The sequence below is a fragment of the Vipera ursinii genome, assembly GCF_947247035.1.
Source record: "Vipera ursinii genome assembly, chromosome: 10".
Lineage (NCBI taxonomy): Eukaryota > Metazoa > Chordata > Lepidosauria > Squamata > Viperidae > Vipera > Vipera ursinii.
In genome coordinates this window covers 5943742-6013870 of record NC_139520.1, presented here as the reverse complement: position 1 = coordinate 6013870, position 70129 = coordinate 5943742, and the positions used below count along the sequence as shown (strand labels likewise).

Genomic DNA, 70129 nt, shown 5'->3' with positions numbered 1-70129 from the left:
AGCAAAATGTTTTCAAAGGGGGGGAAAAAAACCCCAAGAAAGTCCAGTTGCCTTTTGGAAAAATTGATCACCTTTGGGACAATCACCCCTTGGAGGATTGAGAATCTCCATAGATACCATCTCTGGAAGTTTGCAAGAAGAGACTGGACAACCTCTTGACCAGGATGGTCAAGGCAGGGGTAGGCCACCTTGGCTCTTTTATGACTCGTGGACTTCAACTCCCAGAAATCCTCGGCCAGCGTGCCTGGCTGAGGAATTCTGGGAGTTGAAGTCCACAAGTCATAAAAAGGCTCAGTTTGAAGACCCCTGTCCTAATGGTTTTAGAAGAGAAGGTCATGTAGAGCGTATTACTACTTTGGATGAAATATAGTAGGATCACGCAAAGCTTCATTTACTATCTTTGGGCTAGGACAGGGGTAGGCCACCTTGGCTCTTTTATGACTCGTGGACTTCAACTCCCAGAATTCCTGAGCCAGCCGTGGACTTCAACGCCCAGCATAGCTGGCTCCGGAATTCTGGGAGTTGAAGTCCACGAGTCATAAAAGAGCCATGGTGGCCTACCCCTGGTGTAAGGTCTCCAGCCTTGGTCAGGGAGTCGGATTAGAAGACCTTCAAGGTCCCTTCCAGCCCTGGGATTCTATAAAAGTCTATGAAATAACTGGGAAATACAGTTTGGGCAAAGCAGGTGCAGGCATAGGTGCCGAATTCAGGAGGCTGTCCCTGCAGGCAGATCGGGAACCCCAGGTCTTCAGAGAGAGGCTGCCTTGCTGGGTGCTGACTGATGTTTTCCCCAACAGCTGATTCAATTTCTGTTTGGCCAGCTCCAGTCCCGTCCCAGCAGTCCTGGGATAAAGAGAAAACGGTAAGTAGCCTCATGTGACACCTACGTGGCCAAGGAACTCTTGTTGGGGTGGTGGTGGTGGGGCCACTCTTCTCTTGCAAAGTGTGGAGCTGTTTCAAAGGGCAGAGCTAGTCATGGGACCTGGGCACTCTGGTGACCAGGATCTGAACAGGGGTGGAATTGATGAATCAGAGCTGCTGACCTGGCTGATTCGGGGCCCTTGGACAGCCACCCAGTCAGCTGCTGAGGCCTTTGTTTGGAAGCTCGCTGGGCCGAGGCAGAGGAGACCAATGGCCGAAGGGTTGGGGTGGAGGCAAGCTGCTTCATGAACCCCACCCCACGGGATGAGTTACTCATAGCTCTGGGGGGGGGGGGTAAGGGAGAGATACCTGGGTTGGATTGAAACGATGACACCAAAATGATGTCATTTTGGTCCATCTCATTCATGGGGAGTGCTCTGGAAGCAGGCAAAGGGGGCTTGAGAATACTAGGGGGGTCAGTGGGAGCAGTTTATCCATCCTGGAGCACTCAGTCTTCTTGTAAGTGGAAGCAGTGTTTTTCCACACTTGGCAACTTTAAGGTGGGTTGCCTTCCACCCTCGGAATTCCCCAGCCAGCAAGTTTTAAAGCGTGGACGTCAACTCCCAGAATTGCCCAGCCAGCAGGTTTAAGGTGTGGCCTTCAATTCCCAGAATTCACCAGCCAGCAGGTTTTAAGGTGCAGACCTCAACTCCCATAATTCCACAGCCAGCAGGTTTTAAGGTGCAGACCTCAATTCCCATAATTCCACAGCCAGCAGGTTTTAAGGTGTGGACTTCAGTTCCCATAATTCCCCAGCCACCATGCTTTAAGGTGAGGACCTCAGCTGCCAGAATTCCCTAGCCAGCAACTATACTTAGGGAATTTTGGGAATTGGTTCACATATCTTAAAGCTGCTAAGCGTGAGAAACACTGAGGTGGAGAATTCTTTCCAAACTTCGGTGAATTGGATCCACACACACCAGCATTCCCCACTGTATGTCGAATCCTGCAGCACTGTCAAGACAGCTGCAGGGTGACAAATTGGGAAGGCAGAGATGGTTGCAGTCCAGATGGGCAGATAAGAATTGCCTTTACAGGGAACCTTCAACTTATAACCGTTTGCTTAGTGACCGTTTTAAGATACAACGCTGAAAGAAGTGGCCCACAACCGGTCCTCACACTTCTGAGCATTGCAGCATCCCCACCTGAGCCCAAGATCAAAACTCACACGATCAAAATTCAGGCCTCTGGCAATGTGTTTATGTGTTTAGGACGGTTGCAGTGTCGCGAGGTCTCGCAGTCCCCATTTGTAACCTGCCCGGCTGGCCTCTGACAAGCCGAGTCAACGGGAGAATCCAGATTTGCTTAACAACTGCATGAAACACTCAGTAACTTTAGGGATCCACTTAACAACCACGACAAAAAACGTTGTAAACTCAGGTGTGATTCATTTAACAATCACCTTGCGTAGTCATGAAAATTCTGCTCGCGAGCTGAAGTCTTAACCTGCATTCAAACAGAACAAAGTGGGGGGAGGAACCCACAAAAACAATAGGAAAATTACGGTGAACTAATAACATTATCTATAAAAGGGCTTCTTCTACGAGTTTAATAAAACAGGTTCAGTAAAAGTTGACAGTGTTTCATTGTATAATTTTCCGTACCTAGTTTACGTCCGTACGCAGTCTGTAACCTTGCTCCTAAGTTACAAGTAGGATGAAGTTTTCCATTTACCGAGTAAGCAGATAACAAGTCCATACATTTACGGTGTTACAAACGTAGCTAGCAAGCCAGTTTGGTGTTTAGGTTAAGGCACCGGGCTAAAAAAAACCAGGCAAGCATGAGTTCTAGTCCCAACTTAGGCACAGAGCCAGATGGGTGAGCAAGGGCAAATCTTGCCAAATCCAGAGGATCACCAGGTGTCAAGGCTAACTCGAAGGCACAATAAATAAAGGAAACAATCCGTGGTAAGGCTGTGGGAGCCACAGATCAGGATGTGGGGGTTAAACTGCTTTGCTTCCTATCTGCCTACAGGCCTCTCATGCTGGATGACGGGAGCTCTGCCCCACAGGTGGCCAAATTCCGAAGACCGATGCCTTTGGATCCCTTTCATGAGCCTTGCTACATTCAGTCTGTAAGTTTGGGATTGCAGTCCCTCCAGTCTTTTGTCTCTAACCAGCTCTTGCTTTGGCAGACAACTGACCAGGAATGGCCTTCAGCTCTCTTTGTTGACCAGCTTAGCTCAGCTGTCAAATTTACGACGTGTGGGCTTTTCAAGTGACTCTGAGGCCTTGTTTACCTTAAAAGTCCTTTATTCAGCCTAATCCACCGGCAAAGGCTTGCTCGAAGGAAGCTGGAATCTGAAATCTCTGCCCCCTTGCACAATATATTCAAACACAAATCTCCACCTTTCTAATTTTGTCATTAATCATATTCTCCAATTAATTTAAAGAATGTTTCCCTTCCGTTAAACCCGCCAAGGTCTTATCTTTAGTTTCAGATGGCCTTGAAGGTACAATCCTCCTCGTCCCCCCTCCCAACCTTAAATTCAATGTTTTAAAGCAATACACAAGTTTAACATATGAGATGGCTACTTCTTCATCTCTCGTCAAGCAAGAACATTCGATGTTAGCAGCGTTGACATCGGCAGCTGGTGATTTGAGGGGCTGCTTCTTGGTCTGAAGCAAACTTGTTTGTGGGGTTGTAAGGGTCTGTGCAGATGACCTTGGGAGAGGCAAGGAGAGCCACAGACAGGATGTCCGGTGTGTGAAGCGTGTCTCAGCCCACAGAAAGAAGGAGGGCTTCAGAAGCCTTTCAGAAGGAGGCCTTCTTAGTGTCAAGTTTCCGACCTATGGGCTTTTCAAGTGACTCTGAGACATTGTTTACCTTAAAAGTCCTTTATTAGCCTAATCCACCGGCAAAGGCTTGCTCGAAGGAAGCTGGAATCTGAAATCTCCGCCCCCTTGCACAATATATTAAAACACAATTCTCCACCTTTCTAATTTTGTCATTAATCATATTCTCCAATTAATTTAAAGAATCAGTTTCCCTTCCCTTAGACAACCCGCCAAGTTCTTCTTTAATTTCATATGGCCTTGAGGTACACTCTTCCTCCACCCTCCTCCCAACCTTAAACTCAATCTCTTAAAGCAATACACAAGTTTAACATATGAAATGGCTGCTTCTTCATCTCTTGTCCAGCAAGAACATTCGATGTTAGCAGCGTTGACACCTAGTTTTGCAGAAAGTAAAAGGAAAGTGGGGGAAAATGCTTTCAGTGTGAATAGGAGAGAATATGCGTAGCTCAGTCCCTGGGGCTCTCCGAGCTTGGTGGTTTTCTTCCAGACGTTTCATGACCCAGCTGGGTAACATTATCAGTGCTACAAAGGAGGAGGACTGTGGGATCCTTGGGGCTCTCTGAACTTGGTGGTTTTCTTGCAGATGTTTCCTTACCCAAAGCAGGTAATATCAGTGCTAGAAAGGAGGAGGAGGAGGAGGAGGAGGAGGACAACTGTGGGGTCCTTGATACACCCTGAGCTTAGTTGTTTTCTTGCAGACGTTTCATGACCCAGCTAGGTAACATCATCAGTGCTAAAAAAAAGGGAGGAGAAGAAAGAGAAGGATAAAAGGGAGGAGGAGAAAGAAGAGGAGGACGACTGTGGGGTCCTTGGTGCTCCCTGAGCTGTGTTGTTTTCTTGCAGACATTTCATGACCCAGCTAGGTAACAACATCAGTGCTAGAAGGGAGTGGGGTTTGCTCTCTGGTTACTTAGAGTTGGCGGGGGTATTGTTTCTGTCTTGGTAGTTCCTTGATGAGGCTGTTATTTACGGTTTGATTGTTTGTCTATAAAGCTGTAAGCAACCCCATCATCAAGGAACTGCTGAGAAGGAAACCACACTCCCACCCACACCGTTGTCTCCTTTCACACCATGTCATTCACACTCTGAAGGAAGGGCAGCTGTCTGGCTTGTGTTACCTATTTCCATTGCAAGATCGCAGCCCTGAACTTTTTAATACTTTGCTGCCAGACTGTATGATTTATTTCTAGGACAGGGGTAGGCAACCTCGGCTCTTTTATGACTCATGGACTTCAACTCCCAGAATTCCTGAGCCAGCATAGCTGGCTCAGGAATTCTGGGAGTTGAAGTCCACAAGTCATAAAAGAGCTGAGGTTGCCGACCCCTGTTCTAGGGCAACAAAAGGAACATAAGAATTAGACCTCTGTAAAATATATTCGATGCATAAGAGTCAGAGGTTTGAAAGAGATTAATGGGGCTCTGAAAGTGATGTCTTTTCTGGAATTGCACCGTAAAATCAATCTGATAAAGCTGCTAAATCTTTTTTTTTTATTGAAAAGTTTTACAATACATTTTTAAATACAAAAAGAAGCCCCCCCTCCTCCCCCTCCCCTCTCCCCAACCCCTCCCTACCCTACCCTCCCCCCTCCCCGACTTCCCAGAGCTGAATACAGGGTATAAAAATACAAACAAACGTAATCTAAAATATGCTAAATCTTTAACTTGCTTGGCCTGAGCCTTGGACGTATAAGTAGTCCTCAACCTATAAACGGTCACTTAATGACCGTTGAAGTTACAACATGCCTACTTTGGGACTACTTACAACCCGGATTGGACATTCTGACGGTCGGGCCCACCCTGTAGTCGTGTGACAGAAATTCAGGCGCTCAACAACACGGCTCCATTTACATCCGCTTGCGGTGTGCTGCGGTCAGGTAACCATGTTTTACCACAGTTTTTCTGAGAACTGGAACTTCTGGTTTTCGGCCAAACTGTGGCCAAAGCAAACCATTAACGACTGTGGCTTTTGCTTAACAAACTCTGGATTTGCTCAACGGCCATGGCAAACGAGATTGTAAGATCAAGTCGGTCACGTGAGTGACCCATTTTATGATTGTCATGACCTGTGATTGTAATGGGCGGGCTTCGTAAGTCCAGGATTACTTATATTCTTCCGGAGCTTCATCAGAATAACAAAAGATATATATTTATATATATTTTCTTCTCTTCGCTGTTTCTAGCCATCTGCAGAACATGCCTCGTGTTTAAACAGCCCTGTTCTGAAAGAGGCCATCATTTCTGATGTTTCTGAAGCCACCCAGCCGAGTCCGGTGGCTTTGCAGCTGCCTCCAGACAGCGAGAGGTAAATAATGACATGAAAATAGTAGGAAAATGGGAGAGGAAAAAGGGGAAAAGAAAGAACTGTGAAGGGGGAAAAAGAAAGAAAATCGCTTGGCTTCTAATTCTTTTTATCACAGGAAAATAAGATAGAAACATTGCAGCCTCAACTTTTTACTTTTACATGCTAGTATGTATTAGTCAAGAGGGACGCGGTGGCACAGTGGGTTAGGACGCTGAGCTTGTCGATCAGAAGGTCGGCAGTTTGGCGGGTCGAATCCCGAGTGCCGCGTAACAGAGTGAGCGCCTGTTACTTGTCCCAGCTTCTGCCAACCTAGCAGTTCGAAAGCACGTAAAAATGCAAGTAGAAAAATAGGGACCACTACGGTGGGAAGGTAACAGCGTTCCGTGCGCCTTTGGCGTCTAGTCATGCCGGCCACATGACCACGGAGACATCCTCGGACAAGCGCTGGCTCTTCGGCTTTGAAACGGAGATGAGCACCGGCCCCTAGAGTCAGAGACGACTAGCACGTGTGTGCGGGGGAACCTTTACCTTTACCTATGTATTAGTCATGTCTGTAACAACAAGCTTACCAGCACAACCCAAAGTCAAAGTTTCATTTGTTTCCACCTTAAGCACAAAATCCAGAAGTGGTTTCCAAGTGGAAACAAAGTTGGTTGTGTTCTTCTCTTTGATTAAAGCTGTCAGTTTAGCCATCTCTGCTAGCTCCATTAGTTTTTCCAGCTATTCATCCAGTATGGAACAAGGCTAGCGCTGATACTAAATCATTTGTTGTTCTCCATAGCTCAGGGGTGTCAAACTCAATTTCATTGAGGGCCGCATCAGCATTGCGGTTGCCCTCAGGGGGGCGGGTGGGTGTGGCCAGGGTGGGTGTGGCCTACTGCGTGGGCGTGGCTAGAGTGCGTATGGTCTACTGGGTGGGCGTGGCCAGCTCTACATGGTTCGCATCAAGGGTGCCTATGGGGGCCTGGGCAGGAGTGGGACAGATCTGAGGGTCTCTGGCAGAAGGAGGGTCTCTGGGCCAGGGCCAAGGCAGTGGGGGCCGTTCCCTCACTGTTTCCAGGGTGGCTTTGCGGGCCGCGTGAAACCACTTTGCGGGCCAGATCCGGCCCCCGGGCCTTGTGTTTGACATGTCTGCCATAGCTCTTCCCCATAGTATTTGGATTCCAGTTCCCATAAATCTCCACCCAACATGCCCAATAGTCAGGGGAACTGGAGTGCTTTAGTTCAGCTGGACATCAAAGTGACACGTACTTTGGAATGCTAGTGGACAATCCTTTAAATGTGAGCCAGCAGTGTGGCCAAAAAAGCTAATACAATCCTTGGTTGTATAAACAGAGGCATGGAATCAAAATCACACGAAGTCTTAGTACCGCTTTATAAAGCCTTAGTAAGGCCACACCTGGAATACTACATCCAGTTTTGGTCACCACATTATAAAAAAGATGTTGAGACTTTGGAAAAAGTGCAGAGAAGTGCCAGTAGCATGATTAAAGGCCTGGAGACTAAAACATAACAAGAACGGTGGCAGGAACTGGGTTTGGCTAGTCTAGAGAAAAGAACTCCAGCTCCAGAGGGGCTGCCCCAAAGAAGAGGGGTCAGCCTATTCTCCACAGCACCTGAAAGTAGGATGAGAAGCAACGGATGGAAACTAAACAAGGAGAGAAGCAACCTAGAAATAAGGAGAAACTTCCTAACGGTGAGAACAATTAACCAGTGGAACGGCTTGCCTTCAGAGGTTGTGGGTGCTCTATCACTGGAGGTTTTTAAGAAGAGATTGCACAGGGTCTTCTGCCTGAGCAGGGGCTTGGACTAGAAGACCTCCAAGATCCCTTCCAGTTCTATTCTGACACATCATAACATTATATATTATCGTCCACACCGTCCCGACCATTGTGGACACTCCATCATTGTCAAAAGACATCTGGCTGGGGAAGCGTGCTCAGAGGGAACTGATTTTATTCTTGTTCATTCCTAAAATTTCTACATTGGTGCTTCATTCCAGCGGCCACATAATTGAAACCAGTGGCAAGCCCGCCACGTTATCTACCCTACTGGTAAATAAATAACGCCGGTCTAGACGTAACAACTCTCAAATGCTGTCTTCCAAAGCCAGACTTCCACATGCCTGTGGAAAGCCACCAGAGAAATGATGGTCCAAATGTAGGAACTGTTATTCTGATTCCAGTCTCTTCTCCAAAGCTTTGAACAGGAAACTTTCCCAGGCAAGACTCAGTGAGAACTTTTGCCTGAAGAACAGGTAAATAAATAACACAGGTCTAGACGTAACAACTCTCAAATGCTGTCTTTCAAAGCCAGGTTTCCACATTCGTGTGGAAACCCACCAGAGAACTGATGGCCCATATATAGGAAAGTAGGTTACTTGGCAACTCCTAAGACTAGTGGACTTCAACTCCTAACCAGGTTGGCTGAGGAATTCTAGGAGTTGATATCCACAACTCTTACCCTTGCCAAGTTCGGGGTCCCCTGCTCTACAGGTAGGAAGCCATCAACAAGACGTTCTTCTGTGGGATCCTTGCAGATGTTTTCATATGAAAACAGTTATTGGGACACATTTGGGCTGTGCTTAGGAAGGGGAAGGGACGCAGTGGCTCAGTGGGTTAGGACGCTGAGCTTGTCAATCAGAAGGTCGGCAGTTTGGCGGGTCGAATCCCGAGTGCCGCGTAACAGAGTGAGCGCCTGTTACTCGTCCCAGCTTCTGCCAACCTAGCAGTTCGAAAGCATGTAAAAATGCAAGTAGAAAAATAGGGACCACTACGGTGGGAAGGTAACAGCGTTCCGTGCGCCTTTGGCGTCTAGTCATGCCGGCCACATGACCACGGAGATTTCCTCGGACAAGCGCTGGCTCTTCGGCTTTGAAACGGAGATGAGCACCGGCTGCTAGAGTTGGAAACAACTAGCATGTATGCGCGGGGGAACCTTTACCTTTACCTTTACTAGGAAGGGAAAGAGTCTGGAGCCAGTTGAGCAGAGAAAGGCAGAACATGGAGAGGACCTATTTCTCTTTCCAGGGAAACCAGTCTTTTGCTAATCAAGGAAGAAGCCTCTGGTCCGGACGGGAAAGCCACTTTCACAAGTCCTGCTGTTCCCTTGGTTGGCTACAACCCCTGTCCTGAGCCCCCTGTGCTGCCAATTACTGTGGTCCAGTCGGTCCTAGATGGGAGGACAAGGTGTGATGATCTGCAGCCAATGTGTTTGCAGCCCCAGGAGAGACGATCATTTTTGGACAGGTGAGGCACAGGTGTGCGCACCCAGCATTGCTGAAGTGCCGGCTTGAAGATTGCTCGATTAGGGATCTGTTAGGCTCCAGCTCTGATAAACCTCAAACCATTGTGTTCCTTGGTCGTGCTGGTTGGGAGTTATGGAACTGAGACTAGAGCAGTGGTCCTATTTCCTACTAGAATACTGAATCCTTGCAAGTTCTAGCTTTCACATCTGAGAACTGGGGAAATTTCAGGCGAGAATACTGAGATACGTGGCGATTTCGCGATTTTTGTGGAAAGTTCGCTTTAAGGTCACCTGAAATTTATCTGGACAACTGTCTCTTTTTTTTGTGTGTTTCTCCAGAACAGTCATTCCTGATCTCTGGGACGGGGCTGATCTGAATCTGGAAGGCTTCCAGATCTTTCTAAGAAACCAGCAGTACAATGTGGAAACCACCAGATCTTTGGAGGTGAATACCCTAAGCTGGCTGGGGGAATTCTGGCAGTTGAAGTCCTACTCGTCTTGAAGTTGCCAAGCTTGAAAAACATTGGGTTAGAGACATCCACAAGAGGGGTTAAAAATAAAATATGGAGGTTCTGCCTGTATGATTACAGGTAGTCTTTGAGGTACGACCACAATCGAGCCCAAAATTTCTGTTCTTTCACTTATCAACAGAAATTTTTGGCTCAATTGTGGCCATAAGTTAAGTGAGTTTTGCCCCATTTTATGACCTTTCCTGCCACAGTTGTTAAGTGAATCACTGCAGTTCTTAAGTTAGTAACACGGTTGTTAAGGGAATCTGCCTTCCCCATTGCCTTTGCTTGTCACAAGCAAAGGGGAATCACGTGACCCCAGGACACTGCGACCGTCATAAATGTGATCCAGTTGACAAACGTCTGAATTTTGATCCAGTTGACAAATGTCTGGATTTTGATCACATGATCGTGGGGATGCTGCAAAGGTCGTAACTGTGAAAAACAAGTCATAGGTCGCTTTTTTCCAGTGCCGTTGTAACTATGAATTGGCACTAAATGAACTGCTGTAAGTTGAGGACGACCTGCATTTAAAGGAGTGGGATTCCTGCCTTCTGATGTGATTGTTGATGGCAAACTTGCGAGAGCTCCTTCGAACTCGGAACAGGCGCGTTTAGTCAAAAGGCATCCTGAAACATCATGCCTTTGTGCTTTGCAAGCAGCTTGCTGTGTCCCCTTTGGAGTGGAGAGAGGGTCAAAATCAAAGCGCCAGTGAAGGTTCGTTGCTGTGAATTTTACCCCAAAGCGAGCTGAGTATCTCTTTTCTTTCTTTACGTTAGGCCTTCAATCCCATGATCCTTTCGAGTGAGTGGACTTTGAATGACATGGAGGCTGATTTGCCTGGGGTAAGAGACGGACCTGCAGAAGGGGAGACCCAGGGATGTGGTAGTGCCTCAACCAAGGGCTAGCATCAGGATCACACGAAGTGACAGTGCCACTTTATACTGCACTGGTCAGGGCACATTTGCACTACTGCATCCGGTTCTGGTCACCACGATACAAAGAAGATGTTGAGACTCTAGAAAAGAGTGCAGAGAAGAGCAAAACAGAAGATCAGGGGACTGGAGGCTAAAAGCATGTAAAGAACGGTTGCTGGAATTGGGTATGTCTAGTTAGGGGTCAGGAAACTAATTTGCCTGATGAACAACTGAGGCCATTAGGTATGTCTAGACCAGGGGTAGGCAACCTTGGCTCTTTTATGACTGGTGGACTTCAACTCCCAGAATTCCTGAGCCAGCATGGGGGAACTATGGCCCCTTTATGGCTCGTGGACTTCAACTCCCAGAATTCCTGAGCCAGCATGGGGGAACTATGGCCCCTTCATGGCTCGTGGACTTCAACTCCCAGAATTCCTGAGCCAGCATGGCTCAGCTTGGAAACCTCTCCCTTTCCCCTCAGCAGGGCTGGCTCAGGAATTCTGGGAGTTGAAGTCCACGAGTCATAAAAGAGCCAAGGTTGCCTACCCCGGACTCTAGACTAACAAAGAGGAATAAGGGTGACCTAATAGCTGTCTTCTGATGTTTGAGAGGTTTTCACAAAGAAGAGGGGGTTGACTCTTCTCCAAAGCACCAGAAAGGCAGGAGAAGCAGTAAGGGGTGGAAGCTTATCAAAGAAAGATCCAACTTGGGAGAAATTTCCTGACAGTGAGAACAATTAATCACTGGGGTTTTAAAAGAAGAGACTGCACAGCCGTCTGTCTGGAATGGTACCGTAGGATCTCCTGCCTGGGCAGGGGCTTGGACTAGAAGACCTCCAAGGTCCCTTCCAGTTCTATTCTGACACATCATAACATCATATATTATCTTCCACACCATCCGGACCATTGTGGACACTCCATCATTGTCAAAAGACATCTGGTTGGGGAAGCGTGCTCAGAGGGAACTGATTTTATTCTTGTTCATTCCTAAAATTTCTACATTGGTGCTTCATTCCAGCTGCCACATAATTGAAACCAGTGGCAAGCCCGCCACGTTATCTACCCTACTGGTAAATAAATAACGCCGGTCTAGACGTAACAACTCTCAAATGCTGTCTTCCAAAGCCAGACTTCCACATGGCTGTGGAAAGCCACCAGAGAAATGATGGTCCAAATGTAGGAACTGTTATTCTGATTCCAGTCTCTTCTCCAAAGCTTTGAACAGGAAACTTTCCCAGGCAAGACTCAGTGAGAACTTTTGCCTGAAGAACAGGTATTTAGCAGCGCCACCTTCCCAGAAACTTTGCTAAAGCATTCAGTGGCACTACTGCAAAGAACTGATCAAAATCTATGCTTCAGTTGCATGAGTACGAACTTATCACGAATGGTCAATGTTTTTTTTTTAATAAAATGAGGCCTGATTTGTTGATACAGGTAGAGTGTTAGTAGGGTCGCCTGCTTGAGCAGGGGGTCGGACTGGAACAGGGGTCTTCAAACCTGGCCCTTTTTATGACTTGTGGACTTCAACTCCCAGAATTCCTGAGCCAGCCATGCTGAGGGGAAAGGGAGAGGCTTCCAAGCTGAGCCATGCTGGCTGAGGAATTCTGGGAGTTGAAGTCCACAAGTCATAAAAGAGCCAAGGTTGCCTACCCCTGGCCTAGGCTGCTTTATGACTTGTGGACTTCAACTCCCAGAATTCCTGAGCCAGCCATGCTGAGGGGAAAGGGAGAGGTTTCCAAGCTGAACCATGCTGGCTCAGGAATTCTGGGAGTTGAAGTCCACGAGTCATAAAAGAGCCAAGGTGGCCTACCCCTGAACTAGGGGGAAGTTGCTTTGATTGGCATCACTTCCAAGTACATTTTCCATCATGCACAATCAGACCTCTTTATCTTTAAACTTTAACTGCCCATATTTGCTTTGGATAGTAAAACGGGTGGCATATAAATTTAATAAATAAATAAATCAGCACTTTTCAAAAGTGCATAAGCACTGAGGTTCCTGAAGTGTAGCCATCAGCGATCTCCGAACATTGCTCCTAGAGTGTAATTTTTTTCCCTCAGACACCAAAGGAAGGAAATTATTAAATAAAACGATCAAAAAGCAAGGGTGCTAATGATATTTTATTGTAATTAATCTTAAACCTAAATGGAACCATGTTTCATTTGTGTCCTGGTCCCACTCACCCAATATACTGGCTTTGCCTAACAGCGGCTTTGCCTCAGAAAAAAAAAATCATGTATTGAACTGCTTATGCAGATTAAATAGAGGAATTATAGAATATAATCCCAGATCTGAAAAGAGGCTGTTCAAGCAAATCCCTTGAGAAGAATCCAGATTAAAGCCTGCAGGGTTTGTGATTAATGGGGGAAAGCTTTACTTCCAGATTGACAATCGTGCTCTTTTTTCTAATTCACTTAATATAGTGAATGAAACCATTGCCAAGCTATGAAGGTTTAATATTTTCTTCATCCTGACATGTATGCACGTACTGTTTTTATTTCTGAGTAGATGTAGACATATGCCTATGCCCAAAGTATTTATTTCTACAGTAAATAAGATGTTTATAAGGTGATTTTTTATTATTATTTTGAGAAAATGCAGCTGAAGCATCACCTTGGCTAATGCCCTTGGATGCTGAGAATACTTTTTGGCTACTGATGCTGCTTGATCAATAGCCAGTAGAAGAAAGCTGTTGATTTTTGGCTTAGCTGATTGCGTGGATCCTTGCCTGGTTTTTTTACATAGTGTCTGAGCATGTAGTGGTAAGATCTGACGTCAAGGGATGTGTCTTCTACTCTTAAAGGAGGTGGGTGCATAAGGGCAGACGCGTCCGCGCTCTCTTAACACATTCAAACCAAAGTTGGTGTGCTTACTTGCCCATAAAGAGCGGGAGCGTTTGCGGCCACTTTTCCCTTGGCCTGCATTTCCATTTGTGTTCACATGGTCCAGTTTGCAGGTGGGCCACTGGGTGACCAAGGTGGCAGCAAAGGCAGGAAGAAGCAGCAATGGAGGGAAACTGATCAAAGAGAGACCCAACCTGGAACTAAGGCCAAATTTCCTGACTGTGAGAACAATTAACCAGTGGAACTGCTTGCCTCCAGAAGTTGTGGGTGCTCCATCACTGGAGGTCTTGAAGAAGAGATTGGGCAGTCATTTATCTGTAATATAGTATAGGGTCTCCTGTTTGAGTGGGGGTGTGGGGTGGACTAAATGACCTCCAAAGTCCCTTCCAATTCTGTTATTCTGTCCTGTTCTGATCAGCCAATATTTTTTTTTTAAAAAAAACATCACTCCCCTTTCTTTGGGCAATAACTCAGCATTGTTGTATTGTGGTTTGTGGTTTTTTTTTTGCATCAGGCTGCAGATGCTCACTGTGGAACAACTGGAGAAGAGCACAAATAAGAAGCCCTCCTGAGGACTAGAACCTCAGCCTCAGTACCTCTTGCCCAGGAGCTGAATGTTTACATCTGGAAAACACGGCTTTGTCTGCTGGCTTTGTCTGGGATTCCAGTGGACCGACCCACACATATTTCCCAAGGAGAGACTTATTTTTCCGACATATTCTTGTGCTGCTATTTTTACCAGTTCAGAACACTCTTTTTGAATGGAGAGCGCCATGCGTTCCACTGGTTTTTTGGGGGAGGCCATATGCATTCAACTGGTTTGTTCTGCATACAGTCTGGTATTCTCCTCCATCTTGGTGCCCTCCAGATATTTTTGGACTACAGCTTTCTTCATCCGCAGACAGCTCAGTTGTTATTGGCAACCATATATTGTGTAATATAGCATATCTGTTTATCTAGGGCAGGGGTAGGCAACCTTGGCTCTTTTATGACTGGTGGACTTCAACTCCCAGAATTCCTCAGCCAGCCACGCTGAGGGGAAAGGGAGAGGTTTCCAAGCTGAGCCATGCTGGCTCAGGAATTCTGGGAGTTGAAGTCCACGAGCCATAAAAGAGCCAAGGTTGCCTACCCCTGTATTCTAGGCTGTTCCACAAACATGACCTGATGTAGGAACCACCATCTGATTGAGTGATCCTTTTACTGTACGTCCTCTCGGCTCATGTTTTTGACTTCTCTTGAATTCCAGTTGACTCTTCTGATTTGGGATTTTGGACTAGCTTCCAAGCTCCTAGAGGTTCTTGAGTTAGCTTAAAAGGTCAGACACTGTTTTGAGCTTTAGATGCCCAAATGCTTTGAGGACTGTGAAATGTATCTGTGGCTCACTTTTGATATCATTCCTTTTAAGGACTAATTGGAAGGCAAGGATGTCGGAGATCATGTCACCCCATTGCTCTTTATCAGGGGTGGGCAACTATGGGGACTTTATGACCTGTGGACTTCAACTCCCAGAATTCCTGTGCGGGCTCAGGAATTCTGGGAGCTGAAGTTCACAGGTGATAAAGTTGTCATAGCTGCCCACCCCTGCTCTATACCAGAGGTCCCCAACCTTTTGGACACCAGGGACTGGTTCCATGGAGACAGGTTTTCCCATGGACTGGAGGGGGCCTGGTTTCATGTGCTGCCTGCATCCCACGGATGGGGCTTTGCTTCTTTGTGCGGACCGGTTGCTGGCAGGCCGCGGCCCGGTACCAGTTCACAGACTTGGGGCTGCAGACCCCTGCTTTATATTACTAGCCCTTCAACTACCAGAACCCAGTTCAACCAAAGGGGGCGGTGTTGCTGTAGGTGTACGAGAATTGCTTTGCTTTCTTTTTCCTATGGAGCCTGTAATGCCCCAAGCAGCCACAGGGGGCAGTACGTGGTATATACAGTATGAGTAGATGATCCAACAGTCCAATTTGAGTGTACAGGTGGTCCTTGACTCACGACCGCAATTTGGAACAGAATTTCCACTGATAGGCAAGGCAGTGAAGTGAGTTAGTCCCGATTTTATGACCATTTCTGCCACGGTTGTTCAGAGAATCACTCTAGCTGTCATTAAGCAAATTTCTGTTCTCCCATTGACTTTGCTTATCGGAAACGAACTGGGAAGGTCACATGTGGCAATCACATGACTCTGGTATAATGCAGCTGTCATAAAGACATGCTGATTGCCAAGGGTCCAAATTTTGATTGTGTGACTCTGGGGATGCTATGGTGGTCATAAGCTCGAGGACTGGGGATAAGTCACTTTTTTCAGTGCCATTGTAACTTCAAAAGGTCATTAAATGAACTTCAAGTCTACCTGTACAGTAAGTCAGCATTTAAGACATAGTATATACTGCCACCTAGTGGCCCACATAGGTATAAATCACTCTGTAGAGAAAATACCGCTATGCTTTTAAGCCGTAAGATTTACTGCTCCGGGGAAGTTACTTTTAATTTATTGATAATTGGCCAATGTCCTTTTTCTTTTACCCTTTTCCCTTTAAAGGGACTTCATGTGTTCTGTTACAGGGGAAAAAAAGCTTTAAAGAATCCAGTGTTTGCTTCCTTTCTGTTTTCTTCTATACATTGACAATGGCCACCTGCCCACCTATGGCTGCATGGTTTTACTATTTTGTGTATTTGTACTGCTCCTTTATTATAAGTAACTCAGCAGGAGACATACCTAATATGCCTTCCTCCTCCTATTTTGCCCACAAGAACAATCCTGTGAGGTGGGTTGGGGCTGAGAGAGAGGGACTGGCCCAAATTCACCCAGCCAGTTTTTTCATGCCTATAGTTGACCTACAACTCAAGGTCTCTTGGCGTCTAGGCTGGTGCCTTTACCATTAGACCAAACGGACTCTTGTAGGTCAGGTTGCCGAAGGCTTAGCTGATCATTTGAAAAATGTGGAAGGGGAACACTTTATAGCTCAATAAATAATGAAATAGCTAGCCACTGGCAAGTTAAAAGATGACATTGGCCTCTAAAATTCCAGGTGAATTTTGCTCAGCCATGTTAGGCCTGCTGTGCTTTCATTTCTCAACAGCCTCTGTATGAGCAACGTCAAAGAATACATATCTGACTCAATATTATTAAGAATCCAGTGTCCTAGAAAAACAGATGCCTATATTAAAAAGGAACCGTTTTAAGAATTCCCTTCGAATTTACCGTGTTGTGGCTTTTTCTGTGTGAATCTGGAGCTTATGACTTTGGCATTTCTCTTGATTCTTCTTGGGGAATGACTGGATGCTATCCAGAAGTCCTGAAGTGAGAAGTTCTAAAATGTTTTAACATCTCTCAGAGGTGACGAGTTTCCTTCCACGTCCCTCTGGTTTTCAAGCACGGTGTTAGGATTCTCTTGTTATTTACGGCTGTAATTCTCCCACATTCTGGGGGATTGGCTAGTCTAAAATAATCCAACGCTGAGTGGATTTAGATGGTATCGCTATAGACCTCTCCCTTATTTTTACGTAAGCTGAATTTTTGCTTACGTCACTGTTTTTATCATTTGTATCGCTCCATATTTTATTCAGAAACACCTCCCTCCATTAATTTTGGACCTCTTTTTTGTGTGTGTGTGTGTTCCTAAGAGTGTCACTCTGGAAAATATCACCTGATATCTCCTTGACTGCCAAGCTTTATGGAATCTACCTGAAAGTTTAATGCTTTCCATTCAGTCTGGAACTCTCTCTTCCTGTTTTATGGCTAAGAAATGCACTACATTAAACCTGAGGAGTTGATGAGTGTGAGCACGTGCCTCCCCTTTGGGAATTATCAAGCTATTGAATACGAAAGGGGATCCCTGTTCATTACTGATGCAGGAATACTGATGCTCGCGATTTCTTTTCTGCCAAAAGTTAACCCAGCGAGCCCTTTGTCTTCACGTCACAAATCTTTCTCTCCTGTAGCATCTTCTGCAAATGTTTAAAAACAGAACTGTAGCTATTAGGTATATCTGGATACTGTTTTGCATTGTCTAGTTCAGTGGTTCCCCAACTTTTCTGGCTCCATGGACCAGGGGTGGAGGGGGGGTGGCAGAAGGGAGGGGATGGTTTTGCACACGCAATCTAATATCGTGCATGTACAAATGAAGGTTTGTGTGCTCACCTGCTACTTGCATGGCCCCGTTTCCAATGGGCCGTGGACCAGAGTTGGGGACCCTTTCTCTAGTAGTTGATTAGTAATGTTAAGCAGCCTTGTAAAAATTTTTATAGGTAAAAGGTGCCAACCCCTGTAAAATTCTGGATTTAAAGACACTGAGTGTCCGCCAAGCCCTGTTTCCATGTAGGGTGGTCAGCACAAGCCTCAATGGAGCCTGAACCACTTCCCATCCCATAGGACAGCGGTGGGGAACCTTGGCTCTTTTATGACTCGTGGACTTCAACTCCCAGAATTCCTGAGCCAGCCACGCTGAGGGGAAAGGGAGAGGTTTCCAAGCTGAGTCATGCTGGCTCAGGAATTCTGGGAGTTGAAGTCCATGAGTCATAAAAGAGCCAAGGTTCCTCACCCCTGCCATAGGAGATAACAGTAGAGCAGAGGTCTTCAAGCTTGGCCCTGTTATGACTTGTGGACCTCAACTCCCAGAATTCCTCAGCCAGCCATGCTGGCTGAGGAATTCTGGAAGTTGGGAGTCCACAAGTCATAACAGGGCCAAGCTTGAAGACCCCTGCCCTAGAGAATGAATGACTTGCTACAGAGGTCTACAATCAGGAAGCTCCAACCTTCAGTTGGCCCACAGGTGAGCGTCTTCTGCCAAGCTGAGAAGGGTCCCAATGGCTGGGGGCTGTTACTCTGCTTCCCAAGACAGATTGGAAAACTACAGAGTGCCGATTTCGGACAGGGAGGAAAAGGCTGGGTTTACAGGGCTGGGCGTCATAGTTCTTAGCAAATCTTTTCTTCCTTGTTTGTGAAAGTCATCCATCTGGGACTTCATGGGGAATCTACAACTGAAGGGCTTCTCCTGCTAGCCCTGAAAAACAAGGCAGGAGGGGATTCTGGTCTTAGCATTGAACTTGCCCACCAACAAGCAAGATAAGGAATGAGGTGCCACACAGCTGAGAACAGAAACCTTTATTGAAGCTGAGTCACACCTAGAAAGACATCCAAAGAGAAATATGCAAACGGCAACTTAATAACTTCCTGTCCCAGAAGGCACAGAGCGACAAAACCGAAAAACGTTTGGATTTTAGCAGGACGAAACACAGCAGACGAGACTTAAAATTGCCGCCCTTTCAATTTAGCTGCGTCGTGCTAACAGAACTACGAAAATTAAACATGGATTCTACGTTTAAATGTTGATGACCTGCCACAGAGGCTTGCTAGCTCCGTACCACACGGCAGCTCTGGATGCCCCCAGTCCCCTGTCCAGACCATCACACATGTTTGCAGTCAATCAAGAGAACCTCAGGTAGGTGAAACCATTAGGGTGCATCCGACACGTGTTCAGCGTCTTCACTGGCTTCTAACACGGGCTGCTCTGCATCTGTTAGGAGGCATAAAAACACAGCTAGTTTTCTTAGCATAAGCAGGCCAAGCCACGGCCTTCCAAAGGCGTCTCAAAAGAGGGAGCCTCTTCCAATTATTTCGCTTGAAGTGACTCCACAGGGGCCGTTGAGATGATTCAGAACCTAATTAAGCAAGCCAGATCATTTCTGGAGTGATTCCCCAGCAGAAAAGACAAAAATGCACATAGATCAGCAGGCAAGCCAGAGTCTTATGCCTTCCCTTCCATCTTGGTTCTCGGCTCGGCTTCAGAATCTCGTAACTCCTAATCAGGGTGGAGTTTAGGCACTGCCTCAAACCTAATCCAATTTGATTTGGCCTTAAGATGCCTGTGTGAACCTAGTCACTGTGGTTTGCAAAGCACTTGATATGGCTTAGTCTTGACTTACATCTTCACTTTGTCACTTGGTTCATTCAACAAAGCGTGCTATAGCACAATGTGTGAGTCAGTAATGCAGAGACTCGGGCGTTTGCTGCCGATTTCTGAAAGATTTTGATAAAAGCAATATATTATCTCATCCTTGAAGTGGAATAAAGCTGGCAACCTTCATTTCCTTGTCCCTTTGCAGCTAAACCTCTGCAACTCGCCCTACATGAGGCTATCTTCGCTGCCGATTTCTGAAATATTTTGATAAAACCAATATATTATCTCATCCTTGAAGTTGAATAAAGCTGGCAACCTTCATTTCCTTGTCCCTTTGCAGCTAAACCTCTGCAACTCGCCCTACATGAGGCTATCTTTGAAGTTTTGGAGCTGCAGCTGGTGTAAAATGATACAGCTGTGTTTATCTATTGTTTTATACTGTACTTTATTTATACAAGCAGTCCTCGACTTGCAACAGTTCATTTAGTGACTGAAGTTACAACGGCACTGGAAAAAGTGACTTAGGACCGTTTTTCACACTTGCAACGGTTGCAGCACTCCCGTGGTCACGTGATCAAAATCTGGACGCTGGGCCACTGGCTCATATTTATGACGGTCGCAGTGTCCCGGGACGATGTGAACATTTTGTGTGACCCTCTGACGAGCAAAGCTAATGGGGGAAGTCAGGTTCACTTCACAACTGTGTTATTTAAAAGCTGCGGTGGTTCACTTAAGAAGTGTGGCAAGACAGGTCGTAAAACGGGGCAAAAATTCACTTAACAACTGTCTCGCTTCGCAACATAAATTTGGGGCTCAATTGTCATAGGTTAAGGACTACCCGTAGAAGAGCTACAGTGGTTACTGGTTAGTCTCCAGACCCAGTTCAAGGTGTTATTAGCTACATAGGGTCCCGGGTGCCTTTAAAAGCTCTTTATTCCACGTAAAATCTGCTTGGATGAGATGAACAAGCAGAACGGGTGGGAAGAGAACCGCCGTTTTTCAGGCTTTCTTGGAATTTTTCAGGCTTTCTTGGAATGGTCACGAAATGCTGCTTTATTTCCGGAGCTCCTCCTCCATCGTGGAATGATCATTGCTACTAATTCCAAGCCTCGGGAGCCTTCCACGGTGAATTTTTATGAGTTGTGCTAATTTCTTACTTTTTTGGAAATTTAGAAAAAGAAACACCTGACTTACTGATTTGATACTCATTGATGGGTTATTTTGCTATAGACGTTTTTTTTACTAGTTATAAGCCGCTTACAGTCCGAGATTGAAGTGCTGTGTATATTTTTAAATAAATTAAAAGGTATAAATGCTGGTTGATTCAATCTTCTGTTCAAAAGTTGCCAGGACTTGGAGTTCTTATTTTTGAACACTCTTTCTATAATACACTTATGTTTGCTGACCGATGCAGCTTTTACAGATCCTATGTATTGCTATTGCACTGCTTTGCTTTGTGACAAAATAGCCTATGAGCTTTTCCAAAGGTGAACTAGATCTTCAACCAAAATCTCAGAAACAATGGAGTGTAATCCCACGCAGACAAGTTTATACAACACATTGATGTGGTGGCTGGATTCACTATTCAGTACTGCAATATGTCATAATTGGTTGGTTTAAGTTTTCCTTACCTTACTAAACCCTTGTTTTTGGCTTAGTGTTGTTTATTATTGTTATTCGTACCACCCTTGTGTTCCCCAAAGAGCCTGCAGGTCATCATGTCTTGTTTAGTAAGCCATAATTGAACCAACCTTGTTTCAGCCTGCCGTATGAAACCAAGCAATGAAAGCATCATCGAAACGAGAATTTTATTTTTAAAGAAACATAAGTTAAGCTATATAGGTGTCTGAAGTTCAGTCCTGGCAACCAGGCATTTTTTTTCTTCCTATTTTTCGTTTGAAAACTTTTGCTGCTTTTCAGAAGAGCTTCTTCAGTCTGAAGCTTCAAAAAAGAAAAGAAAAAATTCCAGTTGCCGTGGCTGAACTTCCAGATAACGATGACTGAGAATTTTCACTGACATTTAGCTTGTACTTGGACCCATGCTAGAAATGCAAGCTAGATCAGGGGTCCCCAACCTCGGTGCCGTGTAGCCCATTAGTGGGTCATGAGGCATTTGCAATCAGGGCGCGGAAATGCCAGGCGAGCATGCGCATGGGAGTCCCCACTTGTGCGGGCAGCGGGCGTGTGCACACCTGCTCCATTTGCGTGAGCGGCAGGCACACATGCACGACCCCCCCGACACCCGACCTATTTCAGTCAGCAGTTCTGAGAGGAACTACAGTTACTAAATGGAATTGTTCCAACATTACTTGACAGCCGCAAAGAGATGATTATGGACACGGGTCACGGTTTTGTAAATTTACCTAGGCAAGGTGATCCAGGCTGAATCTCTCCATTTTTGGCACCAGCTGGAATCCGTCCATCTTGAGCACATTGTGAAGGCTCCAAAGATTCAGGAGTGACGTCTTCAATTAAAGGTCCTAGAGGTTTCGCTTGACGTTCCTTGGTTTTCTCTTGCGGTGCTAGAAGACCTTGGACAACTGGCCCAATGGTTTCTTTGACACCAGCTTCGGGTACCGTGGGATCTTTTGAAAAAATGGAGTTTAGGACTTCCGATGTTAGCGAGTTGTCGGAAGTGGTGGAGTTTCCTTCCACGTAGCCTCTCTCGTGGCTGGTTTCAGAGATCACTTCAATTTTGGGAGGAGAGATTCGCTGTGGAGGCAAAACAAATCGCATATAACGGATTTCTTTCGACAAACATACAGTCCTTGACTTACGACCACAACTGAGCCCAAAATTTCTGTTTCTAAGCAAGAGAGTGGTTAAAGTTGTGAGGGCCGTAAACACAACAAAGCCAATTTTCCCTCCCCCCCCCCAAAATTTTTTTTGGGACAGTTGTTAACCTTAGAAGAAGAAGAAGAAAAAATCCACCTTTTCAGTGAAGACGTCTTCCTTCAGTGAATCTTCACCGGAGGTATCTATGTCTTCTAAATCGGGAAGTTCCTGAAAAATATCCCAATGTTTATTGAAGAAAAATGGCTTTTCAAGAGAATGCGGTTGGTAGGGAAGGGAAAGGTCGCGGAAGGCATGTTTTCATCCCGGCCCTCCACTTCTTTCCCATCTTCCCTATCCTGCCGGTTAAAACTTACATCAAGGAAAAGTTTTTCTGGCACGTCCAACGTAATGGGTTCAATATCTGCCAGGTCAACGCATTCAGTTCGCAGCGGCCCTTCGGTAGCGAACCTGTAAACTGATTCTAAAGAAGAAGACAAAAACCTTCAGCATATCTGGGCCGGAAACCCATTAGCCTCAACCAGGGCTTTTTTTCTCATAGAATGCTCAGAACGGAGTTCCAGCACCTTTTTTGGATGGAACCTTGTAGGGTAGGCAAGGCAGGTTGTATGACATGTGTGAGTTCCGGAACCTTTTTCTTTTACAAAAAAAGCACTGGCCTCAACACCTTTAACCTCCCCCCCCCGCAAGGTTTAGATTTGGGGAAAGGAAACTCTCAAATCCCAGGGCTAACCTCTCATGTTACTGTTCAGTTGTGCAGTACAATTACACCCAGAGTCGCTTTCTGTGGGATGGCCACGAAAACGTGATTGATAATCAATGAACGACCTAATCTTAGCTTTAGGTCTGATAAGAAGTTGCTAGAGTGACCCTGGATGCTGAATAAATAGGCACAGAATTGGGTGTGTGTGTGTGTATGTGTGTGTGTGTGTGTTTACGGACAATAGTTTCACAATGCTGCCCCCTAGTGGGGGTAACCTAAGGTCCCTTGTGCCAAGGCAATGAATGAATAAGATTGATTTACTAATCTTAGCTTTAGGTCTAATAAGAAGTTGCTAGAGTGACTCTGGATGCTGAATAAATAGGCACAAAATTGGGTGTGTGTGTGTTTACGAACAATAGTTTCACAATGCTGCCCCCTAGTGGGGGTAACCTAAGGTCCCTTGTGCCAAGGCAATGACTGAATAAAATTGATTTGCTAATCTTAGCTTTAGGTCTGATAAGAAGTTGCTAGAGTGACTCTGGATGCTGAATAAATAGGCACAGAATTTGTGTGTGTGTGTGTGTGTGTGTGTGTGTGTGTGTGTGTTTACGAACAATAGTTTCACAATGCTGCCCCCTAGTGGGGGTAACCTAAGGTCCCTTGTGCCAAGGCAATAGCATGGATTAATCTATTATTGGGAGTTTTTCTTTTATTCCCTTATTGCTTCACCGTAGGAATATTGAAGAGTAGCATCCGTTCCACATTTGTAAGTCAACTGACCTAGTTCATACTTTTTGAGCCAGGCTGCATATTGGACCATTTCAGATGTTATGCTACCTGGCTTAACTTGCAAAATACAGGTACTCCTTTGACTTACGACCACAATTGAGCGCAAATTTTCTGTTGCTAACATTTTACGACTTTTCTTGCCACAGTTGATAAGCGAAACACTACAATTGTTAATTTAGTAATAGTTAAGTGAATCTGGCTTTCTCCATTGACATTGCCTGTTGGAAGGGGCAAAAGGGGATCACAGGACTCCGGGACACTGCGACCGTTATAAATATGAGTCAGCTGCCAAGTGTCTGAATTTTGATCATGTGACCACGGGGAATGCTGCATCGGTCACAAGTGTAAAAAATGGTCATAATAAGTCACTTTTTTTCTGTGCCGTTGTGACTTCGAACAGTCACTATATGAACTGTTTATAAGTCGAGGACTACCTGTATAAACCTTTGCAATGCAACTTACTAATCTATTATTTACACAAAATACAAATTGCATGAAAACGTGTAAATTTTGAAATAACGGAAAATACTTGCAGCTCAGACTTTAGATTTTGGCAGTGGTTTGCTCTCCTTGCTTGTTTCAATTTATTTTCTGGACGTTTCGTTACCAGACTAGGTAACCTCATCAGCAGGATTCTCTTGTCCTGTTCCTCTTCCACTTATATATATATGTGTCTCGTGTGTATTTATTGAAGCCTGGCATTCTACCAAAAGAGCAATTAACAAGCGCATTGATTTAGATCCAGCATATGAATAGCTGAGAAACCAGACCGTCCGAACGACCCATCAACAAGAGAACCAATCAGCTGCTCAGAATTTAAATGTAGCTCCAACTGAACAAGCATGACCAGCTGAACCACACAGGTACTGTATTTTCTGGCGTATAAGACTACTTTTTAACCCATGAAAATCTTCTCAAAAGTCAGGGGTGTCTTATAGCCGGGTGCTGAAAATTTAGGGACAGGGCTGGCTGGAAAACCTGGAGCGGATCTCCCATTTAGTCTGCGCAGGGAAAGCAGGACCAATTGGAGAAGAAGCTGCAGTCTGTGATTTTTTACAGGGTTTATAGGGTTTCCTGCCTTAGCAGGGGGTTGGACTAGATGACCTCCAAGGTCCCCTCCAACTTATTATTATTATTATTATTATTATTGTTGTTGTTGTTGTTGTTGTTGTTGTTGTTTAATCCACTTGCACTGTTTTATGTTTACATGTTTGATGACAAACAGCCTTATGTTTATAAGTGACAGTTTTCCTACTAAGCACCTGCATGTCATAAGCATTTGAATTAAAATTACCATATTAAAATAAAATCTGATGTTTTTTAATTTTTATTTAGTGTGCGTTGGAAGAGGGCTAGTCTTATACGGCGAGTATAGCCCAAACCCTATAATTTAACAGGAAATGTAGGGGGTCGTCTTATACGCCCAGTCGTCTTATACGCCGGAAAATACGGTATAAGCAAAAGAGGACAAGAAAATCCTGCTGCTGCTACTGTTACCTAGTACGGTAACGAAACGTTCAGAAACTAAACTGAAACGAGCTTGCCAAAATATGCACATTTACCATGCTGGCTGAGGAATTTTGGGAGTCCAAGTCCACAAGTCTTAAAGCTGCCAAGTTTGAAGATCCCCTGCCTTACCTTTTTCAACAGGGGTGAAGCCAGGAGCCGCGTTCGAGTCCGGTTCCTGTGCTTCCGGCTGGTATGGATCTTTCTCTGATCCCCTCAGCTCATCCCCCAAGATTTCCTTGGCAGCTATTGCGTCTTCCTGGGCGCCCAGAGTTGCTTTCACAAATTTCTCAATCTTCTGCTTCGTCTCCAGTGGTTCCGAAACCCCCGATGTCTCCACTCCATTTTCTGCCAGGGCACCGTTGCTTGAAGATGGCAGGCTCTCTAGAACGAACCAGTTAACAGATGAAAAACAAACCCTGGCCGGCCAGCAGGCTTAATTCTTGCATTTGTTGGGGGGGGGAAATAAATAAATCATAAACAGAAGGATGATTTGTCCTGGCTTCTTCAAAGGAAGCCAAGCTGCATATTAAATATCAACTAAACACGCAAACCCAACCGAATTAAAAGCAGCAACAAAGATATTGAAGCAAGAATATTAAAAATGTCTCGTGAGCTTTTAGTGGCACCATTTGGGGATGATTTGTCAAGGAGGAAAATGAGGGTGGCAAGGGGAATTTGTTTCTGCCACCCAGAGTTACTTTACAAGGGAGATGGGTAGCACAAACATTTAAGTAAATTTAAGTAAATGAGGACCCAGATTGTTGGGGGCAATTAAGCTGACTTTGTAATAATGCCGCTTGGGGGGTGTGAAAGCCCTAATAAGCAGGCATATACATAGAATGAAGGCTACTGCTAAGCTTGTAAGCCGCCCTGAGTCTTTGGAGAAGGGCGGGATATAAATGGGATTAAAATAAAATAAATAAATAAATAAATAACATGAAACCTCAGCCTTGGTGGAGCAGTGGGCTAATGCCTCCTTAAGTAACACCAGCTGCCTGCAATTAGTGCAGGTTCGCATCCCACCAGGCTAAAGGTTGACTCAGCCTTCCATCCTTCCGAGGTAGGTAAAATGAGGACCCAGATTGTTGAGGGCAATTAAGCTGACTTTGTAATAATGCCGCTTGGGTGGGTGTATGAAAGCCCTAATAAGCAGGCATATACATAGAATGAAGGCTACTGCTAAGCTTGTAAGCCGCCCTGAGTCTTCGGAGAAGGGCGGGATATAAATGGAATTAAAATAAAAATAAAATAAATAAATTAAAACGCGAAGGGGTGGCCTGGAATGCACCCTGCTTGGAGAAGTCACAAACCTCCTTCATCCTCTGAGCGCCTCTCTCTTTCTTCCATCTCCTTCTGTTTTTTCCTCTCTCTGGCTTTTTCTCGAACGGCAGTGAGAGCATCGATGCTCTCTTTTATCTTCTTCCTTTCTTTCGATTCCCACATTTCCTTTTCTTTTTTTTCCGCTTCACGCCCGCCAGCAGCCCAGGCCTCTGCACAGGCTCTGCAGGGGGAAAAAGAGGATTTCCATCGGATACCCGGAAGCGTGTTTCAGCCATCTACAGAACGTGCTGTTGTGATTCAGGGTCAGCCTGTGGGGTCGGCAGTTGGGTCGGACGACTCAGAGGAGGAGGAGGAGGGGGGTGTTGAAGACCTTGCTGATGATGGCTTTGAGGCTCCGCAGAGCCCTCAGCCAGGCCCCTCCCACCTGGACACGACGGAGACCCAGCTGTGTGAGCCTGACAGCGTGGATGAAGATGACCCACAGCTGGCCCTGTTCAAGGACGCCCGACGCAGGAGGCAGTCAATCAGGAGTAAACAGAGGAAGGCAATGGGGCACCTCTGAAGGAGGCAGAGAGAGGCCACGCCTTGAACTGTATTTAAGGGGAATGTGTGGGAGGGCTGGTTTGCTGAAGGCAACCGCTTGGATAGTCCTGTTTCATAGCTCCTGTTTCATGGTTGGTGTCTTGTCTTGCTCTGTTTTATGTTAATAAATTTGGCAGGCTTTATTCCAGCCTCTTGCCGTTTGTAAAGGGGTTGTCCCTGCTTTTGCTGCAGGGCCGGTAGCAGGCTGGTACAGAACACGTGCCTACATGGTGCCGAATAATAAAGACTTGGAAGGGACCTTGGAGGTCTTCTACACCAACGTTTTGCCCGTGGCAGGAGACTCTAGTCTACACCATTCCAGACAAATGGTGGTCCAGTCTTTTCGTAAAAACCTCCAGTGTTGGAGCACCCACAGCTTCTGGAGTTCCAGTGTGTTTCAATGTGGAGAAAAGCCAAGTGTTACATTTAGGTAGGAAAAATCAAAGGCGCAGTGTACAGATTGGGCAAGACCTGACTGAAAAACAGTAACTGTGAGGGGGACCTTGGAGTCCTAGTGGACGATCGCTTGACCAGGAACCAGCGGTGTGCAGCCGCCGCCAAAAAAGCTAACACAATCCTGAGTTGTTTAAACAGAGGCGTAGAATCAAGATCACGCGAGGTATTAGTATGGCTTTATAAAACCCTAGTAAGACCGCAGCTGGAGTACTGCAGCCAATATTGATCACCAAATCACAAAAAAAATATTGAGAGTTAGGGAAAAATGCAGAGAAGAGCAACTAAGATGATCAGAGGCCTGGAGACTAAAACATACGAAGAACGGCTGCAGGACTTGGGTTTGGCTAGCTAGTCTAAAGAAAAGAAGAAATAGAAATACAAAAAAAAATGGTTGCAGGATTTGGGAGATAAAAAGGACTAGGGGAGACATGATAGCAGTGTTCCACTATTTGAGGGGCTGCCACAAAGAAGAGAGGGCCAAACTATTCTCCAAAGCACCAGAAGGCAGGACAAGAAATAATAATAAAATATTTATAAAAAGAAACAATAGCTGCAAACTGATCAAAGAGAGAAGCAACCTGGAATTAAGGAGAAACTTCCTGACAGTGAGGAGAATTAACCAGTGGAACAGCTTGCCACCAGAAATTGTGGGCGCTCCATCACTGGAGGTTTTTAAGAAGAGACTTTTCTGAGATGGTATAGGGTCTCCTGCTTGAGCAGGGGGCTGGACTAGAAGACCTCCAAGGTCCCTTCCAGTTCCTATTCTATTCTATTCTATTCTATTCTATTCTATTCTATTCTATTCTATTCTATTCTATTCTATTCTATTCTATTCTATTCTATTCCACTGATGAATTGTTCTATCAGAAATTTTCTTCTCAGTTTTAGGTTGCTTCTGTCCTGGATTAGTTTTCACCTGTTGCTTCTTCTCCTATCTTCATGTGTTTTGGAGAAAAGGTTGACTCCCCTCTTTTTTGTGACAGCCCCTCAAATATTGGAAAACTGCTTATCATGTCTCCCCTGGTCCTTCTTTTCATTAAACTAAACATACTCAATTCCAGCAACCGTTCTTCATACGTTTTACCCTCCGTTTGATCTGTTGTTTTTGATTAGTTTCTTAATTCTTTTTCTTGGAAACCTATTCCAAATATTTTAGCCTCCAGCCCTCTAATTATCTTTGTTGCTCTTTTCTGCACTCTTTCCAGAGTCTCAACATCTTTTTTATAATATGGTGACCAAAACTGGAGGCAAGACAAGAAACAATGGATGCAGTATCTTTTTTATATAATACGGATGCAGTATCTGTTTTTATAATATGGTGACCAAAGCAGAGACATCACCCTGTCAACAAAAGTGCGTATAGTCAAGGCTATGGTCTTCCCAGTTGCAATGTACGGCAGTGAAAGCTGGACCATAAAAAAGGCTGAGCGCCAAAGAATTGAGGCCTTTGAACTCTGGTGCTGGAGAAGACTCCTGCGAGTCCCTTGGACTGCAAGGCGATCAAACCGGTCGGTCCTAGAGGAGATCAAACCTGACTGCTCTTTAGAAGGCCAGATCCTGAAGCTGAAACTCAAATACTTTGGCCACCTAATGAGAAGGAAGGACTCACTGGAGAAGAGCCTCATGCTGGGAAAGGTTGAGGGCAAGAGAAGAAGGGGACGACAGAGAATGAGGTGGCTGGATGGAGTCACTGAAGCAGGAGGCGTGAGGCTAAATGGAGTCCAGAAGAGGGTAGAGGACAGGAAGCCCTGGAGGAACATTGTCCATGGGGTCACGATGGGTCGGACACGACTTCGCAGCTAACAACGACTAAATCTGCATGCAGTGCAGAAGAGAGGCTTCTTGGCTTGCTGTGCTGCCATATTTGCATGCAAGGAGATCTAACGGTGCGCTGCCTCTTTGGAGGAAAAATGTATCTCCAGGTGCACCAGAAGGGAGACATTATCTGGGGACTGTTATGTATGAACAAGTCCTTTTTGTTTAGCTTCAGGGGTTTTGTGCACTGAATATTTACACTGAGTTTTCAAAAAAAAATCCTTTGTTATTACTTGATATACAAATGTGAACTGTATCTGCAGTTAGAACTAAATAGTTATGAATCTTTTACTAGTGGGGCCGAGAAAAAATAATAATCTCCTTGCATCTTTTACCTCTCCTTTGGAAAAACGGGTCTGTCATCCAGATACGTCAGTTGTTTTAATCGGATAGTAAGCGTCCTCCTATAGTTAGCTATTTTCTTAATGACTTCATTTCCCATTAGGTTCAACACACGCTGTAGAGGAAAACTAGCAGTTTTAGGAAACCATTGAATACATTTTGAGATGTTGACTTTCAGCGACTGATTCTTAAGCATATTTCTCATTTATTTTCATGCATTTAATGCATTTCCTAGCCATGTTATGAATGCATAATGTGCAGCTCTCAATCGCTTATTGTATATAATGTAATCCCATAGCTCACCCTGTTTATACATACTTTTTTTTGCTGGTATTTTTTTAATCCCATTCTTTGAAAAGCATCACTTCTAGACGTAAATGTTAAGTCCAGCAACCAAAAATAAGGCCATGTTAGCATGGGAGATGTATTATGTGTGGGCCTGCCTCTGAAAGCATTTGAGGAAGTAGCAAATTATTAAACCGGCAAGTGAAGGTCACAATCTTGAATGCTGCGTGAGCAAGGTGAGTCAGCTTGGGAGGGCAGCTTTTAGTTTGTAGGGCAGGGGGGTCATCAAACTTGGCAACGTTCGGACTTGTGGACTTCAACTCCCAGAATTCCCCCTGCACTACAGAACGGTTAATGAGAATAAGACCATACAAAGTAAGCTCCAGGTCTCTCCCTCCCCCATCCCGCTCCCCCCCCCGCAATTATCCTTGGCCTCCTAACCTTGTGCTTTGTCCATCTAGAGCAGCAGATCCCAACCTTTCCTATACCCCGCACCCCTAGAACACTTCTGATATATTCTCGCACCCCTTACAAAAGTTCGAAATAACGGCAACGAATTATGCATATACACTATAATTTTGAAAACCCAAGTTTTCACTATAATTTTGAAAACCCAACCCCCCCGGAATATCGTCTTGCGCCCCCATGGTTGGGAACCCTTGATCTAGAGCCGTAGTGGCGAACCTATGGCATGCGTGCCACCCCTCTGTAGGCACGCGCGCCGTCGCCCCAGTCCTAGGCCTTCAGCTGGGTTTTATAAAACCTTTTCGCTTTAGACCTCTGCCGCCGTGTGCAAAAAAAAAAAGGTTCATTCAATCAATTTCAACTTTTCGCGGGGAAAAAAAAGATCTCTCAAAGTTGGAATTGATTGATTGAACTTTTTAGTCCCAGTGTGCCATTACCATCGCAGCCATGCCCACCCAATGGGCCACACCCACTCAATGGGCCACACCCACCCAATGGGCCACACCTACCAATGGGCCACGCCCACCTGGCACCCAACAATACATAAGTGGGTTTTGGGTTGCAGTTTGGGCACTCGGTCTCTAAAAGGTTCGCCATCACTGATCTAGAGCATGCTGGCTGGGGAAAGAGCTGTATATTTGCTTACCAAATCAGGCATGGTTTCCAGGACATCTAAAATATGAGGATCATCCAGCTTATTGTGAGAGAGATCAAGTACGCTAATACTCGGGCATTCCTGCAAGTGCTGTATGTCTTCCACTGTTTGTAACATATTGTGAGCAATTTGCAGGGTGTGAAGAACTTTCAAAGAGGCTGTTGAAAAATAATAGTAGTTAAGATTAAAATGCCCCTAGAGGATTTCTTCTGCAAACTGTCTGTAACGATCATTGTGGCTGGGTTTTATTTGCTCTTAGTAGCATTGTATAGCCTTGCAGCTGTTAGAAAAATACTAACAATCCTGAGGTCTTGTTTTCCAAATCAACTTATATTAGAGCGAGGATAACAAGATGATAGACTCATGGCTGCCAGTTTTAGACACCAGGGCAAGATAGTCGATTGAAGTGCAAAAGGAATATTTAATATGTATCGTGGCTATTTTTCAATAGAAAAAAAAATCTGTACTCAGGGTTGAACTGTGAGTTTTGCTGGCTGGGACTGAAGTCCAGCTCTCTTAAAGGGACCAAGGTTGGAAACAATGGCATTGTTTATTGAGTGAATGTAGAAACTGGAATTTGCAGGACGTAGTTAATGGCTTAGTATGTTATGGGAAGCCAGCCAATTGTGGTTATTTTCAAAACGTGACAATTACTGTGATGTGGGATTCAGCTAACGGTCTACCTTTAAAAAAGGGCAATTTAGAATTAGATTATCTGCTGAGGAAACAGAAGGGGTGCATCAAATATCACATATTAGGTGCTTCAATTTACAAATCAGAAACTATTATGGCTGTTTTGCTCTGTTTTAGCACCTAGGCCTGTCTATCTATCTATCTATCTATCTATCTATCTATCTATCTATCTATCTATCTATCTATCTATCTATCATCTATCTATCCATCCATCTATCTATCTATCTATCTATCTATCTATCTATCTATCTATCTATCTATCTATCTATCTATCTATCTATCCCTGACAATTCCAATGCAAAATTATACCATCTTCAAATAACAAGTCTTAATCCCTCAAAAACAGAGATGCTTACAGAGATTTTCAATGGTCTTTACATAATTGTTGCTGAGGTTGAGAGAATCCAGTTTTTGCAAAGGTTCAAGGTTCTCAATTTTATGGATCAAATTGAGTTGCAGATAAAGGCAGCGCAGGTCTGTCTGCGCAGTCAGGTTCTCAATCTTTGTCAGGCCATTGCATTCCAGCCACAGGCACCTTAAGCCGGTATACTCTTCCAAGTTCTCCAAACGATCAAATCCTACGAGAATTGAAAGGCAGAGAGAATGTTAAAAAAAAATGCTCGTTGGGAACAGAACGGAGGAACGGCTAACGTGTTAGGATGGGGGAGCTGCCATGCAGCCCTCATTTGATCAGAAACCCTTCAGCTTTCCCCAAAGAATGTTACCCTTCAAATTCCCCCATGTAAGGTTTAGGAAAGACTTCATAACGAGGGTGAAGGTTTTTCTTCTCCAAGCTTGTGGGTTGGCTTCCACACGTTTTATTACCAGACTAGCTAACATCTTCAGTGGAGTTTAGGGGACCTCATAACACAGCAAGAATTGTACATATTGCGCTTCCTTCCTTCTTTCCTTCCTTCTTGCATATGTATTATTCTACTTGCTCACAAATTTCTTTTTTTTAAATGCCCAATTATTTAAATGTATTGTAGTTTCAAGCATTTGGCTTCTCACCTTTGTAATGGAGATAGAGGGTGTCATTCAAGCTTGGGGTCACATATAACTTGTGTTGTTTGCAGAGGTCCCTCAACAGTTTTTTGGTCATCCTAAAATATTAAGAAGAAGTGTGAATCCTAGGATTATTCAGAAGAGAGTATATAGCCGGGAGCAGTGCACAGATGTATTTAAAATTCACTACTTGCCAATGGCCCAGTCTTAAAACTTAAAATTTTGCTAAAAATCTGCATCAGGAACTTGATTTAATTATGGGCAGGGCCAGCAAAGATATAACACTTTATCCTGGTTCACTCTAACAAGTAAAATAACTGACGGAAGAAAGTGTGATCGTGCTTTTTTTGTTTTTTCTCTTAAAAAGGGAATACCTATTAAAAAGAAGAACTTACCTCAAGCCACATTTGTTTAATTCTGATTGTCCAGAGGGTGAATCAGTTACTGGCTTACGATTATTATTTGTCTTAATAGTCTGTTGATCGGGGTCACTCCCAGAATTATCTGGTTTCAGTGGTGCTTGAACATTAAACATGACATGTAAACATTCTTCAGAATTAAACATTCTCTCAGATCCGAATGATTCAGTTTTACAATGAAAACTAAAATCCAATCTAGAATCCAGTGCGTAAGCAAAGATTGTAAAACATCCTGTACACAGGATAATGTAACTGGTGTATCATCCTGAATTTCTTGGTGAAAAGTGACATGAACATACTTTCATTTTTTTTAAAAGAACGTACAGTACCTTGTGTTAAGGCTATCTCCTGTTCTTGCTATATAAATGCAGTTTCTGCTTTTTAGTAGGAGCCAGATATGTAGAAATTAAATTGGAAAGAATCTGCATGCATACCAGCTGTACGTTCATGCAAATCAATCTGAGTTTTTACATTATCTAGACCAGGGATAGGCAACCTTGGCTCTTTTATGACTTGTCGACTTCAACTCCCAGAATTCCTGAGTCAGCTGACTCAGGAATTCTGGGAGTTGAAGTCCACGAGTCATAAAAGGTTGCCTACCCCTGGTCTAGACTGTGACTGTGCACACAATCAGACTATGTCATAATGCACCTTATTCCTTACATGTTGTTTATTCAACAAAACACGGTTAAACAACGTATGTGTGATATATGTAACATGGGGGAGTGGTGGCTTAGTATTTAAAGATGCTGAGCTTATCAGCTGGAAAGCTGACAGCCTGAGTTTGAGACCTGAGTGCCGCCTGATGGGGTGAGTTATTTTATTTATTTATTTTATTATTTATTTATTTTTATCCCATTTATATCCCGCCCTTCTCCGAAGACTCAGGGTGGCTTACAAGCTTAGCAGTACCCTTCATTCTATGTATATGCCTGCTTATTAGGGCTTTCGGCCCCATCTCAAGCAGCATTATTACAAAGTCAGCTTATTGCCCCCAACAATCTGGGTCCTCATTTGACCTACCTCGGAAGGATGGAAGGCTGAGTCAACCTTGAGCCTGGTGGGACTCGAACCTGCACTAATTGCAGGCAGCTGGTGTTACTTAAGGAGGCATTAGCCCACTGCTCCACCAAGGTTCCCATTATTTGCTCCTGCTCCTGCCTATCTAGCAGTTCAAAAGCATGCAAACGCGAGTAGATTAATAGGTACCACTTCAGTGGGAAGGAACAGTGTTCTGTATTCCTTGGCATACAGTCATGCTGGCCAAATGACCACAGAAATGTCTTCAGACAACGCTGGCTCCCTTGGCTAAGAAATGCAGATAAACACTGCCCCCTAGAGTTGGAAATGAATGGATAAGGGGTCAGCAACCTGAAACAGTGAAAGAACCAATCGGAACCGGTTCCCTCACAAAAGGAAAAACTGGGAGCCGCAAAAAATGTGTGCGCATGTGCGTGCATGCGCAGAACAGGGTTTGACTGAAGAGTGGAGCCAAGGCGAGATATGCACCTACCCTGCATATTTGAATTGATTGGTTGAACTTTTTTAGTCCCACTTTTTATTTTTTTGGACTGCACATGGGAGAGGACTGGGAGCCGCAGGAGACGGCTGAAAGAGCCGCATGCGGCTCCGGAGCCGTGGGTTGCAGACCTGTGGGATAGAGGAAACCTTGACCTTTATACCTAACGTATGAACACAGCCTTGATTTGTCAAGTCTTGGGAACAAAAAGGGGTAGGCTGCTATATTGTGCTAGCCAGGGCTTTTTTTGTCATAAAACGCCCAGAACAGAGTTCCGGCACCTTTTTTGGATGGAACCTTGTAGGGTAGGCAAGGCAGGTTGTATCACATGTGTGAGTTCCTGCACCTTTTTTTTAACAAAAAAAAAAGCAGTGGTGCTAGCCATTGTAGAAAACAGAATACCGGACTAAATGGAAACCTCAGCTGACCCAGAAAAGCAAACCTTACCTCTTAAAAGTGCTTCTTATGTTGTAATGGAACAGACTGAACAAGAATGAATGGAAGAAATTACCTGGTTCTCCGTTGCTATAATCAACATCATCACTTTTCAGTTTTTGATGCTCACAGCTAATATCGCTTTCTACCCCTTGCTCTCCTTCAGGCAGTTGAGGCTTTTCTTCTAAGAGTTGGAGAGACAGAGACAGTCAGTAAAGTGCAGGTGTTGAATTATGCTGGCATCACCATCAAATAGCTGAGTGCCCCAGAAGAATATTTTTGATGCCGCTTCACGTCAGGTGAGTCAAGTTCCATAGGAATCAAGACTCGTGCAATAATGCAGGTCTGCATTAGCTGCCTGTGAGGCTATTTCCTGTTAGTCAGAGCGTGAACTGAAGCTTTTAAAAAAATGAACTTGCAAACACGAACTGAAAAGGAGCCTGAAATGGCTAGAAAATGGAAAAAAACTGGGTCAAGTAAGTTACCGGTATATTTTGTTCACTTCTCCATGTTTCTATGACTGAGAAATAAAGCAAGGGGCTTGTTTGTGGTACAGGTTGTTTTTAAATTACAACCGGTCACTTTATGACCGTTTGAAGTTCTAACGGCCTCTGAAGGGGCGCTTTCTAGTCTGCAAACAACTTCAAAGATGTAAGCCAGGGAGAAGTAAACTGAATTATAGCCTATCATATGTAAATAAGACTCAATCATTCAGGCCAAAAGTATCTAGAATGATTAAATCATGGCAACTGGTCCAAAGTTTATTAAAACCTGAGACGTTTCATTACTCATCCAAGTAACTTCTTCAGTCAAAATGGAATTTTTTTTTGAGCTATAGCTCATCATGAATCACCAAAGTTATTTTAGCACCTCTAGTAGCTCTTTAGGTGCTTTAGGGACCAATTGTAATGAAATAGGAAAAAATTAGAGAGCAACATTTCAGACCGATAATGTTTGCAAGTTAGCCAATATGCTTTATCAATACCTCATGGTATTGATAAATGCTAAAACTAGCATTTATATCCACTCTTTTCTTGGATCCGCTACCTGCTTTAATTAAGCTGTCCCCATTGCTAGAAGGGCTGTCTTCCTGCTCAGAGTTTTTTATTTCTTGGTCATTTCCCTCTGTTGCAACAGCCACGCCTAATCCGGTTTTTTCACTGGGTGGGTGCATTTTCAATTCTGTCCCCTAGAACAGAAGACCAGGCATTTATAACAGGCTTTATAGGTAATCCTCAACTTACAACATTTTGTTTAGTGACCATTGCAGCATCCCCATGGTCACATGATCAAAATTCAGATGCTCTGGCAACTGACTCGTATTTATGACGGTTGCTGTGTCCCAGGGTCAAGTGGTCCCTTTTGTAACCTTTTGACCAGCAAAGTCAGGGGGAAGCCAGATTCACTTTACAACCAGGTTACTAACATAACTGCAGTGATTCACCTAACAAACGTGACAAAAAAAAGATTGTAAAAGATTGCAAAACTTAAATGTCTCTTTTAGTAACATAAATTTTGGGCTCAATTGTAGTCGTAAGTCAAGGACTATTTTATATTGTTCTGTCATGTATTCAACTCCTTGAAGCACAATTTTAAATTACTGTTCATGTCATAGTATTTTGCTCTGTGTGAGCAAGTGTGCTCTGAAAAAAAAAACATTTTTGCTCAACGTTAGTAAAAACGATGAATAAAGATGTCTGTTATTTAGAGTTCTGCTGGAATGAAGAGTAGCACGACACCTCTCATCCAGAGTGGATTTAAGCTTCTGAGTCACTGCATGTCAGGGAACATTGTGTCTTGTCATTCAGAGATGGCTGCACAGCTGTTGCATTTATACTTCTGTGAACATTAACATTCTGGAGCAGTCAAACAACCAAGCCCAGAATATTTCCCAATGGGATCAACCAATCAGTGTGCACATATCTGCACAAGGTGTAGGTGAGATTGGGGAGGGGTGCTCATCGGCTTGTGCGCAAACGTCTGCAACCTACACTTACTCACCGACCCCTTTGCAGCGGGGTTATGCGTCGATGCCTACATGCAGCTGCGGACAAGTCTAAATGAAGCATAAGCTTCCAGGGCTGCATGCAGCCTTCAGAACTTGCTGGTGGCGTTTTGGGAAAGTGGGGAGATCATGTGCTAGCCCCCCTTAAGTCATGGAACCTCTCTCTCAAGGATTTTGGGCCAGTCAGATTCCCTCTGACTACAGGAGTTTCCTCGACTTACAACAGTTCATTTTGTGACTACAAAGTTACAACGGCACTGAAAAAGTGACTTATGGCTATTTTTTTCACACGACCTTTGTAACAACCCCACGATTGTGTGATCAAAATGCAGTTGTTTGGCAATTGGTTCATACTTATGAACATTGATTGCTGTGTCCCAAGGTCATGTGACCACCTTTTGTGATCTTTTGATAGATAACCTTTATTGTTATTGTTATAATGTGGGCACAATTGTACACAATAACAAGCAAAGTCAGTGTTAGTAACATCAACTGCAAGGATTCACTTAACATCTGTGGCAAGAAATGTAAAAATGGGTTATGAATGAAAGGCAGGATATCAATCAAATAGATCCCTGATCAGTTGTTAAACACTGCTGTCCTCTTTGGACTCCTTTTGCACATTCTTTCCTTTCTTTACTGTTCGGACAATGTCTTCGCTTTCATCCCACAATTTCTCTAGTTCCCTATCCATCTAGTTCAGAACTTCAGAGTGATTCCTGAGGTTCTCTTTGAAAATGGCCAGTCTACGTTCAAGTCCATGGAAACTGGCTTGTTCTTCCGTTTCCTTGGAATCTGCCCACAAAGAGTTTATTTTTATATGGTAATAAAAATAAATCGTTAAAAGGTAAAGGTAAAGATTCCCCCGCACATGCGTGCTAGTCGTTTCCAACTCTAGGGGCCGGTGCTCATCTCTGTTTCAAAGCCGAAGAGCCAGCGCTTGTCCGAGGACGTCTCCGTGGTCATGTGGCCGGCATGACTAGATGCCAAAGGCGCACGGAACGCTGTTACCTTCCCACCGGAGTGGTCCCTATTTTTCTACTTGCATTTTTATGTGCTTTCGAACTGCTAGGTTAGCAGAAGCTGGGACGAGTAACAGGCGCTCACTCTGCTACGCGGCACTCGGGATTCAACCCGCCAAACTGCCGACCTTCTGATCGACAAGCTCAGCGTCCTAGCCCACTGAGCCACCGCGTCCCTTTGAAAAATCGTTACCTATCACTAAATAATTACTAATCATATAATAATGATAAGAAGGTTGCAGAAGTATAAATATATTGTAAATATTTTTAAATATTAAATCATACATTATTAAATTATTGAGCATATAATAATGGTAATGATAAATAATGGAAATATAATAAATACGCTGCTGCAGTAGAGGTATAAATATAAATATTCATATAAATAAAAATACATTGTACATTATTAAATATGATTGATATATAATAGGAATTGGAATAGGAATAATGGGAATATCAATAAACAATGCTTTGCCCAGTAGCATGTATAAATATAACCATTCATTACCAATAATAATTATCGCATTATTCAGTGGAAGAGTTACACTACACATTACAAACTTTATAAGAAGGAGCACCTCCATTAGGACAATCAGGAAAAATTTTCAATACATTTTATACAGGTAGTCCTCAACTTACGACCACAATTGACCCCGAAATTTCTGTTGTTAAGTGAGACATTTAAGTGAATTCTGCCCCATTTTGCAACCTTTCTTGCCACAGTTGTTAAGTGAATCGCTGCAGTTGGTAAGCTAGTAACACGGTTGTTTAAGTGAATCCGGCTTCCCCACTGATTCTGTTTGTCAGAAGGTCACAAAAAGGGGAATCACATAACCCCGGGGGCACTGCGACCGTCATAAATGCGAGTCAATTGCCAGCGGTCCTGAATTTTGATCACATGACCACGGGGGGGGGGAGAGAAATGCAGCAATGGTCATAAGTACGAATCAATTGCCAAGCATCGGAATTTTGATCACATGACCATGGGGAGGCTACACAGGTGGTGTGCAAAATAGTCACAGGTCACTTTTTTTCAGCGCCGTCGAAACTGTGAGCGGTCACTAAACGAGCCGTTGTAAGTCGAGAACCACCAATATTCAATTAATGATTGATTACAGCAGGGGTCTTCAAACTTGGCCCTTTTATGACTTGTGGACTTCAACTCCCAGAATTCTTCAGCCAGGCACACTGCTGAGGAATTCTGGGAGTTGAAGTCCACAAGTCATAAAAGGGCCAACTTTGAAGATCCCTGGATTACAGTGTGCGAAGACTACTGATAACTATGCGCCCCTGCCGCCTCACTCTCTCCTCAGCGGGCCCTCCTTCCTCCCGCAGCGGGAAGCCGAGAGCGGCCCTTCGCCTCCGACCGCCGCCGCCTTCCTCGGCTCCAACGGCTCTCGGCCAAGGGCTTCCCCGTTGCCTTGGCGACGACGCACCACGCACGGGTCCGCGCACGCGCCCCTAGGCCAGCTGGTCTCGCTAAGCCCCGCCTCCCTCCCCCGATTTGCGATACGCCGGAGCCAGTCGCGGGCGCTCCGCAACCGAGGCATAGAGGTATGAAAATGTTAGACTCACGTCCCGCGGTTTCCTAAATCATATTGCGGGTTCACCTATCGGAAACCAAATCAAGCAAACTGCAAGGGGAAAAGGGGAAAATTTGTGATCGTCAGGATGCCCAAGCCTTCCTCCCAAGTCTCCCTAAGTCAATTGTAAAAGAAAAACTTTCCTGATTGTTCGAACGGAAGCACTTCTTCTCACGAAGGAGTATAGTATTAACTCTTTCACTGAACCGGATTTTAAAAATCCCCTGGAAGATAGGTATCCTAGCGTCGCTATAAACGGCTAACGTCCCTCCTCCAGAGTAATTCTTGACACTGTTCGTTTGTTTAAAATATTTAAATATTTTAAAAAGGGAAAGTAGAAACACGGTGTCTTTAAATTCTGTTACTGATTTTTTATTACACCGCGTTCAGGACCTGGGAGCTGGACATTTGGAGGAGAAAAGGGTCCTAAGGTTACATGGAAAAAATGGCTTGTGCATCCTACGGAACTGGATTCAAGGAACCATTACAATAGCCGGCCTCTTTCCAAACTCCACCTTCCGAGTTTTTCTGCTAGCTAGAAGGCGAGCTAGGCTAAAAGAAAAGGCTTTAACCAATGAGAAGATTTGGATTAGAGGGAAGTTGCAATCTTGCAGATGTTATATTGTGATGCAAAGCCTACCTGCATCAGAGAACACCTGGTAAGATAAATCGAAGGGGGAAAATGGGGATTTGCCGTTATCTTTTTGTTTTTTAAAAGCAACGACCGATGAGTCTGGCTATTTTTTGCATTCTAGTTAGCTGCCTATCTCGAGATGGGCGGCTATACAAATATGATTAATCTTTTTTTATTTTTTATTAATAAAAAAGTCCTTCGGGAGAAGGGCGGTATATAAATAAAATTGTTATTATTATTATTATTTTTTAAAATCATGTTTGCCAGCTTGGAGTAGAATTGAGAATGCCTGCTGCAATTTGAAAATCTAAATTTCTGGGTGATGCCTGAGCTAGCTAAGCAACCCCCAAGGATTAAAAGCAAAAATGCATGGTTTAAAAATAATTATGGCTGTGGTGTTCTTGCTTGTGAAACCCACTGGCCATTGATTTTGAATATATGGACCTAAGTCAGCCAGGTTTAGCTTGATTCAGCAGTGGGAAAGATGGGGAGAGCCAGGCTGGAAAGTTCAGTTGAGGTCTATAGAAGGGAGGAAAAGAAAACCCTTTCGAAGAGATTCTGTCTTAATTGGCTTGCCCTTAATCTGCCTAGGTCCTAGGAATTTGTTCTTGCTGTTCTCTAGATGATGCTTATGCCATGCCTTGCAATAATGGTGTGTCTTTAAAACCGATGTGGTTTGTCTATGGAGATTCTCAGTCATCCAGGTCCTGGTTGTCCCAAAGGGTCTTTTTTCAAGCGTTCTTGTTTTTCTTTGAAGACATTTCACTTCTCATCCAAGAAGCTTCTTCAGCTCTGACTGGATGGTGGGGAATGGAAGGATTTATACTCCTTGCAAACAGCTTTGTTGTTTGTATTTTATAATTTATGATTGTATCTTATGATTTATGATTTATGACATCACTTTGTTGTTTGTATGAGAGCTTCTGCACTGGAGACAAATTCTCTGTGTGTCCAATCACTCTTGGCCAGTAAAACATTCTATTCTGTTCTGTTCTGTTCTGTTCTGTTCTGTTCTATCTGTTCCCATTCCATTCCATTCTATTTTCTATTCTAATTCTGTTCTATTTATTTTCTATAAAATTCTAATTCTATTCTATTCTATTTTCTGTTCTATTCTATTCTGCATTCTTCTGTCCTGTCCTATCCTATCCTATCCTATCCTATCCTATCCTATCCTATCCTATCCTATCCTATCAAGCCAGCTTCCTCCATTGATTTTTCTTGTTGAAAGCTGGCTGGAAAGGTTTCAAATGGCGATCACAAAACACTGGGACAGTGCAACTATCCTTAATGCAGGCCAGTTGTCAAGAGTCCAAATCTGGATCCTATGACCGTGGGGATCCTGTATCAATTGTGAAGGGTAAGGACTGGTTATAAGTCACTATTTTTCACTGTCATCGTAACTTGGTTGCTAAGCAAGTGATTGTGAGTTGAGGATTCCCTGAACCTCCCATGAATTCATCCTGACTGACTTCTCTCATGTATTTTTCCCCCCTTTCCAGAATACCTGGTTGCAATGGCTGCTGTGGACAGTTTCTCCCTGTTGATGCGGGAGATTGGACGGTCCTACCATTACTGCGTGGAGATGCTGGCAGTTGTGGGTGCTCTCTATGCAAGCAAGGTGTGCGTCACGGTGTTGAGTGACACCTACGTGCTGATCAGGGTGCATTTTGTTCCACGGATCTTTGGCCGGCCTGACTTAAGCAAGCGGTATGGAAAATGGGCTGTAGTCACAGGTAAGGAACACCCCCCCCACCCCCCGATGGCTTTACGTGCCATCTCTCCATCAGAGTTAAAAGAATGCAGAAGGGTCCTTGTTTTAACCCAGGGGTAGGCAACCATGGCTCTTTTATGACTTGTGGACTTCAACTCCCAGAATTCCTGAGTCAGCTAAGCTAACTGTTAGCTGCTGGAGGCATTGGAATCATTGGCTGAAATGCTCTGAAAGGCTGAGCGCCAAGGAATTGAGGCCTTTGAACTATGGTGCTGGAGAAGACTCCTGCGAGTCCCTTGGACTGCAAGGCAATCAAACCGATTAGTCCTAGAGGAGATCAACCCTGACTGCTCTTTAGAAGGCCAGATCCTGAAGCTAAAACTCAAATACTTTGGCCACCTAATGAGAAGGAAGGACTCACTGGAGAAGAGCCTAATGCTGGGAAAGGTGGAGGGCAAGAGAAGAAGGGGACGACAGACAATGAGGGGGCTGGATGGAGTCACTGAAGCAGTAGGCGTGAGCTGAAATGGACTCCAGAAGATGGTAGAGGACAGGAAGGCCTGGAGGAACGTTGTCCATGGGGTCACAAGGGGTCGGACACGACTTCGCAACTAACAACAACAACACAGAAGGATACTGGACATTCCAAGTACAGGAAGTCTTCAACTTACAACCACTTGTTTAGTGGCCATTTGAAGTTACAACTTTTTTTTTAATCCCATTTATATCCCGCCCGTCTCCGAAGACTCAGGGCGGCTTACAATCTAAAGCACAATGTGCTTAGCAGTAGCCTTCATTCTATGTATATGCCTGCTTATTAGGGCTTTCACACACACCCCCAAGCGACATTATTACAAAGTCAGCTTAATTGCCCCCAACAATCTGGGTCCTCATTTTACCTACCTGGGAAGGATGGAAGGCTGAGTCAACCTTGAGCCTGGTGGGATGCGAACCTGCACTAATTGCAGGCAGCTGGTGTTACTTAAGGAGGCATTAGCCCACTGCTCCACCAAGGCCCTTTGTCACTTTGTCACTGAAAAAAGTGACTTACGACTGTTTTTCAGATCTAGGACTGTTTGCAGCATCCCTCATCTGGATACTTGGCAACTGGTTCATATTTATGCCGGTTTCTGTGTCCTGGGGTCATGTGATCCTGACTGGCAAAGTCAATGGGGAAGCCGGATTCACTTTACAACGGCTTTGCAGCGATTCACTTAACAATTCTGGGAAGAAAGGTTGTACAAGGGGGGCAAAACTGTTTAACAACTGTCTCACTTAGCAGCAGGAATTTGGGGCTCAACTCTGCTGTAGCTGAAATGTGGAATGCCAGAAAAAAGGCTGCCCGGGGAATTCTGGGAATTGAAGTCTTCCCAGTTGCCAAGGTTGAAAAACGCTGGTAGATGTTGGTTTATCGATTGCTCCTTCTTGGCAAGAGGATCTCCTGTATCCCCCTCTGCCTCCTGCCTCCTTTTCTCTGCTGGGTTGACGCTGCGCCCCACGAGTCTCTGCTTCCTTGCAGGAGGAACCTCGGGCATCGGCCTTGCCTACGCTAGAGAGTTGGCCAGTTATGGAGTTGACCTCATCATGATTAGCCGGAACCGGGAAGAATTAGAAGCTGCCGCTAAAGAGATCATGGAGACTTACAACATCAGCACCTTGACTGTCGTGACGGATTTTAGCAGGGGCCGTGAGGCCTATCCGGTCATCAAGAAGGCTCTGGAAGGCAAAGCGATTGGCGTCTTAGTGAACAACGTTGGGGTGCTTCACCCTCTGCCCGATTCCTTCACCAGTTTGACAGAGTCTCAGGTTTGGGAGTTCATCAATGTAAATATTGGAGCTGCCAACATGATGGCACACTTGGTGTTGCCGGGCATGGTGCAGAGGAAGAAGGGGGCCATTGTCAACGTTTCTTCTCTCAGCTGCTGCAATCCCTGTCCCCGGTACACAGCGTATTCGGCCTCCAAGGTATGTGTCAACAGGGAAAACGGATGTCTGTGGGTGTTAATTTTCCTAACCGGACTCAGGAGGGCACATGAGGTCGTTGCTCCCTCGTCTTAACCTTTGAGTACAATTTGCCTAAAGTCGGTATTAAAAAGAGAGCAAGTGTAGGAGAAGAGAATGCAGAGCTGGTGAGGGTGGAGTCAAGCATGTCAGCAGCCTAGAGTCATTACGTTCCACAAAAGGTCTTAAGTTGTGGGTGTCAAATTCGTGATGTCACGTGACGTGTTGCGACTTTTTCCCCCATCACCGGCAATGGGGTGGACGTGGTTTTGGTGTGATGCATCCAGCCCGTGGGCCGGCAGTTTGACACCCCCTGGTCTAAGTCCACTAAAAGGTGAATATTTTTAGCTCAGAGTTGAGCTGAGGGGTCATTGACACTCTCTGAGCTGGATTGCTTTCTTGCAGATATTTAATTACCCAAACCAGATAACACAATACACACTGGTGATGTGGAATTATTGACGAATTACCACTAGTTTATCAAATACTTAGGAGCTGAGGGCTTGGCAGCCCAAGGAAACGACAGCCAATTGCCAGCCATCAACGCACCAATCAGCCAATTGGAAGGCACCACATAAACACGATTCGCAGAACAGCCCAAAGCACGTATTTCAGTAGAGAAATTCCTTGAAGTTGGTCTCTAGCACGGGTCCGGAAGCTCAGAAATCTCTGGTCCTGGTGCCTGAACCAAATTCGATTCCACTGATGAAGTTGTCTGATTTGGGGAATAAAATGCCTACAGGAGAATAACCAAACTCAGAACACCAAGATCTAAGTCCAACCCCTCCTGAATTCCATCGGCCCTTTTCTAACGCCAATTTAATATTGAACTTTAGTTGACTAGATTCTTGGGCACAGCATTGAGCGTGAAAGCTTTGCACTGCAGCTTAACGTTTTGGCCCTGATCCTTTTGCGCCCAACAACAGTTCCCTGTTCTGGAGGTGGGGAGTAGATTAGGAGAAGATCCCATCTCTACTCCATTGACATATTGGCCCTTTGTATCCAGCTTGTGGTGAATTTTAATGTTCTAATTTATAAGGCTCAATGTTTTTAAATGATTTTAATTTTTAAATTGCTTTACACTGTTATTTTATGATGATGTAAGCCACCCAGAGTTGCTAGATAATGAGATGGGCAGCATGTAAATTTAATAAATGCTAATAATAATTTACCCAAGAGTAATAGTCTCAGTTAGAGCATGGACTTCAGCAAGGGAGGGCCCCAAGGAATCTACGCTTCATCTATTGCAGGGGTCTTCAAACTTGGCCCTTCTATGACTTGTGGACTTCAACTCCCAGAATTCCTCAGCCAGGCATGCTGGCTGAGGAAGTCTGGGAGTTGAAGTCCACAAGTCATAAAAGGGCCAACTTTGAAGACCCCTGATCTATTGAGTAGTCCTCAAAATATGACTCTAATGGAGTCTACCTAATGGAGTCGTCACAGTTGGAAGGAAGGAAGGAAACAGGACAGGACAGGAAGGAAGGAAGGAAGGAAGGAAACAGGACAGGAAGGAAGAAGGGAAGGAAGGAAGGAAATGACAGGAATGAATGAATGAATGAAGAAAGGAAACAGGACAGGAAGAAAGGGAAAGACTACAGTACCCCAAATACTAATCATTTTGCCAAATTTTGGTAGCCTGATTCTTTGAAGCTTTGCAACTTGAAAAACTGGGTGTGGGTTATCCACCCTGAGCTATCCAATAGTTTGATGTTAGAATTGGAGTTTGGTTATTTGTTGGTTGATTGACAGAGCAGGCTTAATCAGGTCAAATCTGAGCAGCTGCAAGCAAATAAGAAGCTAATCTGGCTTAGTGTTAACCTCGGTTGCATATTTTTATGACTTATTTGATTCCATTTGTTTAATTGCTTTATGGGCTCACTGTTGCATGAGCATCCAGAAAAGGAGTTAATTAAATTAATTAATTAAATGTTTGATCTATGGCAGGGGTAGGCAACCTTGGCTCTTTTATGACTCGTGGACTTCAACTCCCAGAATTCCTGAGCCAGCCACGCTGAGGGAAAAGGGAGAGGTTTCCAAGCTGAGCCATGCTGGCTCAGGAATTCTGGGAGTTGAAGTCCACGAGTCATGAAGGGGCCATAGTTCAACCCCTGCTGGCTCAGGAATTCTGGGAGTTGAAGTCCACAAGCCATGAAGGGGCCATATTTCCCTCATGCTGGCTCAGGAATTCTGGGAGTTGAAGTCCACGAGCCATGAAGGGGCCATAGTTCACCCATGCTGGCCCAGGAATTCTGGGAGTTGAAGTCCACGAGCCATGAAGGGGCCATAGTTCCCCCATGCTGGCTCAGGAATTCAGGGAGTTGAAGTCCACAAGCCATGAAGGGGCCATAGTTCAACCCCTGCTGGCTCAGGAATTCTGGGAGTTGAAGTCCACAAGCCATGAAGGGGCCATATTTCCCTCATGCTGGCTCAGGAATTCTGGGAGTTGAAGTCCACGAGCCATGAAGGGGCCATAGTTCCCCCATGCTGGCTCAGGAATTCTGGGAGTTGAAGTCCACAAGCCATGAAGGGGCCATAGTTCCCCCATGCTGGCTCAGGAATTCAGGGAGTTGAAGTCCACAAGCCATGAAGGGGCCATAGTTCAACCCCAGCTGGCTCAGGAATTCTGGGAGTTGAAGTCCACAAGCCATGAAGGGGCCATATTTCCCTCATGCTGGCTCAGGAATTCTGGGAGTTGAAGTCCACGAGCCATGAAGGGGCCATAGTTCACCCATGCTGGCTCAGGAATTCTGGGAGTTGAAGTCCACGAGCCATGAAGGGGCCATAGTTCCCCCATGCTGGCTCAGGAATTCTGGGAGTTGAAGTCCACGAGCCATGAAGGGGCCATAGTTCCCCCATGCTGGCTCAGGAATTCTGGGAGTTGAAGTCCACGAGCCATGAAGGGGCCATAGTTCCCTCATGCTGGCTCAGGAATTCTGGGAATTGGAGTCCATGAGTCATAAAAGAGCCCAGGCTGCCTACCCCTGATCTAGGGAGTCAAGTTGTCTTCCACCCTCACTGTTTCATTTCTTTTATGGGTGTCCCTTCCCTATCCTCAGACTTACCTGGATCACTTCAGCAGATCACTTCACTATGAATATGCCTCTCAGGGCATTTTCATTCAGAGCTTAATTCCGTTCTTCGTTTGCACCAACGTGACAACGCTGAGTAGCACCTTCTCTAAAATGAGCTTTTTTGTGCCTTCTCCTGATGAGTACGTCCGTCACGCAGTCACCACCCTCGGTGTCTCCCGAAGAACGACAGGATACTGGCCGCATACACTCCTGGTAAGAATGCTTTTTCTTGTAGCTTCTTTACATTTTATTTATTTATTTATTTATTTATTTATTTGTTTTTATAAACCGCCCTTCTCCCGAGGGACTCAGGGCGGTGTACAGAATAAGATAGGCATACAGAATGAACCGTAATGAAAAACAAACACTAGTAAAATACAAACTGGGACCCCAATAAGAGCTATCAGGCCAGGCCGGACTGCTGGAACAGGTAAGTTTTTAATTCTCGCCGGAAGGTGCGGAGGTCGGGGGCCATCCGGATTTCGGTTGGCAAGCTGTTCCAGAGGGCTGGCGCACCCACTGAGAATGCCCTCCCCCTGGGGGCCACCAGCCGACATTCCTTGAGCGGTGGCACCCTGAGGAGGCCCTCTCTGTGGGAGCGCACAGGGCGGTGGGGCGCTGACATTGGCAGAAGGTGCTCCCGCAGGTAGTCCGGACCCATGCCATGTAGGGCTTTGTATGTCATTGTCAGCACCTTGAACTTCACACGGAAGGCAACTGGAAGCCAGTGCAGCGCACGGAGGAGAGGTGTGATATGGGAGTATCGGGAGGCTCCCAAGAGTGTCCGCGCCGCTGCACTTTGCACCAGTTGAAGCTTCCGAGTGGATCTCAAGGGCAGCCCCAAGTAGAGAGCGTTACAGTAGTCTAGGCGAGAGGTCACAAGAGCATGGGTGACTGTACGTAAGGCATCCAGGTCCAGATAAGGCCGTAATTGGCGAACTAGTCGAACCCGGGAGAAGGCCCCCTTGGTCACAGCTCCTATGTGATCTTCCAGGGAGAGCTGCGAGTCAAGGAGGACACCCAGGTTGCGGGCCCTATCAACAGGGGGTAGTAACTCGTCCCCGATGTTAAGGGATGGGATGTTCTGAGTATCCTGGCTAGCCGGTACGTACAGCCATTCAGTCTTGTCCGGGTTCAGTTGAAGCCTGTTCCTCCCCATCCATTCCCGGACCGCTTTCAGGCAGCGGGACATCACGTCGAGGGCATCACTGATGTTGTTTGGAGTTGAGATGAAAAGCTGGGTGTCATCAGCATACTGATGGTACCCTACTCCAAAGCTGCGAATGATCTCGCCCAGCGGTTTCATGTAGATGTTGAACAGGAGAGGCGAGAGGACCGACCCCTGAGGTACTCCGCAAGCGAGAGGCCTCGGGGTCGACCTCTGTCCTCCTGCCAACACCGACTGCGAGCGACCCTGGAGAAAGGAGGAGAACCAGCGCAGAACCGTGCCTCCCACTCCCAGTCCCCTGAGGCGTCGCAGCAAGATACCATGGTCGATGGTATCGAAAGCCGCCGAGAGGTCTAATAAGACTAGGACAGAGGAATGGCCCCTGTCCCGGGCTCTCCAGAGATCATTTATCAGAGCGACCAATGCCGTCTCCGTGCTGTACCCCGGCCTGAAGCCCGATTGGTACGGGTCTAGATAAACCGCTTCATCCAGGATCTGAGGGAGTTGGTGCGCCACCACGCTCTCAACAACCTTCGCAAGGAAGCGAAGATTGGAGACTGGACGAAAGTTATTCAATGAGGATGGGTCCAAGGTGGGCTTCTTGAGGAGAGGTCTCACCACCGCCTCCTTCAAGGCGGTGGGGAAGTGACCCTCACTCAGAGAAGCGGAGATGACCGCCAGGAACCAGCCTCGTGTCCCCTCTCGAGCTGCATATGCCAGCCATGAAGGGCACGGGTCCAGTAAGCATGTGGAGGAGCTCAGCCTCCTCATAATCCTGTCCACTTCCTTGGGAGTCACAGGATCAAATTCCTCCCAGGTGACGTCGACAAGACTGTCCATGCCTTGTTCTTCCAACTCAGCCCAGTTGGAGTCCAGGCCGGTTCGGATCCGAGCAATTTTATCCAGCAGATATTGACCGAATTCCTCGGCTCGGCCCTGCAAGGGTTCCTCCCTCACCTCTTGGTTCAGTAGGGAGCGAGTCACCCTGAACAAGGCAGCCGGGCGGTTATCTGCGGACGCGATGAGGGTGGAAAAGTAGTTGGATTTTGCCACTCTTATCGCAGCGAGATAAGACCTGGTGAGGCTTCTTAATCGCAATCGGTCGGATTCGGATCGACTGGATCTCCAATGGCTCTCTAGGCCCCGTCTCCGACGCTTCATTTCCCGGAGCTCCGCGGTGAACCATGGGGCTCGCTGGGATCTGCGCCGGGTCAGAGGCCGCATGGGTGCAACTCGGTCCAGAGCCTCCGTGGCTGCCTTCTCCCAGGCTTCCACTAAGGCATCTGCCGAGCTGTGAGCAGGGAGTGCATGTGCGTCCCCCAGCGCTGCCTGGAACCTATCAGGGTCCATTAGGCGCCTAGGGCGGTACCATCTGGTTGGCACCGTGCACCCACGGCGGGGGGTGGCAAAGGGGAAGTCTAGCCGCACGAGGTGATGATCGGTCCATGACAGGGGCATAACAGTCGTGGCACCCCCACCGATATCATCGCGCCACCGTCCAGACAAGAACACTAAGTCTGGGGTGTGGCCTCTCTCATGAGTCGGTCCAGAAATTATTTGCGACAGGTCCATGGCCGTCATGGAAGCCATGAACTCCCGAGCCAGATCGGACGATCCTCCCAGGGACGGTAGGTTAAAGTCGCCCAAGACCATGAGTCTTGGGAATTCAACCACCAACCCTGAGAGGACATCGAGTAGCTCAGGCAGGGCTGCTGCTGCACGATTAGGTGGTAGGTATGCTAGCAGCAGGCCCAACTGCGCTCCCGGGCCGTATCTCAGTAGGAGAGACTCACACCCGACCATCTGAGGGACGGTGATCTCTCGCGGGCTAAGGGATTCCCTGATGATAACTGCCACTCCCCCGCCCCTCCCGTGGGTCCGAGGCTGGTGCAGCACCTGGAAACCTGGCGGGCAGAGGTCAACCAGAGGGACACCACCCTCTTGGCCCAGCCAGGTTTCCGTGATGCAAGCCAGGTCCGCGTGCTCACTCTCCACTAGGTCACGAACAAGATGTGCCTTGTTAGCTACGGACCTGGCATTCAGGTAGACCAGCCTCAGCATAGGAGGCTGCACACCTTCGCTCCCGGGTCCTCCGGGGAAGTACAGAGGGTCGGAGCGTCTCACCGCTTGTACAGAGCGGAGATGACACTCCCGGTGATGATGCGGCCCTCTGTTTGTGCACCTTCTGCCGTTCCCCACCATCCTGGGAATAGGATGTTCGTCAGTGCACCTTTGGATATTGTCGGCGACTGGTCCTCGTTTCTCACCAAGCCTGGCCTGCGTTATGGCACTCGGAAGGCCTGCCTTCCCCGAGCAGCCATACTCTTTTCCCGCCCCCCTCCCTAACCCAACAAAAAACTTAACAAGAAACTTAACCAGGGGCCTCTTGTTGGTCTTGTAATGGAGGCCCCTGACCCTGCCTGGCCATCTCTCAGAGGCCCAAAGGTCGGGCCCGTCATCGAGGTTTGATGTAATGAAGGCAGGACGAACCCAGGAGAGGGGGGAACTCCTGAGGGCGAGAAGGTCTATGCAAGAATATTGAAGATGCATAGGGAGCATCGGGGAGCATTGGGAAGGCGGTCCCCTGGGTGGAGCATTAGAAGGAGGGTCTAGTCGGGTAGGTGGGTATCTGGACCGTCACCCAGCCACTGCCACTTGGCTGGGTGAACCGCAGAAGCAGGCCACTCCCCCATCCTCTCATGATGGGTTGTGATTCTGCTTCTGGGGGTGGTCCAGGACCCACTCTGGGTGAAGCATACCCCATAGAGCTCTCACCTCTATGGGGCTGCAGGTGTAGGACAGGCCACTCTGCCACCGTGGCTTGCACCCAGGCCCATCATGTCCTGTGGGGCGAGGGAGGGCAGGGGGGGGTTCGGAGCTGGAGGAGGCCAGATGTTGATGGCCTCGGTTGTCTGGTCGCCGTCATCTCCAACGATCAGCTGCATCCTGGCGTCTTTAGGGGTGTTGATCGGCACGGAGATAGTGTCGGCACCCAGGGTGCGGGCCGTGGACGCCCCGCCGCATCTAGTGGTGCTGCTGTCGAGGGGTTTCGGTGAGATTGGGTGACCGGGGCCTGGAGAAGTTTAGCGCCGCTGTCAAAGGCCCCTCGGTGGTGGTCGATCGGGTCCGTACAGCCGGCCTGCGGCATCTCCTTGATCCCAGGGAGAAGCCGCCGTTGATCAGGAGCAGGCCAGGAGGTCGAAGCAGGGCAACGACTCCAGTCCCGGTTGCTGCGGCTGTCTCTTCCGCCGCCTAGCTGATCCATTTGATCCGCGGGGTCTTTCCTGATTCCTGAACATCCCTGACGTCGCTGTTGTCCAGGGAGGCATAATAGGGAGCCGAGGATGGAGGCACCGGCCCCACTCTGGATGGCTGCAGCAGTTGCAGCGGCTCGGGGGCGTGTTAGAGGCGCCCCATCGCCACTGCCCCCGCCGGTGTTCGGGCCCGTGGGGAGATGACAGGCTAGGGCCCCGCGGGGTACTCGCCGTCGCCGCTGCCGACGATGCCGCCGCCTCCGCTACCCAGGTGGTCTGCAGCGCCTCCGTTGGTCGTTTGGGGAAGCCGCCGGAGTCGAACAGGTACGGGGGCTGGGGCAGGGCAGAGATGTTGCCGCAGTTGCCTGGAAGCCGGTCAGGGGGCCGGGGCAGAGCAGAGCCTCCGGCCCCTCCTGGATGCCCGCCAAGGGCCAGGGGGCGGGCCTGGGGAAGCCCTGCCGCCACTGCCATCGTGGCTGCCGGCTCCCCGAATAGGCGACCGAGCTGGGGCTTGGGAGTCGTTGCCACCGCCGCTGAAGGCGCCTCCGCCGCACAGCTGGTCCGCGGAGACGCCGCTGCCGCCCGGGAGCCGGTCAGGAGCCGATCAGGGGGCCGGGGCAGAGCAGAGCCTCCGGCCCCTCCTGGATGTCTGAAGGCGCCTCCGCCGTACCGCTGATCTGCGGAGACGCCGATTGCCGCCCGGGAGCCGGTCAGGAGTCGATCAGGGGGCCGGGGCAGAGCAGAGCCTCCGGCCCCTCCTGGGTGCCTGAAGGCGCCTCCGCCGCACAGCTGGCCCACGGAGACGCCGCTGCCGCCCGGGAGCCGGTCAGGAGCCGATCAGGGGGCCGGGGCAGAGCAGAGCCTCCGGCCCCTCCTGGATGCCTGAAGGCGCCTCCGCCGCACAGCTGATCTGCGGAGACGCCGTTGCCGCCCGGGAGCCGGTCAGGAGTCGATCAGGGGGCCGGGCAGAGCAGAGCCTCCGGTCTCTCCTGGATGCCTGAAGGCGCCTCCGCCGCACAGCTGATCCGCGGAGACGCCGCCCCTGCCCGGCAGCATGAACATTGGTAGAGGCAGGGCAGAGGCGCTGGCCCCCGCTTATAACGGTTGCCAACGGCCCAGGTGATGAGGCGGAGATGTCCCGGCACCCCAGCAGCTGTTTCGGGAGGCAGCAGGTGGCACCATTGCCCAGCTCATCTGCCCGAATTTTTGGCCCCACCCCAGGGGTCCGCTGACATCCCTGGGGGGCTCCTGGGGGGACGCCTTACCGTTGGGGGCTACGGAGCTCTCCCCAGCGCGTCCGCCATCTTTGGAGCAGGAAAAAAAAAAAAATTTGTCTTCCTGTCATCAGAAATAGCCGATCCAAGATTGGGCAGGAGTTTAAAACATGAGCTAAGCAGCCCTTTCTCATGCAGGATTCCCTGAGAGATTAAAAAAAAAATAAAACAAAACAACCCAGCACGTTTTGAACTTGGCACACCACACAATGTTAGCTAGCCTTTGTGTTGCTGGGAATTTGTACCCACCGCAACTCAACTGCCGGCCTGCTGCTTTATATGGCAGCAAAATGTGGACTGTGTAGGTTAGAGATGATTTGCATTGTGAAGTTTTTCTATTTGTTGCCATGTTTATGCAAGGGTTTCCTGAAGAAATGTTCCATTTTCTAATTGCAAAATTATTTAAAGGATTTCTTCAGGGCAAATAGGTTGAGAGAGGCTGAGCCACTGCCTTAAGGTGCAGTGATATTTAACAGAATACCAGAGTTGGAAGGGACCTTGGAGGTCATCTAGTCCAACCCACTGCACGAGCAGGAGACTCCATACCATTTTGGACTAAAGGGTGTCCAGTCTCTTCTTGAAAACCTCCAGTGATGGATCATCACAACCTCTGAAGGCAAGTCATTCTACTGGTTAATTGTTCTCACTGGTAGGAAATTTCTCTTTAGTTTTAGGTTGCTTCTCTCTTTGATCAGTTTTTATCCATTGCTTCTTGTTCTGCCTTCAGGTGCTTTGGAGAATAGGTTGACCCCCCTCTTCTTTGTGACAGCCCTTCAAATATTGGAAGACCGCTATCATGTCAACCCTAGTCTTTCTCTTTGTTAAACTAAACATTCCCAGTTTCTGCAACTGTTCTTCCTATGTTTAAGCCTTTAGTAGCTTGGGTCTTGCTTTATTTTATTGCTCAAAGTCTACAAAAGTTTCTACCTTTTCCTTTTGAAAAATAAGGTATAGGAAGATGTGGAATGGAGACAAATTCTCAACCATTTTGGATTTTAATTTATTTTACTACGGTAAACAGAATTATTGTTAACCCTTTAGCTGTAGAAGAAGTTGTCTTCTGTGTGGAAAAAAAACCCCTTCTTTTATCTTACAGATGATTTTAGCAAGGTGTGTCCCTGAATGGTTCTGGGCTTGGATGGTACCCAAAATAAAATGTTGCCAGAAGTCACTTTGAAAAAAAATGTCTGTGAAGATCTTGCCTTGAGCACCAATAACCTCTTGGAAGTTTAGACTGACTATAGCTTCTTCACACGGATCCCTTTACGCTTGCATTATTCGTTTGAAATCATGTACTTGAGACTTGAAGGAAGTTTAGCTTGGACGTAGCTGAAAGAAGACACTTGAAACAAACGATTAGTAAGCTGGACTAGTATTCTCCAGCCTGAGGCATCACTTATGTAGAATTCTTCATGGTTCCTCAGTGAGAGACACAAGAAATCTCTGTGGATGATGGAGCGATTGAATCGTTGAAGAACTTGGGTTCCCGAAGAGCAAAAAGAAAGAAATATCTGCCAAGAGGGCATTGCAGATCAACTTTCTCCAACTGTTCTGTACCAGCCTGCTACCGGCCCTGCAGAAAAGGCAGGGACAACCCCTTTACAAACGGCAAGAGGCTTGAATTACGCCTGCCAAATTTATAGCTACAAAAACAAACAAGACACGAACCAAGAAACAGGAGCTTTAAGAAACACGAACTATCCAAGCGGTTGCCTTCAGCAAACCAGCCCTCCCCACACATTCCCCTTATATAGAGTTCAGGGCGTGGCTTCTCTCTGCCTCCTTCTGAGAAGCCCCATTGCCTTCCTCTGTTTACTCCTAATTGACTGCCTCCTGTGTCGGGCGTCCTTGAATAGGGCCAGCTGTGGGTCATCTTCATCCACGCTGTCAGGCTCACACAGCTGGGTCTCCGTGGTGACCAAGTGGGAGGGGCCTGGCTGAGGGCTCTCATCAGCAAGATCTTCAACCCCCTCAGCAAGGTCTTCAACACCCCCCTCCTCCTCCTCTGAGTCGTCCGACCCAACTGCCGAACCCACAGGCTGACCCTGAATCACAACACCAACCTTGTGTGTTGGGCTACAACACTCATCAACACCAATTGAATTATCTCTGTTGGGAGTTTGACGCAACATTACCTTTGAAGGTACCCAAAGATACAACTGTTCAACAGCGATGTCCTTCTTCAAATCAGTGCAGTCTTGTGCTTTATCAGGGTATTGTTGTTGTATGTATGAGGTCTACAACCTTCCTTTGCAGTGGACAGTGCTGGGAGAGATGTTAGGATCTCAACTGACATGGCTGTCTCATGGGGGATGTTGGAGATAGGGTGGCCCAGAGTCTTTGACTTTTCAGCCTCGCAACCAATTTCTCAAACTGTCTTGCTCCAGAGGTATTAGATTCCTTCTCGTCTTATCCCCTGCTAGCCTAGTAATCCTGCTGGCTGGGAGGGAAGAGAGTGGTCCTCCAGTGTGTCTGAAGTGGGTTAATTGATCAGTTGTAGGAGGCTCCTGAAAAATTTGACTTGAGCATCAATTCGGCTTAATTTCTGTGAAAGCTGTCATGGAAATATAGGTCTTCTGCCCAGGCAGGGTGGCTGATGAACTGCTGGTGGCATCACTTGAGTTCAATGTTCCCTCTGAAATCAGGGCACAGTAATTTTCAAATCCTGAGGTAAGACAGATAGCCAGAGTGGAGGGAGCCCCTAACTCGTCTTTTTGTATCCTTAGAGACTATCAAATAAGGATTGGTAAGAACAAACAGCTCTGTTTCCCAACATTTTGGGGACAGGAGACACAGTAATGAAAACTGTAGAGTGATATAAAAGTAAAATAGTTAATAAGTGCAGTAAACAGGGCTAGCAGCCGTAGACCTGGTTTGTGTACCCTGTTTAGCCCTGATTTGTGAGCCATGGTTTGGTGAGTAAACCCACTTGCTTGGGATCACACAGCATCAAAAGCCATAAACCATGGTGGACAAACTCTACTTAATATTCTAAAACAAAGGCAAATATGCCACTTTACGGGTTGATTATTAGATGAACAACTAGCTCTCAAGATTTTGAGAGCCTATGAATCAATTCATACTCCCCCCCCCTTCAACTAGCAATTTGCTGGCTGTGCAAAGCTATTTAAAAAGATAAGTCAGATGTTACTTAGTCCTCAAAACAAGTAAACTTCCTGCTTTACAGCAAACTACTTTCTACCATATATTATACCTGGAGTTATAGTCATGATATCAAACTGAACTGGATCAACTTTTTTTTCTTTTAGTCTTAACCACAACGTCAAGTGGTTTGAACTGATGTGTGTTTGCTCTAGTAAAGTCTTACTCCTACGGAAATATTTGTGGTTCTTGTTTATATATATATATATTTTAAACTGTATTCTGTTCCATTAGGACTAGCAATCACAACAGCTAGTAGAAATAAAATAGGAGATAAACCATAGAGTTTAAAACATAGCAACAGAGTAATTAAGAATACAAAAGAGAAAATATACAGTAAATGAATTTACATGGCAGAAAGATACATGAATAAAAATGTTTACTGCATTTTGGACAGAAGGCAACATACAGAACAATTTTAATATTTAAATATCTAATATTCCTGAGCATCCTTATTCTGGACCAAATAAATGCTAGTAGAGTACAGTAGAGCAGAATAGAGTAGAACAGAACAGAACAATAAAATCAAGACTGAAGGGACCTTGGAGGCCGTCTAGTCCAACCCCCTACGCCATTTCAGGTAAATTGTCCAATTTCGTCTTAAAAACTCCCCAGTGCAACAATAAGCATATTTCTGGTATAAATGTTTATTATATAGATCCAGAATAATCATATAGAATAACAGGTCACATGGCAGAGCCTAAACTCCAATATTCGCGGTTGCTGCGGGGAAATTCATATATAACTAACTTAGCTTTTTATCAAGTTGGATACTATACATTTAGGGGCTTCCAACTTGCAATTCCTATTCTTCACAGCAACGCTGCTGAAAGATGCTGGGAGTTGTAGTCCACACCAAAGGGGCGTCCTGGTTTGGGGACAGCTGCCGGGAGCCCCTCGCTTTGCCTTCAAGACTACACGATCCACAATGCATAGCGGCGTTGGACGGCCAACCGCTCTAGGCTACGCGCACTCACCGAAAAGGCCACCGTCCGTTGGCTCGAACGCAACTCCGCCTGTGCTCTGGGAAATGTAGTTCCTCCGGCCGGCCAGTTCTTCGTGGGGGAAACGGCGCCAGGACTACCCGTCCCAGAAGGCGCCGCGCTTCGCCGTCGCCCGTTTTTCATGGAAGGAGCTTCGCCGACGCTGCTTGGACCGAGCTGAGGGTCTGGCTGACGGGAACCGCGCTCGCCCGCTCGCCCTTCCCGGAGCTCGTCGCGCGAAGCCAGAGGCCCCGAAGCGCTGAGGCGGCGGTGAGTCGGAGCGGGCCGTGGGGAGGGAGCGGGCTGGGAGGGCGTCGCTGCCCTTCGGGCCCCGGTTGGACTTCGCGGCCCGGTTCCGCTGGCACGGAAGGAGGGCTCGGCCGGCGGCTGCAGGTCCCCTGTCAGGAGTCGGAAGGGGCCCGGAATGCAGGCAGTCCTCGACTTACGACCACAGCCGAGCCCGGAGTTCCTGTCGCTCAGTGAAACGTTTTGCTGAGTTTTGCCCCGTTTTACGACCTTTTCTGGCCGCGGGTGTTAGTCACGCGGTTGTGAAGTGAATCGGGCTTCCCCATACTCCGGGACACTGCGACCGTCGTAAATACGAGTCACTTGCCAAGCGTCCGGATGTTGATGGCGTGACCAGGAGGAAATGCTGCAACGGTCGTAAGTGTGAACGACGGTCATGAGCAGGCAGATCAGAGGTTTTATCTTTTAGCAAGCCGTGGCGAAAAAGCTTACTGCGGATTTGATGATTTAGAGCAGGGCTCTTCAAACGTGGGCCCTTCTATGACTTGTGGACTTCAACTCCCAGAATTCCTCAGCCAGCTTGCCTGGCTGAGGAATTCTGGGAGTTGAAGTCCCAGAATTGAAGTCCACAAGTCATCGAAGGGGTCACGTTTGAAGAGCCCTGCTCATGAGCCACTTTTTTCAGGGCGGTTGTAACTTGGGTCGGTCACTAAACGGACTGTTGTAAGTCGAGGGCCCCCTGTAAAAGCTGTTCCTAGACCCTCCCTGCGCCTAGAAATCTAGCCTGTCGGGGAGAAGGTCTGCCCTATATGCAGGGAATCCCAGGATCCACGCATTGAACAGTGCAAACGATAACCTTTATTTATTTATTTTTAAATTTTAATTCCATTTATATCCCGCCCTTCTCCGAAGACTCAGGGCGGCTTACAAGCTTAGCAGTAGCCTTCATTCTATGTATATGGCTGCTTATTAGGGCTTTCACACACACCCCCAAGCAGCATTATTACAAAGGCAGCTTAATTGCCCCCAACAATCTGGGTCTTCATTTTACCTACCTGGGAAGGATGGAAGGCTGAGTCAACCTTGAGCCTGGTGGGACACGAACCTGCACTAATTGCAGGCAGCTGGTGTTACTTTAAGGAAGCATTAGCCCAGTGCTCCACCAAGGCATTTGTCATTTTTTTTTAACTGTTGGCACACTGGCACACGTTAAAAATGAAATTCTGTTGCCTGCTCTCAAAAGCGTACACATGCACAGCACACATCTAAACATGCTATATACGTACATAGTTATACATACATACATGCAACCCCTGCCACCTTTGAGGCTTGTCTTCCTGTCCGTTGTGCCCCATCCCCGCCAGCAAACGATGATGGCCTTGTAACCCAGCGGGACCGAAGGCGCCCAGCTTGAGAAGGATGGAGCATGATGGAGTTTTCCCAACCAGGAGCCGGGAGGCCCAGGTTGAAATCTCCCTGTATTCCTGGGATCCTCAGGCTGGGTTTACACCATGCAAACTCTTGATGACATGATGAGGCAAAAGTGGATGTATTTGTGGTTGCAGAGTTGTTTTGCTCCCGAGAAAATGAGGGATTGATGGGGTGGAGAGCAGGCTGAGTGCGGGGATGGGGTCCCAGCAGAATCCTGGGTGCAGATCCAGACACTGGGTGAGCTTTTGCTTTCTCAGCACCTAAACAGGGTGTGAGGATAACATGAACAAATAGGACAGGATGGGGGGGTAACTATCTGGCAGCTTTGTGGAAGGAGAGGAAGGCTGTGTATTTAATAAATCAGCCTCTCAGTCTGCAGAAATAGGCACGCTGCCTTCAGCTCAGTCTGTAGAGTTGGGCACACTGATTTGTTTATTAGATTTTTGTCCCACCTTTATTGCTGTACAAGTAACTCACGCAGTTACTGGACACAGCATTTCTCCCTTCTCTTTTTTTCCACAACAACCCTGTGAGATGAGTTGAGCTGAGAGAGAGGGAGTGGCCCATAGTCATCCAGTTGGCTTTCATGGCTAAGGTGGGACTAGAACTCAGGGTCTCTTGGTTTCTAGGCCAACATCTTAACCACTACTCAAATTGGCTTCATCTCAGTCTGCAGAGTTGAGCAAACTGGCTTTATCTCGGTCTGCAGAGTTGGGCAAACAGGCTTCATCTCGGTCTGCATAGTTGGACAAACGGGCTTGATCTTGGTCTGCAGAGTTGAACAAATGGGCTTCATCTCGGTCTGCAGAGCTGAGCAAACTGGCTTTGAGTTTTGCATAAAGGAGCTTTAAGAAGTGTTTTTGTTCCCACCAGCCTCTACAATGGAACAGCCCAACGTGGAGGAAAGGTTGCAGGAACTGTCGCTCAACTAAAAAAACCACAAAAAACCCTAAAACAAAACATTGGCCATGCTTCCCGTATGGTGGGATGTATTGGCCGGTGTAATTTGAAATGGTGGGAGTTAAAATGTTAATCCTCCCCTTGAGAAACAGGCTGTTCAGATTTTTAGGAAGATATGAAGCAAGTATGCTCACAATTGCAGGAGTGGGAGAAGGGAAGGAAAATGCAGTACTGGCCAGAGGAAGAGTAATTGCAATATAAACTTAAAGCATGCAGTTAATTGCCTTTAGCTGCTCAGAATTGTTTATTAAACTTTTATGCTTCCAGACTCTCAACAGCTCTGGCTGGTTTTCCAATTGGATTGCAAGTTAAATCATGAGATAACCACGATCTATATTGATTGAAAGTGGTGAACACTGTATGTAGGATTAGCACTTAGACTTATATGCCCAGCAATATCTAGGAAACCTAAAGAAAGGCTGAGTATAGTTTTTTCCGGATAGGAGAAAAAAACCCACTAACACGGAAGGATGAAATTTAAAATATTTTCCTCCTCCGTTTCACTGTTTCTTGCTTGTCAATATCAGGCGTCAGGGTCTGTTCTCTGAAATAGTAAGTCTGGACTGCGTCATGTAGATTGCAGATGGATACTTACCTGACTAAATGCCTCTGATAGTAGATATTTCTCACGTCAGAATGATTTATTATAGAGAAAGGAGGTTACTCTCTGACATTTGTGTGTGTTGAAAGTTGTTCCAAAGAGAAAAATCCCTCTATCTAGTCTAAAATAATATAACCCAGATGCATGAGAATTAAGAGCATGCTCATTAGCCTCTTTCTGCTATCATTGGTATTTCCTCAGAATTGCCTACAAATTTGTTTTCTCTTTGGAAAACCTGTGTATTCAAAAGTCTCTCCATCTCTCTCTCTCTCCCCCTCCCTCCCTACACACACACACACACACACACACACTTTCATTGCCTACAGTAGAGTTATCTCAGGGGTCTTCAGACTTGGCCCTTTTATGACTTGTGAACTTCAACTCCCAGAATTCCTCAGCCGGGCATGTTGGCTGAGGAATTCTGGAAGTTGAAGTCCACAAGTCCTAAAAGGGCCAAGTTTGAAGACCCCGAGTTATCTCATGTTTTTCTTTATGACAGGTTTTCTTCTGATTATCATGTGAAAATGAGAAGAAAACCTTCAATGGTGAGGAAAAATGCTCTTGTTGCATTTTATTCAGTCTGATTGGGATTCTGACAGTGTGGTTAAACAATGGGTGTTCGCATAACAACATGCTAAGCCATGGCCATTATAATTTATAAACCACAGTAGCTTGATTCATACAACACACTGAGTTATAAAGCAAGCTGCTACATTTTTTTTAAAAAAAGTGTTTTTGTAGATATGCCTGTCTGAATGTCATTGTGCTCTGTTATCATACTCTCTGTATTATGTATTAACCTTTTAGGTTTTTGATTGCAATCCTGTGTGCCGTTGTTTTATTTTGAATGGAGTTTGGTTGATTTCTAGAATTTGAAATATAATGAGAATTTTGTTTATCCGTGTATGCTGGATTTCAGTGTATTAATCAGAATGGGTTTTAAAATACAGGTCCTGTTTGAAAAATTCTCAGGAAACACTATGCCAAAGATACTATGCCAAAAAGAATGAATGAGGCATGTTTTTAAAGGAAGAGACGTGGAAGTCACTAGGAAGAGTGGAAAGAAGTATATTGCAGAGTGCCACGGTTAGGTGTGGAGTTATGCTAGTGGGAATATGCAAAAAAAAAAAGTTGGTGCAAAGCTGAAGCAAAACCATTGCAGCAGAAATGAAACACATGATGTATACAGAGAAAAAGATAGTTGCAGAGATTGTAGTCAGATCAAGAAGCAGGTAAGATTAAAAGAGGGAGGGAAAATGCAGAGTGATTTTGATGGACATAAAAATGTATTTGGGCGGTAGCTGAGTAGTGCTAAATAAGGAGCCTCCTGGAGAATCAATGAAATTAAAAATGATTAAATGACTAGAGATAATACTGAAGTAAGGGAATGCTAAAAGTATATTTTAGGAAAATGTGAGACTAAGGCTAGTATGTCAAACAGTGGTTGAAACATATACTGTTAATATTAGTGTTCAAGAAAAAAGTAAAAAAATGCAATAAGAATGTTGAAAAGTGGCAAGTACAGGTATAGGTATAGATTGGGGGTCTTCAAACTTGGCCCCTTTTATGACTTGTGGACTTCAACTCCCAGAATTCCTCAGCCAGGCAATTCTGGGAGTTGGAAGTACACAAGTCATAACAGGGCCAAGTTTGAAGACCCCTGTATAGATAGTGAAAACAGAAGAAAGTTAAAATAGAGGCATACTTTACTTACCAAGTATGTAGTGCAAGTTGCATAACCCCTTCGTAAGTAAACTATGCCTCTTATGTATGTGAAGCTGCACCGGGTGACTGAAGAATGCCATTATTGTTCTTGTTGCACAAAAGAAACGATAACAAAGGTGAAGTTAAGGGAATCAGTTTGTCAGATGTATTAAGAAAATTGGCAGAATTTGGACTGGGAGGGCGTGAAAAATAAAAAAACATTTGCAGTGTCCCTTTACCTTGGCAGGGAACAGGCAGATCGGATGTTTATCTTTTAGCAAGTCGTGGAGAAAAAGCTTACTGCAGATTTGATGATTTAGAGCAGGGCTCTTCAAACTTGGCCCGTTTATGACTTGTGGACTTCAACTCCCAGAATTCCTCAGCCAGGCACGCTTACGACCACAATTGTGCTGGCTCAGGGATTCTGGGAGTTGAAGTCCACGGAGTCATAAAAGAGCCAAGGTTGCCTACCCCTGCCCTAGTGGGTGGAGTGGGTGTGGATGTCTTATAATCCGCCTTTTTATTTCTGTTCTTTTTTTGTTGGATGGTAGGCTGGGCTGTAGACTCGGCTCCTTGGCTATTGTTTACCACTTTCCTGTCTAACCTCTCCTTGTCAGTGAACCTATTTTTGACATTACCTTTGGCCCGTCCTGCTAAGTTGCATATTTCACTGGCAAGATTTATGTAGCCAGGCTGTGCAAATAGCTTCGAGCTGATTTCTGAGTCACCTGTCCAAAGTAAATAAATTATAGCTATTTGAAGCTCCGTGTCGAAGATCCTGATCTGATTCCTGTAGTACTTCTTATCCAGTCCAGGTGAAAAGGCACATTGCAGCTGGTTCAGTGCAGGTAATTCTCAACTTACAAGCATTTGCGGCAAAATATCTCTGTAGCTCGGGTGTAGGACGAGGGTGACGGTCCGTTCTCCAAGCTTGTGGGTTGGTTTCTGAACATTTTGTTACCAGGCTAGGTAACATCTTCAGGATAGCTTAGGGCACGGGTATTACCCTCGCCGCGTCACGTGACGTGTTGCAACACATCGCCCCTTTTTTTGCATTGCCGGAGCTGGGGTGAGCTGCGGCCTCTGCATGACGCAACTAGCCTGCGGGCTGGCAGTTTGACACCCCTGGTTTAGGGGACGCGTCAGTGTTCTTCTCTTTATAAGGGCCTCAGGTGTGCGTGTGTCAGGTGAGGGTCTTGCAATGGGTCTTGTGATGAGTCAGTTGTGAGTCATCAGTGAGAGGCTTGTGATGGGGAGGTTACATCAGATCAGGATCATTGAGAGATGGAGTTCTGGTTGGAAGGTGGGTGGGTTGAGGGTCAGTGCTGTCCTTGGTAGGCTGTGTGGTTGATTTGGATTCCGAGGGGTTCCTAGGCTGGTTGTAGGTCAGTGTTGTTGACGGAATGGCTGGTGGAGTGCCAGGCTTTGGTGAACTCATGAGCGTGGTGGGTGGTAGCATGGCCGATAATTTTAGTGTTGCTCCAATTGAACTGGTGCTGTTTGGTATCGGTGTAGCATCGGATAGAGTTTGGTATCGGGTAGAGATTAATGATTTGGGATCGTGGCATTTGACTGCCAGCCGGTGTTTGTGGACCCTGGTTTTTAATTGACCTGATGTTTTGTCCCACGTAGAATTGGGTGCCCTAGGTCACACCTGACCCATCGCAAGACCCATCACAGACCCTCACTTGACACACCCACACCCGAAGCCCTTATGCACAGAAGGAACACCGACACTGACGTCCCCTCAACTCCGCTGAAGATGTTACCCAGCCTGGTAACAAAACGTTCAGAAACCAACCACAAGCTCGGAGAATGAGCCTTCACCCCTACAAGCATTCGTTTGGTAACTGTTGGTAACACAGCGAGCACAACGGATTTGTGTTGCTGCAATTACTTCTCTTCCAGTAGTAAAGAACATGAACCTCTATTGTGTTTACATTGTTTGGTCCACTACAGTTCTACTTTGCAGATAGTAGATACTCTGCCAGGGCCCTTGTAATAGTTCAGAAGTTTGAAATTAGTTTAATGGACACGATAAGTTGATGGAAGACTACACTGTTTTTATTTAATTAGTGACTTCAAGTTAGCGTTGACTCCTGGCGCCTGCTAGTTCGTGCAGTTTTCTTGGCACGATTTTGGAAGTGGTTTTCCATTGCCTCCTTCCTAGGGTCAACAGAGAGTGACTGGCCCAAGGTCACCAAGCTGACTTTGTGCCCAAGGCAGGACTAGAACTCAGGAGCGTGACTTTCCAGCTTGGTGCTTTTATCCACTTCACCAAACTGACCCTGTTTGGCTTTGTAGTTGACCTGCAACCGCTGGAATCTGGATCTTTTAAAAGGGTGAGGCAGTCACGATCTGTTTTTACAGTCATTATTCCCAGTGCCCTTCCACAGCTTGTCATGGCATTGCAGCCCAGATACTTATCACCATGTCAATCTGTTAACAAATATTTAACTCATCTGACGTTCCTTTTGACAGGTTGCGCCTGAAAAGAATATGAACGGTGACCCTAACCCCTAAATTTTGGCTTAGTTTCCGCCGGGCCATACCTGAAATGGAGTCCATGGCTGACCTGTTGAATCCTGAGTGACAGGATCCCGTAATGAAAAATGGAGAAAAAACGGAGAAAGAAAACAGCCTGATGATTAGGCTTCAACCGGAAAGACTATGCAGACAAGACTTTTGCTTGGCTCGGACAAAACTTTAGCGCCGTCCACTTAAAGAGCACTTAAAACAGAGCAGCTTTCTGGGGGTACCCCGGGACTGAGGGAGAGAAAGAAAGAAAGAACTGGTTTGTGGAGAATCACATGTGTGAATTGAATCCATGGCAATCTGGAAATGAAACCTCCTCTTTTCCTGAACATGCGGTTTGCAAACACCTGGTTGTTTCTCACTGCAATCTTACTCTGTGGCAAACACCACCTGGGCACCAGGCTGGGGAATTCCTCTCACGAAAGTCACTTGTGCCCCGACTGCTCTCCTCTGACCCTGAAGGTGGAATTCTCCTCAACCGTCGTGGAACACGGTAAGGAGTTCTTTGCAGCAGATTCTGTCTCTCATAAAATGAAGATGCAGATGGTCCTCGACTTACAACCATTTATAGGTAGTCCTCGACTTAAAGCAGTTTGTTTAGTGACTGTACAAAATGACAGCGGCACTGAGTAAAGCGACTTATGGCCGTTTTTCACACTTACGACCGTTCCAGCATCCCCACGGTCACAGGATCAAAATTCAGACCCTTGGCAACTGGTTCACATTTATGATGGTCGCAGCGTCCCAGGGTCATGTGATCACCCTTTGCAATTTTCTGACAAGCAAAGCCAATGGGGAAGTTGGATTCACTTCACAACCACGTTACTAACTTTACAACTGCAGTGATTCTCTTAGCAACTGAGGCAAGAGAAGTCCTAAAATGGGGCAAAACCCACTTAACAAATATCTTGCTTAGCAACAGAAATTTTGGGCTCAATTGCGTTCGTAAGTCGAGGACTGCCTGTATTTAGTGACTGTTCAAAATTACATCAGCACTGAAAAATGACCAGTTCTCACCCTTATGACCATTATAGCATCACCATAGTATTCTATTCCATTCCCATTCCCTATTCTATTCCATTCCATTCCATTCCATTCCATTCCATTCCATTCCATTCCATTCCATATTTTCTATTCTATTATTCTATTCTATTCTATTCTATTCTATTCTATTCTATTCTATTCTATTCTATTCTATTCTATTCTATTCTATTCTATTCTATTCCATTCCATTCCATTCCATTCCATTCCATTCCATTCCATTCCATTCCATTCCATTCAATATATTCTATTCTATTCTATTCTATTCTATTCTATTCTATTCTATTCTATTCTATTCTATTCTATTCTATTCTATTCTATTCTATTCTATTCCATTCCATTCCATTCCATTCCATTCCATTCCATTCCATATTTTCTATTCTATTCTAATTCTATTCTATTCTATTCTATTCTAATTCTATTCTATTCTATTCTATTCTATTCTATTCTATTCTATTCTATTCTATTCTATTCTATTCTATTCTATTCTATTCTATTCTATTCTATTCCATTCCATTCCATTCCATTCCATTCCATTCCATTCCATTCCATATTTTCTATTCTATTCTATTCTATTCTATTCTATTCTATTCTATTCTATTCTATTCTATTCTATTCTATTCTATTCTATTCTATTCTATTCTATTCCCATTCCCAGTCTAGTCTAGTCTAGTCTAGTCTAGTCCCATCCCATCCTGTCCCATCCAGTCCATTCTTATTCCAGCCAGCTTCCAACATGCAAAAGTCAACAATGGGGAAAGCCGGATTTGCTTAATGGCCGAATGATTCACTTAACAACTGCAGTGATTCACTTCACAACAGTGACAAGAAAGGTCACTTTGGGGTAAACCTCACTTAACAACTGTCCTGTTTAGCAATGGAAACATTGGGCTCAATAGTGGTTGTACGTCGAGGAAAAGCTGCTGAAAAGGCCTGGCCTGTCTTGTGCAGAAGAAGGCAGTTGCGTAACAGAGAAACTTATCACGGCAGCAAAAGGCTGATTAATTTATTTGCAGTATATTTTTATTATGGTAGGATTGTTGTCCTCAGAAGGCCAAATAACGTAACTGGCCTTGGAGACTCTGACCTTGGCTACGTCTAGCTCATTATTAACTACTTCATCACAGTCGGCAAAATATGTCTTCTGCATGGTATATGAAATCTGTTTCGCGCTAAGCCGGAGATGAGTCATGGACTACAGCCGTTAACTTTTCCAGCTTTCTAATCTTGGGGGATATTGGATCCCTGCTGAGCATCTGCCATAACATGTTACGGACGTGTTGAGGCTTGCTGTGTCAGGACTCATCAGTCTATGTCAGGGGTCGGCAACCTCGGCTCTTTTATGACTCGTGGACTTCAACTCCCAGAATTCCTGAGCCAGCTATGCTGGCTCAGGAATTCTGGGAGTTGAAGTCCACGAGTCAAAAAAGAGCCGAGGTTGCCGACCCCTGGTCTATGTGAACAGCAAATACATCAAGGCAATCCTGCATCAGCGCATTTACATAGTCAGATTTAAGAGGGAGGCGGTTTGGTATAGTGGTTAAGGCATCAGGCTAGAAATAGGGAAGCACAGAGTTCTAGTCCTACGTTAGGCACCTTGGGCCAGTCTTTCTCTCTCGGCCCTTAGAAGCAAGCAATGGCAAACCTCCTGTGAAATCAGCCAGGGTTGCCGGAGCAGGTACTCCGGAGCGCGGCTGGGACAGGCTGTCTGGAATGTAAGGTAACGGTAAAGTTTCCCCCGCACATGCGTGCTAGTCGTTTCCGACTCTAGGGGCCGGTGCTCATCTCCGTTTCAAAGCCGAAGAGCCAGCGCTTGTCCGAGGACGTCTCCGTGGTCATGTGGCCGGCATGACTAGATGCCAAAGGCGCACGGAACGCTGTTACCTTCCCACCGTAGTGGTCCCTATTTTTCTACTTGCATTTTTACGTGCTTTCGAACTGCTAGGTGGGCAGAAGCTGGGACGAGTAACAGGTGCTCACTCTGCTACGCGGCACTCGGGATTCGACCCGCCAAACTGCCGACCTTCTGACCGACAAGCTCAGCGTCCTAACCCACTATAGGCAGGTCTAAAAGCGGCCGGAGTGGTTTCTGACTTCCTGCCGCTTTCCCCATTGTTTGCGCTTTGGGGATCTGGCAGGGAATGTCAGAAATTGTGATGACGTGGCCGCAGCTCACATTCAGGCGCTGAGTCCCCAAATCCTGATTGCCGTGACTCTGGGGATGCGGGAATGGCCACCTCTTCACCGACTCTTCAGAAGTAGCCCTCATTTAGCGCCAAGGTAACTTGGAACGGTCGCTAAAGCAGTGGCCAAAACTCAAGGACAACCGTAGTTCAGGCATCTGAAAGGAATGAGTTCATTTGTCAAACACAGGAATTTTTGATATTGTGCTGTAGGCGACCTGACCTAATGAAAATCAAGGAGGACTAGGGTGCTGCCCGGTTCCTTTCTGTCATGGAATAGGGGAATGGCCTTGGGCAAAGAGGAGATGCTGCCCAGAGAGGCAGGAGCCCCCAAGAGCTTAACGGTCAGAGGAAGAAACTTAGGAGAGACACTCCCCACCCCCCTTGATGGATCAAGCAGTTGATTGAATGAATGAACGAACGAACCTTTTATTATCAAAGTACAACATGTATACAGTGAGATTGGCTGAGCCTCCCTTCGTGCCCCCAACCACCACCACCACAACTCACAGTGACAACAAACCCACCATCTTGTTACACCATGGGAGCTAATTGCACACAATGCACCGGCCTCACAAATCAATCGTATGTAAAGTTATTTCCTGTTCAGAAGCCTGACAGCCCATGGATGGAAGCTGTTCTTCAGCCTGTTGGTACGGCTGGCTATACTCCTTTATCTCCTACCCGATGGGAGGAGGGTAAAGAGGTACCGACCAGGGTGTGAGTCGTCCCTGAGAATTTTCCTCACTCTTCCAAGGCAGCGGGCCCTGGCGAGGTCATCCAGTGGTGTCAGGGGACAGCCCACGATGTTTTGTGTTGTGCTCACCACCCTCTGTAATACTTTCCTGTCCGTGGCTGTCAGACCAGCATACCAAACCACAATACCATATGAGAGGACGCTCTCTATAGTAAACTGGTAAAAGAGGGTCATTAGCCGTTGTTCTACCCTGTTCTTCCGCAAGACCCTGAGGAAGTGGAGTCTCTGTTGGGCCTTTCTGGCCACCTGGGTTGTATTGACTTTCCAGGTAAGATCTTCGCAGAGGTAGACTCCCAAGTGTCTGTTTTTATTTCATTGTTCCTGTTCCTATTTTTTATTCTGTTCCGTTCCGTTCCATTCTTTGTTATTTTTATGAATAACTCAGAAGTGGTGAACACCTTCCTCCTCTTAGTTTCCCCACAACAACGACCTTGGGAGGTGGATTGGGCTGAGAGAGGGCGACTGTTCATTTAGCCTTACAGTAAAAGAGCTAAAGTAGTTCATCATGTTTCCTGTCTGCCTTATCTGGAAGGGCTGACCCTTCGTTTTCAAGAATGATAGATGCACTTCCCTCCCTGTCTCCTTAAGAGGAGTTGATTTGGTGGCCTTTCCTGGAACTTGTTCCAGTAAAAGGCTTCGGACCCCTACACAGTTTTAAAATTTCCTTGGCCTTTTCTAACATGTAATAAACTGTCCCTTTGCAGAATACATCGTGGCTTTCAATGGCTACTTTTCCGCCCAAGCAAGAAGCAAATTCATTTCAAGAGCACTCAAGAACAGCGACATAGACAACTGGAGGATTGTGCCCCGCAACAACCCAGCCAGCGATTACCCCAGTGACTTCGAAGTGATCCGGATTGACGAGAATCAGAAAGCTGGGGTGCAGACGCTTGAAGACCATCCCAACATCAAACGGGTTACGCCTCAGAGGAAAGTCTTTCGCTCGCTCAAGTACACCGAGAGTAAGCACGCTCAGCATTTCAGTGAATTGTTCCTGGGAAGAATTGGCCAGCCCTCACTCACTTTCTCTGGAAGTTTGCTGTTTCCAAATCAAGTTTGGTTTTTAAAACCAAATTTTAAAAATGAATTTCCTTTTTAAAAAATGAAATTCTACATAGAGGAAAGTAAGGTTTTGCATTTAGGCAAGAAAAATGACACACACAGGAACGGAATAGGTGGTGCCTGGTTCAAAAATAATAATTACAAGAGGGATCTAGGAGTCCTAGTCGACCACCAATTAGGTATGAGCCAGCAATGCGCTGCAGCTGCCAAAAAAACAACAGTGCAGCCCTAGGCAGCATTAATAGAGGGATAGAATTAAGATCATGTGAAGTGTTAGGACCACTTTACAATGCCTTGGTAAGGCCACACTTGCATTCCAGGTTTGGTCACCACGATATAAAAAGGATGTTGGGACTCTAGAAAGAGTGCACGGAAGAGCAACAAAGATGATTAGGGGACTGGAGGATAAAACATACGAAGAACAGTTGCAGGAATTGGGTATGTCTAGTTTTATGAAAAGGAAGGGCGAGGCGACATGATAGCAGTGTTCCAATATCTCCGGGGTTGCCAGCAATCATTCTTTATGTGTTTTAGCCTCCAGTCCCCTAGTTATCTTTGTGGCT

At 46.1% G+C, this 70129-nt stretch overlaps 4 protein-coding genes across 10 annotated transcripts in view; 3 read left to right on the top strand and 1 right to left on the bottom strand.

Annotated features, from left to right (window-relative positions):
* Positions 1 to 10684, top strand: part of HSF4 (heat shock transcription factor 4) — a gene marked incomplete at both ends in the record, with an annotated part of 23662 nt that extends 12978 nt beyond the window's left edge. Inside the window, 7 exons of the mRNA XM_083370227.1 lie at positions 798 to 862; positions 2896 to 2995; positions 5900 to 6021; positions 8024 to 8075; positions 9076 to 9269; positions 9607 to 9712; positions 10556 to 10684. Coding sequence (XP_083226353.1) covers positions 798 to 862; positions 2896 to 2995; positions 5900 to 6021; positions 8024 to 8075; positions 9076 to 9269; positions 9607 to 9712; positions 10556 to 10684 — 768 coding nt within the window. The remainder of the gene's footprint in view (positions 1 to 797; positions 863 to 2895; positions 2996 to 5899; positions 6022 to 8023; positions 8076 to 9075; positions 9270 to 9606; positions 9713 to 10555) is intronic.
* A 7946-nt stretch (positions 10685 to 18630) lies between these two features.
* On the bottom strand, positions 18631 to 36520 carry DNAAF1 (dynein axonemal assembly factor 1). The gene is made up of 13 exons (XM_083370681.1): positions 36223 to 36520; positions 35252 to 35359; positions 33198 to 33321; positions 32809 to 32900; positions 32154 to 32375; positions 31096 to 31262; positions 29693 to 29814; positions 26534 to 26724; positions 25353 to 25604; positions 22579 to 22685; positions 22361 to 22432; positions 21793 to 22141; positions 18631 to 19045 (listed from the first exon to the last, which is right to left on the bottom strand). Exons 1-13 carry the CDS (start codon positions 36347 to 36349, stop codon positions 18984 to 18986), a joined length of 1995 nt encoding a protein of 664 aa, XP_083226807.1. The 5' UTR covers positions 36350 to 36520; the 3' UTR covers positions 18631 to 18983.
* Positions 36521 to 40288: 3768 nt separating this feature from the next.
* Positions 40289 to 54237, top strand: HSDL1 (hydroxysteroid dehydrogenase like 1). The gene is made up of 5 exons (XM_083370718.1): positions 40289 to 40444; positions 41922 to 42155; positions 43653 to 44098; positions 47191 to 47418; positions 53998 to 54237. Exons 2-5 carry the CDS (start codon positions 41936 to 41938, stop codon positions 54076 to 54078), a joined length of 975 nt encoding a protein of 324 aa, XP_083226844.1. The 5' UTR covers positions 40289 to 40444; positions 41922 to 41935; the 3' UTR covers positions 54079 to 54237.
* A 2860-nt stretch (positions 54238 to 57097) lies between these two features.
* Positions 57098 to 70129, top strand: part of MBTPS1 (membrane bound transcription factor peptidase, site 1) — a 50089-nt gene continuing 37057 nt past the window's right edge. For 2 of the 7 annotated variants that reach the window (XM_083370663.1, XM_083370659.1), the window contains exons 1-3: positions 57100 to 57316; positions 64470 to 65016; positions 69209 to 69466. In XM_083370663.1, the coding sequence (XP_083226789.1) occupies positions 64830 to 65016; positions 69209 to 69466 (445 nt within the window). In that variant the 5' untranslated portion in view covers positions 57100 to 57316; positions 64470 to 64829. Of the gene's footprint in view, positions 57317 to 57341; positions 57710 to 61293; positions 61517 to 62762; positions 62837 to 64469; positions 65017 to 69208; positions 69467 to 70129 lie in introns of those variants that run through there. The other 5 variants (XM_083370664.1, XM_083370662.1, XM_083370661.1 and 2 more) reach the window with 5 other exon arrangements.

Excerpts from the sequence above, each read along its gene's own strand:
- DNAAF1 (XM_083370681.1), bottom strand. The coding sequence starts at position 36,349 with ATGCACCCACCCAGTGAAAAAACCGGATTAGGCGTGGCTGTTGCAACA. Across the intron at positions 29,815-31,095 it reads TGGAAACCATGCCTGATTTG|CGTGTGTTGAACCTAATGGG; the intron begins GTAAGCAAATAT and ends TTTCCTCTACAG. Across the intron at positions 22,686-25,352 it reads CTTCACCCCTGTTGAAAAAG|AATCAGTTTACAGGTTCGCT; the intron begins GTAAGGCAGGGG and ends CTTCTTCTTTAG.
- HSDL1 (XM_083370718.1), top strand. The coding sequence starts at position 41,936 with ATGGCTGCTGTGGACAGTTTCTCCCTGTTGATGCGGGAGATTGGACGG. Across the intron at positions 42,156-43,652 it reads AAAATGGGCTGTAGTCACAG|GAGGAACCTCGGGCATCGGC; the intron begins GTAAGGAACACC and ends GCTTCCTTGCAG. Across the intron at positions 44,099-47,190 it reads CAGCGTATTCGGCCTCCAAG|ACTTACCTGGATCACTTCAG; the intron begins GTATGTGTCAAC and ends CCCTATCCTCAG.